At 40.7% G+C, this 60,948-nt stretch overlaps 1 long non-coding RNA gene across 1 annotated transcript; it reads left to right on the top strand.

Moving 5' to 3' along the window:
- Positions 1-27,158: 27,158 nt before the first annotated feature.
- LOC131458027 (uncharacterized) lies at positions 27,159-60,702 on the top strand. Its single transcript, XR_009240049.1, has 4 exons — positions 27,159-27,298; positions 27,456-27,606; positions 59,986-60,058; positions 60,570-60,702. It is a non-coding gene; the product is annotated as an uncharacterized LOC131458027 (long non-coding RNA).
- Positions 60,703-60,948: the final 246 nt, after the last annotated feature.

Genomic DNA, 60,948 nt, shown 5'->3' on the forward strand with positions numbered 1-60,948 from the left:
GACGTTCTTGTGCTTTTGTAGGGCCGGATCCCGTGTTTTTACATAGAATAAATAGTTACTGGTTAAAGTAACATAATAATCTCCTCAGCATTTAACTCAAGACCATTGTAATCGTCATGCTGTTTGTGAAATCATGATAATGTGTTTCACAGGAAATGAGCCATGCTTGTGTTTTTATCGTTCTGATTCACGTTTTGCTTCATTCATTAAAAGAAAGAAAGTTAATAATTCGCTGCCGTGTTTAATGTAAATTAGAAACCAGACTATTATAACTTTATATGCTATTATACATACATCAATTTTTCATGTAAGAGAGGCATTATACACCCTGGACCAGCGGCCGGCCAATCACCGACAGACAAACCTCTGTTCACTTTAAAACCTACAGGCAATTCAGATTCTCTAATTACCTCATGCATATAGACTGCAAACGAGAGGACTTAGAAGACAGTATTTGGGCCAAAAGAAGTTTGTCAAACTGGTCTTTGTCCAATCTGAAATTAAACTCTGAACCTTCATCATCCAAATTTGGTTATAATAGTATTATTTTTGTATTTCTTAGCATATGCATTGAACAGTGTAGCTAGAGTGGGGGGCTGGGAGGGTTTAGAGAAGACGCTGCATGAGAACGATCCCTAATTAGTCTCAATTTTTCTAAAGGAAATAGCAATAGAGGTCAAAAACATAGCATTTCATGTTATATTGTTATTGTATTTACCAAAAAGCAAACACTCTAGCACTTCTTGAGCACTGAGCACCTCTTGCTCTGACAAATATGAAGGTGTTGTGTCTGCAGTTAAATATATTCACTGCCCAACCTGGGTGGAAATTTCCCATGTGGAACACAACCTGGCCAAGCCCCCACGCCACACACACACACACAGAGTCAGTCACAGGTTCACCTACCACAAGGCAGAATAAGGAAAAGGTGCAATTATCAGCAAAAACCTGTCGACAAGATTTATGGCCCTCTACTTTTCTTTTTTTTTTTAAAGTTGAGATTTAAACTTTGAGTCTCAGTACAATAACATCCTTGCGACCTGTGCAGGGTGTACCCGCCTTTTGCCCCGTGTCAGCAGGGATTGACACCAGCAGCCCTGCAACTCTTACTGTATGTGGAGGATAAAACGGTAGACGACGGAAGGATGGAAAGTTTTATATCAGCAACAAGTGATGCACACAACACTGAATTGAACATATAATATGCATTATTAACCCTTTAAAGGGCACTGGATGTTCCTTGCCTGTATGTATGAGAATATACAAGAACAACTAAACAAATTAAGTGAAAGGAACATTACTTTAGAATATTAAAGAACATTTTAAACTGCTCCCAAAACACACCTAACCATCATTAGTTTTCCAGATATTACCGTAGATGCAGGAAAAGACAAAGCTGGATTTACTGTAAGTGGGTCTATCGGCAGAAATGGAATAAACCCATAAATATGTTTGTTTACAATTTAGAACTGCTTTAAAACCTTAGAATTTACATTACTTTAATATGTGTTTTAATCAAGCACTGTCATGTTTCCCATTTTGAAGTGGAAACTTGCTCCTGAAAGAAGAACGGCTCCTCCCACATAAACCCCTGAGCATAAGTGGAAGATAATCTATGGAACCTCATTAGCTGTGAGGTAATTCCACATGCTTGCCGAAAACATCTTTTCTGCATTTTCATGCAAATGCCACCGTAGCTCCCTGACATGCTTTGAGAAGAGGAGAGGTTTTTATTTTATTTTTGCAATCTGCATTCTCACCAGCGCCAATTCATTCACGCTGGACCTTGAAAACCTTTAAAAGTCTCCAAATGACTGAAGTTGTAGGATGAAAGAACCTGAGGATGAGAGGTGTACACATCATCATTCAGTGACACAAGCCATAATCAGTTCAGTCCAGGTGATGTTGACTTCCTTTCTTTCATTTGTCAGTTTCTTCTTGGCACCTCATTTCTCATATGTGTCCTTCCTTCTACATGTAGGTCTTAATTTACATGTTTTAAAATCTAACTTCTCCTACAGCGATCAATACTGCAGCTTCCTTAATGACAAATGACACGGATTGTAATTTGAGAGCTTCAGGTTCTGAGATGGATAAGTCTATTTCAAGCTCTTCCTTTTTTCCCTTAAACACTTTTCCCCCCCGTCCGTTGGTGATGAAAGACCACCTTCAGACTTCCCCCACAAAATATCCTATTTGTTGTCCCTGTTTTGTGGCGTGAGCCGTCTTTGTCTGAAAGTGGTCTTTCCATCAGGGCCGGCACAAAGGACTTTCACAACGCGGTAAAGGAAGAAGATGGAGGTTTAAGGGGGAAACAGAAGAGAATGTGCCGAAGAGAAACAGACAGAGGTGAAGACAGGGGTGCGGAGGGGCGAGGAAAGCGTGGATTAAAAAAATGCAAGTTGCGAGATTGGGGCCCAGTGGCACTCCCAACACAAAACGCTTTCTAATATCTTTGGTGTTGGTCTGAACAAAGGGATGGGGAGAAAGGCTGACTCCAGACCCCAGGGTGATTTAATGCAGAGCTTGAATCAGAGTCTGTAGATCAATGACCACACTGGGGAATAGGATGTGTGACGGGTTTGTTTTTTTTCCCCCCTCTCTTTCTCCACATGAGGCAATAGTTTCTCTGTTTTTCTCTGTTTTCTAAGCCTTCATGCAAGCGAGTCTCTGATGGATTTACCAGCTCCATGAAGGCTCCTCTGTGAGAGGTCCTCTGCCTCTGCTGAGCAAACTCTTGCTCCTGAGATGCATAAAAACGAGGTTTTGTAACTATTTCTGCATCCTGAAATAGAGCTCCCCGAGTGCTTCAAAACCACTTTGTGTTCACCTGTTGATCGGTGTGTGAGACGGATGATTTCCATCTGAGTTTGAAAGTGTTAACAGTTTCATTCCTCCACATTTTAAGTAATCACTGGGTGTGATTTAATCGAGTTATGGAATTAGAAAAACTAAAAACACTATCTTTCTGAGTAGAATCAATTTTTAGGTGTTTCCTTTTTGTGGTTCCAATGAATGTTTGACAATCAGTGCGTTGACACGCGTGCTTAAAGTCCAATTTTAGTCGGTCTTAGACAATAATTCAGTTTTCTTAATGTAATATAAACACATTAGTCCACAATCCTTTCACGCTGCTCTTAGTGGGGTGGAGGAAATGAACTAAATGTGTATTTGCCAACCTGTTACTGTCGACTACTGTTGTCAACTGAATCAGTGCTCATTCACTTTGCATCGCTGAGCTGCACTGCCTTGCTGAATCGAACCATGAATGCAGATTGTTCTCGACAAGTGCTCGTCAATGAAATCATGTACATGCATTTCAGACAAGGATGCTCTCTCTACTGTTGACGTCTCTGCCGCAGGCACAGCCACAGTCGTATATATATATATATATATATATATATATATATATATATATATATTTGCCGTGTTAGGGGTTCATACTTGAAAAGGTTTTGTATGAGTAATCCATTTCAGTTCCTCTACAATGAAGTGCAAAGTGATTCTATCATTGCCATTGCATTTCAGTCACAACTACATTTGTTTCTGTCCTTTTAAAGAGCATCTGTGACTTTTATCGTTCATGTAAAGTTACCTTTATTCATCAGCCATTAGGATAATTGTATTTCCAGTCGAGTAAACAAACAGAGGAAAGCTCCTTTTTGAGCCTTCAATAAAGGGCATCTTTCAAATTTACTCTAATGACTTTGCCTTTCTTAGCGTTAAATCTCTGTGTGTAATCAATGACGGGACTCTTAATACACTACAATGGCCTATGGATTAGTGGACGTATTTAAACATTGGTTTTAATTAGAGCTGCACTTAAACAGCTTCAGTTGCGAATGGAGCTGGTCAATCCAGAGAGGACGAGGGGTGGGTGGGGGACGAGCGAAAGGGAAGTCATGCGGTGATGATTCAAAGTCACCTTGTGGAGGTCTGACCGCTCATTAGGCTGAAAGAAAATAACACGCTGGCCCGTGACCTCTCGTCACTGTCACACATTTGTCCTGTTGCCCTTTTTAATTAATAAAACAAAAACCTGTTTGAAGTGGAACAAATCGGACAACATAAATGTCCTCAGCAGAGAAACGGCTGCTCCCGACACGTCGTGGTGAGAATGTTTGTTTCCTGTAGTCAGTGCCGGACCCCCTTGGACCGTGCTGCTGATATGACCCGCTGTGCCCCTGCTCTTTTCACTCGATCGCCCGGTCTCCTCTCTGCTTTGGGGCTCTGCTGGCCATTGATTGGCGACTGTCTGCACCTGTGAAGAAGAGCACAAAGGCCACGTTTCCTCAGTGTTCCGCCGCTCCTCGTCTCCCTGTGCAGACGGGCAAGCTGCACCCTCTGGTTTTGTTTTTTGTTTTTTTATCTTTTTGTTTTTGCACTGCTCACACAAACATACACACATACACAGATGGCTCTCCATTTATTCCCCCACTGCAACCTCACACTAACAAAAAAAAAAACTAACCGCATTCACACGAGCTAAAAGTGCAATTCATATAATTTAAAAAGTTTAAATGTTGATTCAATCACAGCTGCTAAATTAAGCCACGTTCACACTCCGTGACTTGCTGTCTTTCTGATCAGGAGTCGTGCAGTCCTGAGTTCACACTGCATGACTTACTGGTATGACGCGATCAAAAGTAGCCTCTGGCTATTCTTGTCTCCAGAACCACATTTGGTCGTGAAAACACACGAGAGAAGTGACACATGCAACAGGATTTAGTCTTACTTGGTCTCCAGGTTGTCTTGTAGCGGTAATCTCTGCCTGTGAGTGTCTCTAACCCAACACCGTCCTCTGTCCTGGTGTCTGATTGGCTGCAGTGTTGCCCAAATATATGAATAACGGCCTCTAGTCGGTTGAAATTCTCGCGTACAGATCAGCTCTATCATTTCTCTGCTTGATGAAAAACATGAAGGGCGTTATCATTCAGTACATTTCCATGCAGATACGTTATTGTATGGTTCATGTAATTATGTGTGTAGCGTCGGATACATTATTCAGCTGACTGGACTACTGGCCTTGACCTAGTATACTGTACGTACCAAGCACCACTGGGAAATGGATTTATTGAATGAAGTGCGTGTGCTTTCAGCTCGTTATTGTTAGGTGCTAGCATGTCGAGTGCCATTCCAGTGTGTATATATATATATACATATATATATGTATATATATATATATATACATATATACAGTACATATATACATACATACATATATATATACATATATATGCATGTATATATTTACTGTATATGTATATATATATAAACATATATATACAGTACATATATACATACATACATACATATATGTATGTATGTATATATATGTACTGTATATGTATATATGTGTATATATATACATATGTATGTATGTATGTATATATATATATGTATATATATACATACATACATATATATATACACATACATCTAAGATTATTATATATTAGGGTACTGCGTCTGGTACACAGTCTACTGTGTAACAGCTTCTTATATAATTTTTGGGTATTAGCCTTGAGTCTAACTCAAGTGTACGTACAGTAGTAGCGCAGATTCCTAATTGCATTATCTGGGTGTAATAGTTTGACTTTGGGAAATTTGATTTAGTACAATTTCAACCTGTATCACAAATATTTCAAATAATATCAAATCTTTGAGAATGGGAGATTTACCGTAAGATTTAACGTGACTTTACTCGATGTTAACACTGGTACTGTACACGCATACAGAGGTTATTACACTGCTTGTGTTACAACGTTACACCCAAGTTGGTAATATAATCCCTCTAAGCATATCACAACACTCCTTCATATATTGTTTTTTAAGAAAAACTTTTTTTTTTCCTGAAACAAAGTTTCAACACTAAACATTATCTCACAACATACTTAATTATTTATAATAACTTCATTATTTATCACGATTCACACACATTTATTAGTAGTTTTTTTCTTCTTCTTCCTCTTTCTTTTCTTTTAAACAACGCCAAAATATTTCTAACTACATCTGAAAATAGAAAAGAACACTGGGTCTTGAGTCAGAATAGACTCTTTGTATTCACTGTATAACATGGTCTTTGTAGTGAGCTGCTTTGTGTACTGTGCGCTGGCTCAGGGAGTTCTGGGTCTGCTGCATTAGAGTCAGGTCCTCGAGGTGTCACTGACCCTCCTGCCCTTCATCCACTGACTGTGGATTTTTTTCACAGTCTGTGTATCATCTTATCTCATTTTCCATTCGCCGCTTTAACAACGTAACTCTGTGGCTCCATGCACTTTCGTATGACGACTGCAGGGCGCCGTGTTCCACTCTCCTTGTTCAACACAGTCACACGCTGTCCAGGGTGAAGGTGAGGTGGGTGAGTTCTCTGTGGCAGCTGCGGGGTCGCGGTGTTTCTTCATCACACAGCTGCTCTGCGATCCAGGTGCTGTCCGTGTCCCTCTTTACCTGCGTGTGCTCGGCTTGGCAGTAGAAGGTGGTGACGGGTCTGTGCCAAAGATCAATTCTGCGGGTGACGGGAGTTTTGTGTCAGTAGGTGCCGCTCTGGCTTGCAGTAAAGCTACGTGCAGGTCGGGCTCTTTTCTGCTGTGTTTTCATCACAGTTGATTCCAGGTGTCGCATATGCTGTTCCGTAGATATATTACCTTTGGGGTGGTGGGGTGAACTGGTGATTAGTTTTATTCCCTGATCTTCCATTAATGTTGTAAAAGCTTGCACCGTGCATTGTGGGACATTGCATTTACTTCATTACTGCATGGCTGGATACTGGATATTTTGAGTCTCTTGTCTACAGTTAAAAGGTCTTGGCAACCATTGATTTTGAAAAGATCAGAGGCTATGGACTGCCAAGGCTTTGCATCCCGATGTTCTGCACACACACACACACACACACACACACCCACTGCATGATCTGCAAACTTTCAATTTCAACGTCGTCATTTATCTTTGTCCAATAGACACTTCCTCTTGCACCCTGGAGTGTTTTTTCTATGCCCTGATAGCCAATGTGTTCAGGACCAGTATGCACATAGGTTTTTTTGGCACGTCTTGTATATTTCCTGGCCATCCCTGGTGAATGACTTCTTTTAATGCTCACAGAGTGTCTTGTTTTTCAGGTGAGAAGTGTATTATGGCGATGGTGTGCCTCTCTGGATCCTTGATCTCTGCATCGATTCCATCTACATCCAACTCCATGTTCAGGGTTTGGTAACCAGCAGGGAGTGTTTGCCTGAACCATTTCTATTCTGTGTACGCACTTGACTTTATAGTCGTATCCCTGTGCCTTAATCAGCATGCGTTGGAGCGTCGGAGTCTTGGTGTTTGCTGTTTGCGGTGCTTTTTGCACAGATGGCCACCACCAAGTGGTGTGTGGTCTGTTATCACACTGAATGATTTCCCATAAAGGGAAGTGTGATATTGCTGCATTCCATATACTATAGCAAGCATTTCACGTTCTGTGTTGCTGTATCTTAAGTGGCAGTCTGTGTCAGTGTCTTTGATGTGAAAGTGAATGGTCTGTTATTCTGCACGAGTGCTAAGCCCGGGCAGGTGGTGTATTAGCATTGTATTACTTCAAACATGCATCCTCCTGTGATTGCTCATTTTGGTAAATCCTCTGAAGCCATTTCTCAGCAATCTTCTCAAGGTGTGACAGTGTATTCAGAACTTCACATTCAGCTTTAACTGGCTTTCTCTTGTCTTCCTCACTTTGTCCACTTGTATTCAGTTGTTTTGGACCTTCATCTCAAAGGCCACGACAGATTCCCGCCTAGTATCGTTCCTCTAAATCAGGGGTCTCAAACTCAAATGACCTGTGGGCCAATGACTGTCTGGTCTGGTCAGTCGGGCGCCAGTCAAGTAAAAAAAAAAACAGTTGCGGTGGATGTTATGAGCTCAAAATGACATGTCAATATGCCGTATTAATTCCTTTTTTTTGTACTCTATTCCCTCGTGTGAGCTTTTCCGTCTTTTACTTCTTCTGTCTTTTATCCATTATTCTGTACAGCACTTTGGTCCACTGTGTTTGTTTTAAAGTGCTTTACAAATAAAGTTGGATTGGATTGGATAATTTCAAAATATAAGTGGTTGTTTTAATATGCAACATTAAAAAAAACACATTTATGATGCAAAATGAATCTATTAATTTAAAAATAAATACATATAGTAATGACTCGTTTCAACTTGATATTGTTTGGAGGGCCACATGTGGCCCCCGGGCCGCAACTTTGAGACCACTGCTCTAAATGTATCACAACAACATTCGAGTAGATTCTGATGGTTTAAATCAGAATAAATTACATGTTAAGCAACTATTATGTTTTCCCAGGTTTGTTAAGTGAGATGAATAACAGAAACTACACTTGCAATAGTGTCAAGTGACCAATTGCAGCATCTTGGTCCAATATTTCACGACAGGTCTCAGAGATGCACAAACCAAATGAACGCGGGAGAAACGGCTTTCAATTGATTAAAACTGTCACGGTGAAAAGTGGAATAAGGATCCAGCTATTGGAATATCATGAACACGGTTTATGACCATTTATCATACTTGGTCTTGCTCTGTTTAACACGCTGCCATAATGTAATCAGCATTGTCCTAGAAACATCGCCTGTGCAGCAGTAGATGTTTGCTTGACGTGTTGTCCGGAGCTTTGTGGTGAAATGGAGGAGGTTCAGTCTTATAGCTCTGGATTCTTTTTTTTTTTCAAATGTAACAGATGAAACATAAAGTATTTTTTCCGTGCATATCTTTAGGACAGTAAGTAGAGCATAAAAAACTGTTCTTCTTCTTTCACGGTTGGAGCCATGTCTGTTGGTTTTGAGTCTTTAAACTACTTAACCACAGAAATGGGAACTGTGCAATATTAACCCCCGGAGGATCAGTGAATGTTTAAGCTGCCTAATCTTTTCTGCATTGCATCGTCAGGCCAGAATATCCACAATGTGCCACTTTAATCCCTAAAAGGATGAAGTTTATCCATTTCGATAGATGTTTCAAGTGATCTCTCAAGGTTAATGTCAAAATGTACTCAAAAAACGCTGATCCTTTTGCATAAGTTGTACGTGTCACATGAATCTGAGTTAATAAGTTAAATCATAATTTAGATAAGTTAATAAATAAATAATTAATTTGATGTAAATGTAAAATTGATGTGCAAAAATAATTAGTTAATGGGGAATGCTGTTTATTTCACTTTCTAAGCCAGTCTGTTCAGAGCCTTGCAGAAATTAGCCGATGTCAAATGATGACCTGGACTTTACTCTCACACAAATGTTTGCACAACATAAAGTAAAAGTGTTTCTCACTCAAGGTGATGAGACCTAGTAATGATTAGTGCACCCGCAGGAGATTAGATCAGTCGTTGGGTTTAGGTCAAACAGAAAATGGACTTAACTTGAAAGAGTTGCCCCTCGTGTTCACTCGCTGTTAATTAACAGGCTTTGCTAAAAAGTGTGTTGTCCCTTCAAAGTGCCACAGGACCACATGCAGGTACTCCCCCAACAGCAGCATATTGATCTCATCATCAACCCAGACCTTCCCCCGCTGGCCCGTCTGCCTTCAATTAAATGACTTCTATAAAGCATCTACATCTAATCTTAATTAGATATTGAAGTCCGTTAATTAAAACATTATCTCTGGCCAAACACAGCTGGTCAGTCTGACGAATGAATCGATGAGGATGAGAGGATGCCATCGGAAGACGCCAAAGTGCACACTCGCGGCTCGAGTGTGTGTCAAATTAGACTGTAAAGAGGATTTGAGTTTCATGTCCTGCATTTTTGATACAAATTTAGATCGTTGTTGAATGTCCTCAAACTAGTAATACACAAATTTAACACATTTTATTTCAAATGTATATTCTGCATTGCTGTAGCACATTATCCCATGAACACGTCATCAAAATATTGTTCCATCGTTCCTCTCACCGTCGAACTTACTTAAGTCATGATGAGATTAAATGAACCATCGCTTTCTTACCTTCTCATTCATTTGCACTCACTTGTCATATAATGGTCCATCAACAGGGAACACATGAAGAATTCATTACTTATTATTAACAATAATAATGTAACTATGTTTCTATCATGTACAGAGAGAGACGTGTTAAATGATGCAGTCCAATCACTGTCGTACTGCTGAAGCGTCTCATTCCCACACACTAATTTGATTGGATCTTCGAGCTCATTTGCAGTGAATTTCCAGAGTACAGTGTCAATCTCTGAGACATGTCCGCCACTGGAAATGAAACCAATCAGCCAAAATAAAGCCATTGTTTCACTCTGCCTTGTATTCTTTTAAGCCAGGTGAATTGACTAAGAAACTAATTAAAGTCACATTGCTCTTTGTAATCATCGATCGCTGTGCCAGGAAAGTTTAGAATTCGGATTTTGGTAGTTGCATGTGTTGTGTCAGACAGTATCAACTTAGATCATAAAATAGTAGTATAAACTAATAAAGTGTGCCATTTTCCACCCATGGTCCCAGCTCGCCACGGTTTAGGTTGGGCTGAATTACAGCAGCAGGGATCACGATCAACAGTGCTGTCGCTAAATACACCAGACTCCACTGTTAAATATTGATATTTTAGACATTTGCCCTGGTAATTGTTGGAGATTAACCCACATTTTTAGGATTGTTGTGTCTTTTTAACTGATCTACAGTTCGGCATCATTCGGCTTGATTCTTGTGTCGGACGTCTCTTCCTGTGACGCGTTCTGATCAATCAGTGGCCGGCAGTCTGGCGACAATATCGCCTCAGCTCGCTTGGAAAAAAAAAAAAGTAAAAAAAAGTACCTGGTACCAGGTACTATGCTAGTTGGAGTGCCGTGCCGTGCCGTGCCGTGCCGTGCCGTGCCGTGCCGCAGCGAAGCGAGCCGGTGGAAGCACACCATAGATCCCTAAACAAGGTTAAACGTCAGTGTATATGGATGTTTAATGAGGCTATTTGTTGATCATCACAGTTTAGTATAAAGACTTAAAAGTATACATGTTGTGATTCAAATCTACTGCCTCTCTCGTCAAACGCCAGCGACTGTATTCAAAGTTTCCACTTGGTTCACTTAGTCCACGATTTCTTCACTGCTACAAGGCCAGAGCCGTCGCTTCGTCACCTTTGTCTCCATCTCCACCGTTTCCTACCTGGACTTGACACCTATTACATAGTGAGAACCATACACTGATGCACACAGTCACAGTCACTGGAGACACAAATAGTTGTTTTTGTAATAAAAATGGTTACACTACACATTTATTAAAGCTTTGTGTTTTATTGACTGCTGCAATTAGACTTTAATATTCTACCCTAGAAGATCAGAGAGCTGTAAAAGGCAGTGATGTTATTATAGTTTTTCTTATTTAATATTGTTTTGTTTTTTTATTTGATATCGGCTTGAAACCTTGTCCTTTTATATCTGGAAGTAAGCGGTGCATCTTGTGACTAATCTTGATGAGCTGTCAGCCTTGAAATGAGGTGAACTGAGTGTCTGTAAAGGCAGCACTGGTGACCCTGACGCTGACACTGACTGCAGCAGTTCATGTTTTTTATGTGTGTGGTTCAACAGTTTTTATATGTTTTATTGATGAGGGCACAACATATAACATATACATTCTACAATGTATGCACTGCAGAAAAGTCAGGAACTGTACTGACAACTGGAAATCATATGATTCAGGTACAGGAGGGAAAATAATGAACAATATTTACTGAAATGTGTTCTTCGTATTTGCACAGGCAGAGACAGACACACTCATAAACACTAGTATTTCCACAATTTAAGAGCGTAACTATTTGGCTTCCATATCCCTTTTTGAAACCACCTGGTAATGAAAGCATAGATTGTGTTGCCCTGTCTCCTTTTTATCCTTTTGCCCAGATGGGAAAGGGAAATTTTCTTTAAAAGCACTCATCTTTGAAGTGATCAGAGTCCATCTGCGTCTCGACGGAGCTGCTCAGGTGTTGCGCTCCTTTTTTCATCCCCCCCCCCCCCCCGATATATGTCCTAGACTTCCTGGAAAATTATTGCCCGTCGTACTATTCGGCAATTTGTCTTTTGCGGCTACGTGACGAGTGTGCTCGCTCTGCTTTTATATTTATATTTGGACTGTGTTTGCAGTGTGACTTCAGAAGATCTCTGCACCATATTTGCTATTTTTAATTCCACGTTTCTATATACTATGAGCTTTGTAAGTGCAGTAGTTTAAGAACTTTTTCCTTTTTGATGTGCACTCGTCGGAGCTTTGGCACATCCTAATCTTGTCTCACAAATCAGTGGATGTTGTGTGCGATTTGCACATAAACTGCTGTAGTTTTATTAAAGTCAGAAATGACTCTTTTTTACATACTTTAAAAGTGTAAAAATCTCAACACCCGCTGTCTTTTCCCGGTTTGTCCTGTGATCCTCACTTGCTCGCTGCCAGGTGGTTGAACGCCCATTAGTCGTCTCGCTGTCTTCTCTGCTCGACCGGCTTCAGGCTCAACAGGCTCTACAGAGAGAATAAATTATTATCCACCCACAGGCGATTGGCCTTCTCCGGCCCCAGACCCACCTATTTACACTAGCCTTGCACTCTTTCGCAAATTGCATTTCCCCTTCAAATATTTGCCTTTTATTAATGTTGTGCAGCGTGGTAATTAATCTCCTCAACAAAGGCACCATCTGCCTGACCCCAAAAAATGGAATTACGCTTTTCTATCCTGTGATTAAGATGAATATCAAACGCTTGGACTGTGAAAACAGCTTTAACAGAGGGGGGAAAAAAACAAGAGGAAATGCTTGTTAAAAGATGAGCCAGCTCACTGTGTTTGTCCTCGCACTCCGACACCCTGCCCCGCCCCCCACTGATTCACTACCTGACCGCAGCTCTGCACTGCAGCTTGGTGAGATCACGTGGAAACTGATGAACCTGTGCTAATGAAAATGAATGTTCCCACTTGGTACCCGATAGAGTACCATTATGAGGTTTATTTGGTGTGGGGGGGGGGGGGCAGGATGCCAGACTCCAGGACCAGTTTTGCTTGGCTCTCTCTCCCTTTCTCTCTCTCTCCGGGACTGCTGGGATGAAAACTCCCTGGAAGTGGTAGAAAAGTCTCTACGCCCCTTACTGCCTTTGTGTTGTCTCTCATTCTCCTCCTGCGTGAAAATCTCCTGCCACTGGGACGTCTATTATGTTTTAATGCTCCTCTCCCTGTCAGCATCTGTGTCACTGTTCTTTCAACACCAGAATGTCATCAAGAATTTGTTAATTTGTCTCACCTCGTAATTTGTGCTGCGCGGTCACAGTTCTGGGAAACGATGCCTCTGAGTCTGCGCTGACTCGAGGTGTGTGTGTGTGTGTGTGTGTGTGTGTAAATCACTGTGTTGTCTTTTTGTCCATCTACAATTAAATGCTTGCATTTCTTAATGAAATGCCAGCAAGTGTGAAGAGAGTGGAAGTGCACAGGAATATCTTCATGGACTGACAGTATACTCGCACGTTGAATGTTCGCGTCAGCACCTTATTGACATGCGCAGGTGATGAAATGTACATCCCTCACGGACACTCTTGTAAATAATACATTTGGCTTCATGGTTAGAACATAAAGACACATCCATAATGTGTCCTGTGTTTTCAGACAGGGATAAGCCAGAGAACTTCACAGATATTATTAACCTTGGCTCGACTGTAATATCCGAAACAAGCCTCATCCATGGCCCGGAGAAGGTGAACATAAATATAGGCGTCTCAGTCATAAAACTTGCCATCATTTTAGAATTGAAAAATGTTCTCCTACAGGCTTTAGGGAGGGGCAGTATTCACGTAGACAGATGTTGCTGAATCCTTTGGAAAGGCCAGTGTGGTCTTCTGTTTGTCTGTGTTAGCCGTGGCTCACTCTCATGCCGGCAGTAAACTTTATCATTCAATTTTAATAACATATAATCATTTTGAAATTGCTGTCTGATTGCCACTAGTTGTCACTACTCACATACACAAGTATGAGTAATGTTTTGGTATTCAGTGGACGACACGTCTGTCTTTAAAGATCATTCCATATTCCATAACTCTGGACGTACCTTGCCTGAATAGTCTCAGATACTGTGAATGTTCTGTATAATCACCTCCACCCCTCACTGCAACTCACTCTTGGATTCTTCTGAGCTGTAACTCTGGGCTTATATAACTTGTCCTTCAGTGTCTGGACTGGGATTTGTGTACATCCACATCAGTGATTTACGCCCAACGCGCCGCTTGTCCGACGCTCTCATGAATATGGAAGTCCTGAACTGTGTCCCACAACCAGAAAAGTTACTCTAAACCTTCACTCAATGACAGAGCAGTGTTTATATTGTTTCCTCTCTTGATTCCTCTCTGGATTTAAAAGGCCACTGTGAATTCAATCCCACTCTTTGCCCAGCTTTTGTTATTGACACTCCGCGGACAAGGACACGGATCTCATCTGAAAACGACTTGCTCCCTCGCCATCGGTCTTCTTTTTTAATCTTCCATCTCTTCTCCATGTGTCGTCCTCCGTTACCTTACGCTCTTTGTCTTTGGAGATCCACTTTGTTTCCGTAAAACAATGGGTTCCACTTGACTCATGGGCCTTTTATCCACACTCACTACTACAACTCGTGCATTTAGGCGTACGGTCAGGATTTTCATGCACAACATCTCTTATAAGCTTTACAGAGTGTGGTCCAAAATGGATAAAATAGTGTAGAGTAGGGTTGTTGCCAAAGGACAGAAAACAATGACCAATGACTGGTTTGAGATGATAGAAAATAATAATGCAGGCAACCAAGTGCCTCTCCTTTCACTGTATTAGGTGCACGTGTACATAATACAGGCCGGAAAATCTGTATTGTTTGAATTGAATTCCAGTGCTTTCAGTTTTATACTAAGGAATATGTGAGCAGAGCTTTTTCCACACTTACGCTTTCATCTTTCATCTCGTTTTAAAGAGGATTTCAATCGTCCTCAAGTTCAAAAGTCACACTCACTTTTCCCACCACTGGGCTCGGATGTTATTTTCACGCACGCACACGCACAGAAAATGAGATGCACTTTTTTTTCCCACTTTGCCTCTTTCAACACCTGCAGTTCTTCTTTATCTCCTTTTGTTCCACTTGTGATATTTATTTCCCCCGTTTATTGTGCACTTGGCAAAAAAAAAAGAAAAACATGTCTCTCTGCTTCTTTCACTTTCCATTTTCTTCTTCACCTCCCCTTTCATCTCCCCCTCCCTGTGTCTCAGCTCTCCCTCATTTCACACCGGCATTCAAACCCCCCTTTAAACAGCTGAGGGGGGGGGGGGGGGGGATCTGAGGAAGCTCCTGTTACAGCTGTTTATCCAATAAAAACCATTCAGAGTGGTAGCGGAAACATCAAAGTTTGCAAATATAATAAAAGCCCCGAAGGTATTGAACAGATGATTTCCAACCGTATTTTATTTATGAATAGAATTCATATTTTACACTTCTGCGAGGCGCAGAGTTTAAACCCACAGGTAATGATGTAAACCAATTAGACAACTTTATGTAGAACAGTGGAGGCGCAGCATGGTTATAACCATCCTCGTGCAAACACGCGCACACATCTTGATGCTAATCACATGCAAAGAACTTCTTTAATTAATCACGTTTAGTAGAGTGATACAGTCTCTCCCGCCTTGAGCTACATTACAGGTCCACACACACACACACACACATACTCACATCTTATTACCAGCTGTGATTTCATCATGCATCAGCCACAGTGTGTGTGGGGGGGGGGGGCTAACATTTGTGCATTTACTGGAATCACACACACATGCAAATGTTGCCATCTAATTTCTGGAAACTATCCACCTGAGCGGCGTCTAACCCACTGGCTCCAAGGGCCTCATCAGATCGCACGGGCCCCTGTCAATAATTGAGTGCTCGCAAATCATTCATAAGGCAAGTTGCTCGCGTGAGGCACACGGCTGCACTGCTTACTCCTACCTTCATTTTTCTTTAACAAAAAAAAGAAAAAGAAAAGCCTTCCCATTTGTTTTTCTATCTTGTCACTTAATAAGAAATCATGCTCGACAGAGCTGTTGACAGAGAAGGATGTAGTGATCAGCGCGGGGGTGAGCAGCTAACCTGGGTTTGAACTCGGTTGGGAAAGTGCAGTTGCTGTGCAACGCAGCGAGAGAGAGAGTGTGTGAGAGGGTGTTGTGTCTTATGCCATGAGCAATGGCTCAAACAGCATGAGTGTATGTGTGGAGGAGAGGAAGGGAATGTCTGCTCAGAGAAGCCAGGCCTCACACTTGGATGCGTCCAGCTGTGATGGTAATAGGAACGGGCAGAAATCTGAGGCAGACTCTGCTAATGGTTCTCTCAAACTGGAAAGGATGGTGACCCTCGACCCCAGTGTTTGTTGTCTCCCTTCCAGGACCCACACGGTCATGGAAATATGTAAACACACGTTCTGACTCTCTGTTGAACCAAAGCCTCCAGTCAATCTGTCAGTGCACTATTACCGGCAGAATCCCGGTAGCCCTTCACACACAGATATTGTCATTTTAAAGATTATCAATTGTCAAACAATACATTTAAATTAAGGAGTGTAATGTATTCATGAATTAACCTTGAAAGATGACATTTGGCAGAACACTAGGCTTGGTTTTTCCGGCACTTCTGTATTATTTAAAAGGAAATGTCAAAGCTTTCAGAAATAACAGTCTTGTTTTTTTTCTAAAAGGCCACTTTCTTAGGGGACTTTTGCAATTTATCATAGCTGGAAAGTCGCAGATGGGAAGAGTTTCATTAATTAAGCCTCTGTTCCATCAAGTGTCCTGGGAAGCCTGTCCGGTTTGACAGCATGTACTAAACCAAACCCTGGAGCTTCACTCAGGAAAAAAAGTGTGCTTTTTCCTGCTCTGGCAACGTCAAAATGTCTATGACAAGTTTAATGTTGACGTTGAACATAAAAATCAGAATACCCACACGTCGCTGATGCAGCTGTAACCTGCACGACTACGGCAAGTGCAACATTCTGAATTTAGCTTTAGCTTCACCAGTATTTTCTTCTCTACTTTTCAGATTGTACATCTGCATTACTGCTTTATTGTCATATCACCTCTCTATGTCTGAAACTGTCCTTTGATGCCACTTTGAGGCTTTGGGCGGTGTTTAAAAACACATTAACATTAAACTGTAGCTCGTTTACATCCTCAAACTTCAGAGAATCTGCGACGTGCAAGTTCTCAAATGTCTCAAATGTCCGTGAATGTTCCTGAACATTTCCAGATAATCTCCTGTCGCCTTTGCTCACATGTGACCGGCAAAGTCTCCGTTTTACAGACTTTACTGTTCACTGTATGGCACTAAAAGGTAAAAACAAGCTCCTTATTCCTCGATGGAGGCAGCAGTATAGCACATAAAATGTTTGACAACTCCATGACCAGATGGACCAACTTAAATTATGCACCTTAATCAACTTTTGAGAAGATGCACAAAAAATTGATTTGTTTGTCCCAATCAATGCACGTTTGAGAATCCTGCCAGAGCAGGGAAGGACCGAGGCGAATCAATCTGCTGAGGTGAGTGGAATATCAAAGCGAGTTTGTGCGGTCACAAGTGACTGATAAATGCCACCACCTCCAGCCAGAATTCAACTCATTGAGAAACTCAAATGAGATTTGTCGACAACTGCGGCGTCGCCGGCGCAGGCAGCTCCATCATCATGAATGGCGCTCGCACACGAGCAGACAAAACAAACGGACACTAGCACACTATAATATTGGTTTAATGCAAATGAAATGTGCAGCAGACAGAGAGAAGGGTTGCAAGACAAGAGCTGTAACACAGTTTGCATACATACACGGTGTATTCTTGGCCGGTTTAATTACATCCAGACGTTGACTTTTGTGCATGTGTTCGTTAACTGTACCGTGTGACATTTTTGCAAAAGGCCTGCTTTTATCTCAAGGTAGTGGTCAACAAAGAAAGAGGCTAATTTTGTTTTAATATCCTCCCCGCTTATTGTCTTGTGTACACGGCGGGCCGACGCGAGGCGACGGGATGAATTATTATTCCTCTCCGTCCATATTAAGGCCTGCAAATATAAACATTTCATTAATTTTATCTGATGAATTCATTTTTTTTATTTTTGCTCAGCTCACTCCCCTGACGTCACGTGTCCTCTTCTCTCTGATGTTGCCGATTACAGTGGTTTTTGCACAGACTCCCGAAAAACGAGCACATTTCCACTTAGGAGAGAAGTTTGAATGTGTTTCTTTGTTTCTTCTTTTCGCAGGCAGCACAGGATATACTTTCCATTGAAGGAGGAACAAGGTAAGAATACACAGTGAGCGCAGAGGACTACATTATTATTCCCGAGCATTAGATTTCCAAGCTCGTACTCGAGGAGACATGAAGACGCAAACAGAGTTGATAATGGAAACAGATTAGATTCAGGCCTTTAAATTTAGGACGTCTGCCTTTGCTTCATCGCTAACCTTCACTACCTTATTCATCAGCTCTCAGCAAAGACATGTTGTGCTTTTATTGCTTGATTCCTAACGACTGGGAGGGAAATCCACATGTGCAGCATCAATTATCCATTTATTTAACATTCTTTGATGTAAGTTCATGAGGAAAAACATGGGGAACAAAAACAAGTACGTATGGCATTAAAACAGAGGGAAGAGACAGGCGTTCTTTAAGCCCTGTGCCACGTATTGAGTTATATCCACAGCATGATCTTTACCTGAACCCAAGAAACATGTTTGTGTGTGTGCGTGTGTGAGAGAGAGAGGGATTGACAACATGAAACCCCAACTACTGCAACTTTCTTTCATTCATACCAATATTTTATTTGCTGTATATCACCAAGAAAACAACACATCCACAGGAAAAGAAAAAAAACAACAATACACAGTACCTCACGAGCCAATGTCTTCTAGAATTAAACATTAATACAAAGAAGAAGACGATGAAGACGAAGAAGAACACAAATAAAAATTCCCGTTCACTCAGCCTGACCTCCTGCCTGCATGGACTTGTTTTGTGTAGCTGAACTTACTGTTGTTCTTCTTGAGGACACTCTTTGTGCCACAGCTTCAGCACAGGTCCAGGTCCAGATCCAGGTCCAGGTCCAGGTCCAGGTCCAGGTCCAGGTCCAGGTCCAGGCCCTGAACCAAAGTTTGAAGCAGCCAGTGCATTCACACCAAGAATAAATTGGTTCGAGACCTTAAAAAAAAAGTTGTTTCCCAGCAGGAACCAAATAAATACTTGTTTTTTCTTTGCAAAACCATGACTGTAGGTAGACAAGAGGACTGAAGAAGAAGGACAACATATCAGTAAACACATTATCTACCACTTTATCCTCCACCGGAGGGTCGCGGGGGGTGCTGTGCCAATCTCAGCTGACATAGGGCAATAGACGGGGGGGTCACACCCTGGACAGATCACCACAGGGACAAACAACCATTCCCTCTCGCATCAATTCACCTATATTGCACGTTTTAGGACAGTGGGGGCTTGAACCCGGGTCTTCCTGCTGCAAAGGCAAGAGCGCGAACCACGACACAGATAAAAAAAGAAAAAAGTTACTTTTCAAAACCTGTCTTCTCCTCTTCCTCGGCCCACCTGCTAAATTATCAAACAGTGTCCTCTCCGCTCCACATGGCTGCCCCTGGATTACATATCCGGCTCTCCCTGCAGGCCTATTAAACACCACCCAAGTCATGGTCACTGCCTGACTAGCTCCACATTCATAATGGTCATTAACTCAGTGACCGAAAATGAATGGTGGAACAATCCAATTCGGGGCAGATCTGAAATGCCTCTTACCAAGGGGCCCTCACATTGATAGTAGGCAATTTCACATCTCATTCGCCAAAAGTGGGTTTATTGAATATGAGAAGACTGGAGAATTGCAATGGGTTTTCTTTACGTTTAATCTGCGTAAAGGGGGAGAAAAAAAGGGCCGCGATATCTTTCAAGTCTTTGCAATCCTCGTGTATCACACATTGCCTCGGGTAGATCCATTATCTGGTATAATCTGTTTTTAAAAGCGTTCCTTTTCACTTGGCCTGACAACCGGATTCCCTATTCAGTGCGAGTCCTCATAGGTCCCCGCCGATGACGCAGCCACATTATTTTATTCTTTCGCAGAGATCTGCAGCAGCATTCTGACACTCATCTCTTTCCCTCCAATGAAGAACAACGGGAGTTTTGTTTCCATCAATAAAAACAGGGTGGGAAAACAATGTGTACTAATCCTTTCAATCCTTCCCTGATCTTATCTCATGTATTCAAATGTGAGCCCAGGGGCAGCAACCAGGGGTTTGGAGCCCCATGAAAAGACACGGCATTACATTTGGCTTTCCCGGTCCATACCACGACACACCAGCCCTGAAATAACAACATTCTGCAGAGTGCACTTCACTTCATAAGACTCATATCCTTCATGAGAACACTGTTCATTTGTACATCAATGAATAACCTCAATGCAAAGTACGTGCACTTTAAATAAATACTCATCTTTGATGTGAATAAATACATATTATGACTCATATATTATATTTTATTGTGAAGGAGATTGAGACAGGACCTCATGGTGCCAGCTCGCCTCGACTCAACGCGGTTTAAGTTGGTTTTCCACTACAAACGTGGGCGGAGTCATCACTGCACGGCTGCATGAAACTGCAGTGACTTTGTTTTACACACACACACACACACATACGAGTGACCGGTAACTTGTAAAGCAGTTGCTTTCAGTGTAACTGAATCATTAGAATCAATGAATTAAAAAATGGAGATTAACCAACGTTTTTTAGGATTGTCTTTTTAACTGATCTACAGTGCCGTGCCGTGCCGAGGCGAGTTGAGTTGAGTTGAGTTGAGTCGAGCCGAACCTTTAGTGATGCAATACAGTTTGAGCTGAACAGGTGAGTTGATTTCCACTGGTATGACATTTATTATCCCTGAACGATGCTTTAGGCTTTGTCAAACCAGCTCACTCAAAAGAAAGCCTGGCTTTGTTGAACATGCCTCGCAGCACATGTCTCTGGAAGAGTGAGACGAACCTGTTAAGCTGTGAGACCTAAACAATGAGTCAAATCCCAGTTTGAACCCACAGTGTGCATCAGATGTCGTCTGCTGCTGCATTGACCCGAGTGTCCTTGCCTCGCTCGCTCACGTCTGTCCCTCCCTCCCTCCCCCTCTCTCTCCCTCTCTCCCTCTCTCTCTCTCTCTCTCTCTATCTCTGCTCTCCAAGTCATCTTTTTTTTTTTCCTTGCACCGTTCCCGCTCAGATGTGCCGCAGGCTAGTCTGGTCAATGTTCCCTCTGATACGACGCTCATCAATGTTTCTGGTGTTTCTGCAGCAAACCACCTTACCCAGACAATTCACTGACCTTTGTATCCGCTCTCTCTCCCCACATCAGGTAAAATGGGTTCTCATTAATAGTTCATGACTCCTTCTTTCACCCTGTTTGTTACATTGATTCACCTTCCCTTTTCCCTTTTTCCCCTTTTCTTATAGTTTTCAGGTAGCTGCCCCCAGTGCTGTGCACTCATTTACACCAGAGCTTTTCTATTAACCTGGGGAGGAGTCTCTATTCTCTCACCCTCGTTCCCTTCATTTCCTTCTCCATACTTATCGTGTCCTCACTGGCATCTTACCTACCTGCCAATTGTAGGCTCTTTCTTTCACCACCTTGTCCTTGCTTTACATGATTCCATTTCCTGGTAATATCCGAGTAAGCAGGTAATAGACTAATAATAAAAGATCGAAAATATAAAGAAGGACAGGGATAAAGGTCCTGTTGTGTATGTGTGTGAGTGTCTTATAGTATTATTCTATTTCTTTTCGGTGTGGTTTTCATGTTAGGTTTTACCCACACTCATCCTTTGTTTTATTGATTTTTTTCCCCCTTGTAAACACATTTGTGAAATAAATAAATAAATAAATAAAGTATTGCTGTGTGAGTCCAGGTTATTGTTTCAGTCATTCAAGTGTAGAATAAATGATTTGAGAAAAGAACAACACAAAAACAGAGCAGAATACTTACTTGAAGTACTTGTACTCGTTGTTGACAAGAAATTCAACATTTGTATTGTTTCATATTTTGAGATCTGCCACTGCACAGACACAGAAGTGCATCATTTGTCCTCTCCTTTACAATCGTGATAAAAGCGACAGTGTTCACAGATCCTGTAAAACTGAAGCCACGCTTTTCCTGACAGGCTGCTGCTGCTGCTGCTGCTGCTGCTGTTGTAATACTTTGTCAGTGACATGATGAGATCGTTTGAATCTCTGACTGTCAAAACGAAGAGGAAACGCTGAATCTTAGTTACATTTTCTTGTGCTCTAATTATTTTTGACACGTTTTCACAAAGAGGAAATTAGAAGACGACACTTATAACAAGTCTGGGACTGTGCTTCACCTTGTCATTTGATTTCATCAACGGTAAAAATCAAAGGAGTTCTAAATGATTTGAGGAAACAGGTTTCACTCTTCAGGACGCTGGGCTCTGATGTTTGGCTGCCCTCTGCACTATTTCTTTAACCTTAAAATTTATCTCAAAGGTGATGTTGCTGACCGTGCGTTTCCTCTTTCCATTCCACACTTTATTGCATTAATTTCCTCCCACCTGAGACATTAATTTCACCAAAGTCTTAAAGTGTTGGCAGTGAAGCAGCGGCACTGGAATTATTCAGTATCGAGTGCCTTGCTCAAGTGCTTTTCAATGGCAAACAAGAGCTGGCGTCTAAAGTAGGTTTCTGAGGTGTCTTTTTTAAAACGTTCCATCATTTTTGTCAGAGAGGAGGTTTGTCAGTGTTAAGAAGATTGACTTTTTCCTCTTAAATATTCTGCATTTATTTAGAGACTGAGGTTGTTGACATGCGGTTTGTTCTAATATTCTTTAAAACATGGTTCTATGATAATTCTCATGCACTCAAATGGGTACACTTGTATTTTCTATTTAGAAGAACGGGACATCAGAACTGGAGCGGGACCATTCTCAAAAAAATAAGCCATCTGCCTCGATAGATTACGCAGAAACAGTTGAATTATAGGCTTTAAGGGCTTGTTTATTTTGTACAAAGTTATGGGTTTTGTGTTTTTTCAGGTTATTATTCATGTTTTTTAAATATATATTTGAGTTTCCCTTTTAGTCAGAGGTGGAAAAAGTACTGAAACATTGTACTCAAGTAAAAGTACCACTATTTTGTTTACATTTAGTAAAAGTAGTGGTCGAAAATGTACTTGTACTTGTAGAGTTAAAGTTACTTTGTTACTTTTTAAGTAAACGTACATAAACAACCTACAACTACAGTAATGCGGGTAAATGTAATTCATTACTTTCCTTTTTAGCTTCCCTTGACTTTGCCTTGTGATTTGAAACAATCTGACCCGAGATAAACGCTTAACCATGAGCTGCAGAAACCACAGAATTCGCTCCAAATGTGAGCACTTCCAGGTATTTGTCACTCCTTGAAATGACACTAAGTTAATTATTTTTGCCACTGTTAATTGCTTTTTCAATCTGATAGATTGCCGTTTGAATATGATGGATGACAGACGGTCGACAATCGTTAATGAAAGTGGTCGCACACTTTGGAAAATCATCAAACAGGCTGGCGTTCTTCCTGCCCTCATCTCCACTTCAACTTTGCTGCTGTGTGATGATTAATCAATCCAGTCTGCAAACTCATTGGATTTAGGTATAGCTGTACATAACATAACACCTCCTTTGGTGCATTTTATTCCATGTGACTGTAGCAGAGTCGTTTGTTTTATTTTCCCCTTTAACTTAATGGAAACATTTAAGTGTAGTTGATGCATGAAGATGGAACACACACTTCTTTTGCTCTGGGGTGAGATTTAAACACACCAGTATTATCTGTCCTTCACTGGGATGTGACAAGCGGAAACCTGATGTTATATGTTTTGTTTTAAATTTCAGTAGATTCAGGCTCATGAATAACTTGAATTAATTGTTCAAATCAACGCAACGGCACCACATGAGAACTGGTATTTTCTCTTTTTCACACCATTCTCTGTAAACACTAGAGCTGGTTGTGTGTGGAAATCCCAGTAGATCAACTGTTTCTGATATAGATCAACAATAATGCCACATCATAGTGGAGAGGAGGTCAATTGAAGGTATAGAGATTTACAGCAAGTCTTTAAGCCAAGATCTGGAACTTTGTTAAGTCTGACAAATATAATTGGATACGTGGTTAAATCCAAAATATTCTATATGTAAATATGAGAGTCAGTGTCTGTGTGTAGTCCATGTATAATGTGGCAGTTATCGATGATCTGGCCTTTACTTGACCTGTGCCCCATTGAGTTGAAACGTCTGCACATGGATTTATGAATAATGGTTTACAGATTTTTTATTATATTTTTAAATAGCATGCTTTTGATTTTTTGTGTCTGTGGCTGATTTGATGTTTGCATTAACTGTGTTTGCACAGTTGGACAGGTGTACCTAATAAAGAGGCTGGTATAAATGTATACTTTTCAGGAATCTCTCTCTCTCAAAGGCTATAGCGATGATAACAGAAACACATTGGATAATGACATGTTGTATAATATTACTTTCCGTGCTCAAACTACCCCTCTTCAAAGTCTGGCACCTCTATCACGTCGAGATGAGAAGACGGCGACAACATGAGGAGCTGTGGAGGAGATCAGTCGACGCAGACGCAGTATAATTACACACATTATTATAAGCTGCAGCTGCTGAATGAGCTGTGATATAAAGATAAAAAAAAATACACACATAGAGAGACACATGATGATAAACAGAGACATTGACTGAGCTGTAGAAGTCAAACCACACCCCAGGACCACCCAGGACAACCGAAATTCACCCAATCCCTCAATTGCCACCTCCGTTATCACCCAGTCAATAAACTCTGGCCCTCGTTCAATTTGACAAGCATCTACATGGGGGAGAAAAGCAATCGCTTAGCAGCGGCAGGTATATGATATTGACCGGGGGAGATAACACTTAGCCTATTCAATCATGCAGGGGAGATTGGGCCGGTGAGGTTTAGGACCGGAGCCAATCCTGAGTGTCTGCACAGCCACTCAAGCAAAAGGCTGCGATAATGGAGGGCACGGAAGAGCCGAACAGCAAACAGACACATTTGTCCTTTCTGTTACGACGAAGGAATGATGACAGGACTCATGTGTTTGTGTGTGTGTGGGGTTTTTTTAGTTTTTTTTTTTATCAAGGAATAATATAGATGTGACCTTGTATCACATTACTGATCAATTATTGTTTTTTTTAAATTTATTTAACCTGTTTTTACTTTCTGTAACCTTTGTTCATAAACTTTGGTAACTTTGCAAGTCTTTTTTCTCTAGGTGAGCTCCCCCTACTTTTTTGGAATCGACTGCTTTATCCTCGGTGTCCTACAATCTCACTATTGTGGAGCCACGTCCATGTTTTTCAGTTCTCGTCATTCACAATAAGCAGAGGCTGGTTTTCCACTGACAGACAGTAGCGGGAGTGGATTTAATCATCACAATGACTCTGAAGCTGTTAAATTAGGGTCAAAATCATGCACAGTCATGCTTTAAATTGTGTAAATGTTATCAACACAATTACACTGATGTGATTGCAGATCTTTTACAGATTATTACTAGTCAGAAATGTTTAACAACCACCCACATCCACGCATCAGGGATACAGACCAACAATAGTTTAGCATTGAGGAAATTACTGAAACTGCAATTTTCCATTTACCTGGAAGGATCTATTTAGCCACTGTGAGGTGCCATATTTGTGTGTGTTTCAAATAAAAAAAGTTTGCTGTTGCATTAAGGATGATGATGATAATGTAGTGAATAATTTATAATTTCTCTGTGAGATGAATAAAGTATCTATCTATCTATCTATCTATCTATCTATCTATCTATCTATCATGATATTTTCATCCCCTTTCAACTCTATTATACATTGTTGAATAAGACTATTTAGAGGTTTCAGATGTTACAGGATGAGAATGTCTGTTGAGTTTTAAATGTAATTCTCAGTGGTTCATGTAAGTGTTTGCTATTAAGAGATTAAGTTATTTGCCATAAACATAAGTAACAGCTGAGCTTGGCTAAGTAGAGGATTGTGTAATTGTTCCAGACATGAAGCTGGGAGAGAAAAAAGAAAATGGTGCATCATTTCTGGAACTTTCTGATTCTGATTTACCCTCTTATGTATCTATTTTGTAACATATTCTTTGAGCTGCTGAACTGTGAATGTCTCTGTGAGATGAATAAAGTATCTATCTATCTAAGAACAGAATTCGTACTGAGTAAAATTTTATTCTGAAAACCAGTAGCAGTAGAGCAGTGACCTGAGTGAAAAACAACACATTTTATTTCATATTAGGGCAATAAAATAATAAAACAGTATGAATTCTGAGATTACAGAATTTAATCTCAGAATTCATGAAGACTCTTCCATACAGGTTAGAAGGAACATCTTTTTTTCTGTTTACATTTTATTGAAAATGAAAAAAGTGGGTACTTAATCTGGGAGGGGGTGGGGAGAGATATCAAAAGACTTTAATGATACCATAATAGTAAAAAAAAAATAATATAATTATGAATGGTTTAAATGTACACACGTATTTGCTCTAAATAGTCAAATTAATTATGATGCCCCCCCCCCCCCCCTTTTTTTTTTTTCAGGTGGTTTGGACCTATCCGGAAGTGTTGGCCAACTATCGCGATAGTTCTGAGAAGTGAGGCAGGCGAGACAGCTGTGCCGTCGTTTACCGGTAAGTGTTTAACATAGGGCGAAATCGCGGTGAAACACAATTACACAACGTTTATTTTAGCAATCTAACGTTCCTTACGCTTTATTACGTGAAGTTTATATTCCCATGTCGTTATTTTTTTTATTGTATTGAGTGATTTTAGTCATGTAACTGTACAGCTCTGCTTTACATTTAAACCACGTGCTAACTTCCGCTACAGGTGCGTCACATTCACCCGTGGTTTTAACAGTAGTAGCTGCTAAAGCTACATGATTGGTAGATGGTCGATTGAAAATAAAACTTCTTAAATCCCATCAAGATCAGAGACTGCAAGTATGAGTACTAATGTGCAGATGGTTTAAAGTAATAACATTTGTATAACAGGCACCAAATGCTGTCTTGTTAATGTGGCCAAAATAATGTTCCATGAAGGTTGTGACAACGTTAGGGGAACGTTCTGGGAACCAAATGTGCAACCAAAAACTAACATTAGGTTTGGAAAACTTTCCATATCAACCACAGGAGAACCCAGGGAGAACCTTCAGGGAACGTCCCTGCAAATAAAAGGTAACAACATAGCTGTCGTGTACTACTACTAACTATCATAAATCTACTGTATTCTGTTTGATTTATGGTGATAAAAAGCCAGGTGAACGATTATATTTTAACTCTGCTTGTACTGTTTATGCTCATCTATATTACTTATGTTTTCACATTGATGCAGTGCTCACTGTTCAGACTCGTGCATGGAGGACCAAAGGACTCAGAGGAAGATACTGACCATCAACCATCAACCATCAACCACCTACCAGCAGGAGTATGAGAGTATATGAGAGTGAGGAACAGAACTCAACAACCATCAACCACAAACTCAGGTCAGTTCTATCCTGCTGTTGTGTGATTCTGGGTCTCTTACTCATATACTGTAGGTTACGCTGATAATACTGTATATGTTTAAATATTGCATTTCCATGAGTAGTAGTAGTTGCTGGTCTTTGAAACGGGGGAAGCTCATTTATACGTAAATCCTTACATAAGTTCTGCAAACGAACAACTAGAAGAGAGCGCGATGATTACGTGAAAGTGAAATGCTATAATAGTGTTGTATATGTACAGATGAGAATGGGTTGTATCGCCAAGCAAATAACACACAACAAGCAGCTATATGTCGTCAAATTCACACAGGACTGAGGCAGAATAGGCTCCGCTGGCGTGTTTGTTTTTTGCAATAGCTGTCAATCGAAAAGTGGTTCCGCCTTTCAGACAGTTCTTCCAATCAGCATGCAGGAGCCCAGCGTCCACGTCCCCGCCCACTGCTCCTTTGACTCCGAGAGAAGCTGGGCTTCCGTGGAAGTACAAACAGCTGATTCTGAACGAACCAGTGACGCGTTCTAATCACGTTCCAGTGCACCTCGACGGCATTTTAGAGCAATCGCCACTGATTTCCACACATTTGTGTGAGCATTGGCGCCGGTGCCCTTTGACAAAAATGAGCAAAGCGTTTATTGTGTTGACATTCCTTTAGTCGTTTAGTGAGGAACGTGCTGCGCTGTTATTACCTTTCTTACAATAATTGTGTTGTGTGTATTCCAGTGAATACAGTGGCTATTTCGTTCTGACTTTATGTCTTGATTTATTTGCTGTATCACATTAATTCCCCCCCCTATCGTGCCTCTCTCTTATTTCCCTCTCTCTCGCTTATCTTACTGATTTCTGACAGCAGAACATGACCTGCAGTCATCCCAGCAGGGCCCAATCAATACCAAGTTAATGAGTCACTTTTAGGTTGAACGAGAATTTGGTGTGTGTGTGTGAGTGAGTGTGTGTGTGTGTGTGTGTGTGTGTGTGTAAAGAACACCCAGACTGCCGTAACAACCATTTTGGACATTTTATTATATCCATTAAGACAGTGGGAAGAATGAAGTCTGATGTTGCCTTGGCTTTTATTTTCTGTCGTAAACTGTCAGTGTAGTTTAAAGGTCAGAGAGGTCACGAGACTTAAAGATAGGTTTGTTCTGATGTCATTGATTTCACGTCTAGGTCCTATTTGTCAAAGCATTGTCTTCACACGAGACACGAGAGGGGCCTGAAGTGTGAAAAGAAGTGTGAAGAACAGATTTCCTAATGCTTGAATGATTAAGAGTTAAGTTTTTTGTCATTGAATGAGTTTTCTTTGGACACAGACTCTTGAACATGAATTACAGTAGTAGTGGCTTAGGTGTATCAATACCTTGCCTTTATGCTTATTTATCATTTAATTCGAAAGGAAAGGAAGTGTGAAAAGTTGACGTATTAATATGGAAATAGTTTTAGCGAACAAAAAAAACACAACATTCCTCCACTTACTGCACGAAAACAAATCAATAGCTGTTAGCGCTGCTTATTTACTTTATCAAGTTGTTATCGTTGTGTGGAGACTGGCGACACAGGCTCTGAATTCCAAAAATCCCGGCTGATGGAGACGCACATAAATGCAGGTTTTCTTTTAAAAGACAGTCGCTAATTCTGTTTTAATGGAAGTCTACATTCATGAGCATAACATTATCAGACAAAGCCTTTTATTTGTCTGTAATTCTCAATTAAATGAATATTGCAACAGTGTTTTTCACACCAGATGCTTTTATTTTGTCATAGTCAGAAACGGATAATGTTAATCTGGAAATAATTGTATTATTTTCCCCTCTGCTGTTATGTAGGTCAATACCTGCGGAAACACAGACTTCTAATTGCTGCAACATTAAAAGCCTGCGTTATATGTTGCCTGTAAATGGGAAACATGATTAACTTAATATGGAGGTTTTAATTAAATGTAACACTGAAGAAAGTGTTCAGTATCAACAGGAGACATAAATAAAATATTGATCTGGTGCTGCAGTCGATTCTTAAACGACTTTATGGATTATACACCGAGACCAGTTCATTTATTTTTATTGCTATGTTTTTAGTATTTAGTGTGTCGTGTTATATTCTACATAATATTCTACAGAACACATGAGCTTCAGGATCTTTATGGAGATCATTGTCCAGATAAACATTCTCCGTCATAACTCCCGACAGTTCAACGTCGCCTGTAATGGAACATATTCGTCCGTCTGCGACTGTCACTTCAGCTCAATCACCTCCCGTTTCGGCGAGCCATTTCTTTTTTTTTTTTGGCACCTGACATATCGAGCCATTCCCTCTTCATCTCTGTCATCGCGTGGCACCGCTTTGACACGTCACTGACAGTTGTTGTCACATTTTTCTTATTTCCTGTGTGCCCTTGTGTGACTTCTGACATTGAGAGGTTTGCCCCGCGTTTTCTGCCTGCTTGTGTCTGACAACGGGAAATTCAGGCTTCACACTTTAAAGTTCTCGTTACGACTGGGGGACATTTTGTGAATGAGACTTGACAGAAATGGAGTGGAACAGGCAGCTGTGGAGCACTGTGATGTAAATGTGCTTAAAGGGAGACATTCATGATGGTCACATTTGCAATTTGTAAGGTAAGGAAATAAAACGACATGGAAAACAACTGAATTGGTGTCATTTACAATCATATTACTATAATTTACTCTTAAAGTAAACACTTTAAACTACACATCAACAATCTATGTAAAGTATTCTTTTATAAAATCTCTTAAAAAAATCACTTACCACCTACTGCCACTTGAGGCCACCACATAGTGAAGTTGGCCGTTTTGATGTGTGTGTGTGTGTGTGTGTGTGAGGATGTGAAAGAACACTGCTTAAATAATAAGCTTCATATTCACTTTTTCTGTGGTTGTGCTTGTTGGAGGTTTCCTGCTAAGGTCCTTGAGTTTTTAAAGCATCATTTGTGAAGTGGATCTGCCACAGCTGCCAAAGATGCCCTCTCTTCTTCAAAAGTTTGACTCCGGACAAGTGAACTGGAGCAAAGCCAGACGCTCATTAAGGGTCATTTGTTTAAACGAGACAGTGAAACAGCTGAACGGTTAGTTAGACAATGATCTGGGATATGACCCTGCTCACTCGCCGTAGAATTAACTGGAATGCATGGAGATAAAAGCAGATGATGCGCACTGACTTCTGCTGGTGATTCATCTATTCCTGTTGTACTGCAGTTTATATTTGCAAACACATGCGTCCGTAATTAAGAAAAATGAATCAGATAATTAGAAGTATTTAAACATGAAAAAATAGGTTTATATCAAAATATGGTAATAGCCAAATAAGACTTTTCTGAACTCATTGTAAAGTTGTTGTACTTTTAATTGAGCAGCACTGGGGATGGCCATAAATCCTCATTGCGGAAAAATGAACTTTTCATTTTTTAAATATCAGTTTTTATTAGTCAGCTCGTGTGTCTCTGGACAGCTGGAGAGACCGCGTCCTCGCATGCATTATGGATGAGAAGGAGCCTCGTTACGCCGCACGTCAGGCAGAGTTCATACAGGAGAGGCTTTAAGTGCAGACTCAGGAAAACAAGTGTCGTCAAGACCTTTCATTCGCTATAAAAAGAAAAGCCCGAGTTCACCATCTGTAGCTCTTTTTTCATCAGTGGCAGGTATCCCCGTTTCATCCGTCATGTTGTGCCCTTTTTAAGTCACGATATAAAACCGAGGGGACAAAAACTCGTAAAAATAATCACTTACTTTTTTCCCCAATTTATCTGCAACTGTCAGAAATTCACAAAGTCTGAATCTACTTAGAAATAAACCTGTTTTTCTTTGACATAAAGTAGGCAGTAAACACAGGGGATACTAATAACATTAATGAAGCTGCAGTTCTATTTAAATCTGGAGCCTTAATTAATGTCATTAGCAACACTTTGGTTCACCTGCTTTCAAAGCTGCCGTGAAGAGTCTTTTGATCGTCTTTGATTCATTTTCGATCGGCTTGGTTGTTGTTTGATATCTGGTTTGGTGAGTGTTTTGACCTTGGGTTTATATTACTGTATATCCAAGGTAGTGACTCATCTTTGAGTCTTGACTGCAGAGCGGACACACCATATTGTCTGCGTCTCCTAACAATCTGCTGTTTAATGTGCGTATGTGTAGTTTAGGGTAAGGTTATTATATATTATATACACACACACACACAATATGTCAAGGCTACATGTTGCGTCAGGTTCACATTGTCGGTGAAATTGGTCTCTCTCCCTGGATGAACTTCATCCCCGTTTCACACCAGACATTTTTACTTGTCTTAGCAGGAAAAAAACACACAATGGCACCAATTTATTCAAGTGGCCCAGTAAGTCATCACAGTGTGACAGTGATTCAGCATGCACAACACCAGGACCCTGCAAGCAACTCAACACACAGACGCTGTTATTATTGTTTTTTACCCGCGTCTCTTGCAGTGATGTGTTAAATGTCTAATTGATTCTTATGCTTTTATTTAGCTTTTATTTAGCTTTTATTTTTTTAAAACCTTTTTTTTGGCATGCATACCTCTCATTACTGTAACTCCTAGTGATTTGTGATATCGAGAACATTCAAAAAACTATGTCAGCTGAGATTGACATAGCAGCCCCGCGTGACCTTGGATGGATGGATACTGGAAAGCAGAGAAATAGAGCTTTGCACCCATATACTTGTCATTACGGTAGCTCTCAGGACTTCTGTAGAACTTCCAATCACAGACCAGATTCACCTTCTATCGAAAGTGAAAATTATCTTGAAAGAAGGGGCAGAAGCAAAATAAATCCTGATTATCATGTCGGTCATAAGAAGGTTAAAGAAGGCTTTGTATTTTTGTCCAGTTGCATCGTGAGAGCAGCACAAATACAGATTAAATGGAGACGATTAAAATGTTCAAATCACTGCTGATAAACATGATAAATTATCTAAAATTTAAGTAATGTAGTCTCAACCAACCAACAGCAACGAGTCTGCCAAAAACACCATCTACTGTCAGATGAGCACTGATTGTACACAGTGTTCTCACCAGGATTTTTTCACATCATAGGGGAGGACTGCTGCGAGTACTGTAGGGGGGTCCATGGAAAATTTCAAAATGTATAACCCTCTGAAACATGATTTCCTGCATTTTGAGGGCCAAATTTAAACAGGTAAAGCTATTATTTCGACGGTACCGATTTAAAAAAAGGAAAAAAGCAACAGAAAAGCCCCCCTACGCCGGTTGCGTCAGCGAGAACCCTGGTACAATAGTTTCTGCATCTTGTATACTGAATGTGAACAAACATATCCTCAGTATTCTGCTGTGAAAGTGTTGAGCGCAGCAGGAACACACAGGGGTTATAGAGGTTGTTTACCACCACAAGGCGGAAGCATAGCTTCAGACTCGGTTGAGTTTGAAACAGTTTGTAATGCTTTCATCTTAAATGCTGAAAGTTAAGCCTCAAAAGCAGAGTAGCCAGAGGAAGGTGAGAGCGTTTGTTGAAATCAGAGTCAGAGTGATGGACTGTGGCTATTTCCTGGAAGCACTTGGTATGAGTGCAGCTCCAGTTCCTACTGAGCTCAGAAAATATTCCCACTTCCAGCGCTATGACAGCGAAACCTGACATACAGTGAATGAAACTTGAGATTTCTATCAAAACACTTTATCTGTTACTTGAAAGTCACCTGAGACGAGGAGTATAAATGAGTTGTAATCATGTGTTGCCAAGCTCCTTTCTAAATTACCCATATTAGCGCGAACAGCTTGGACTGGTCCCAGATAATTACTGTTATCAATAACTCATGCTATTTTGCCTCATTTCCTGTGACTCTGCACTGTTAGGCAGTCAACAATCTGTTCGTCACAGCATGGACTTTCAAGGAGACTTAATCACATTGTTAGAGGCTTTTGTCAAAGTAATGTGATTAGATTAGATGAGGAGCAGCATTGATTCTGAGGTAACAGACATGAGACTTTACTTCATGTTGACTGCAGATCAGTAGGGTTTTAGTTTAGCTCATTGTGTCACTTTTGAACGTCGAGACATCATCTGTCAATTATGACGCGTGTAGGATTTAATGTATAACATGTAATTAATTATATGTCACGAGGGAGAACGAAACAAGAGTGTAGTGACATCATGAGGTAGTGTTCTTCTCTATCACATCACTGAAGTCAGTCCACCACCTGGCTAGTTTTTTATTTATTTATTTATTTATTTATTTATTTATTCAGTGATTCATCAGCAGAGGTCATTCACTCTCACTTGAAAAATGTGTCCCAAAAGGTTCTGCAAGCTAAGCTGCTGCTGATGACTCCTCAGTTTGTTTTTTCTCATATGATCCTGACACCTAAGATCAGGAAAGGCTGCTAAACCCTTCTGTTCTCATTACTGTAACTCCTAGACCGTTTTTTGGTATCCAGAAAATTTAAAAACTGCGTACTGGCGATCTGTCCAGGGTGTGACCCCGCCTTTTGCCCTTTGTCAGCTCAGATTGACACAGCACCCCCCCCCCCCCGTACGACCCTCATGTGGAGGATAAAGCGGTAGAAGACGGATGGATGGGTTCTGGCAAGAAGTGAAATAGAGCTTTGTGCGCGTATACTTGTCATTACGGTAGCACCTCAGGACTTCTGCAGAACGACTGTCCAATCACAGACGAGATTGACACTTTTGTGACGTCAGCTTCTTAGTAAAGGTTGAATAACTGCCAGATATCGAAAGTGAAAGTTATCTTGGAAGTCGTAGCAGAAGACTTTTTTGACAATACTACAGGCATTAAATCAAAATAAAATAGAATCCAAAAAATCCTATATATATATCACATGGTTCACTGTGCATTGATGTAAAAAATGTCTATTAAAATCAGCAAAAGTATTATAGCTGAGTCATATTTGGGCTGTTTGATTCTTCATTTTGGGAGTTGTCTTTGAAATGACTCAGCACTTATGTGTTGTGAACATCTTCATACGTTCATAAATGGCCCTAAATTACTCTATCGGACTAATATCGGTGTTTGTAGATACTTGAGTTTGTTATATATCGGTAATGGACATTTAAAATTTGTATCGTCTCATACTTAATTAGTACTAAAAGGTACATTTGACTATTTCAGGCCGATTATTGGTACACTGACGTGATGTGTCAGTGGATATACTGTATAACTGAAACAGCTTGAATGAGACTTCACATTTATCTCGGTGTGAAATTTTGGGATAATATAAGCGCACACACCTCAGCCAAATATGCATCTTGTCAGTTTGTTAAACCTTATTTTGTGCTTTATTTAGCCCACTTATATTCACACACACCGTAAAGTACATGCAAATGACAATCTGTGAATTGCTTTTCTTCAATTGACCGGGGGGGGTGGAAGTGAAAGTGAGATGATAATCTTAAATCTCTTTGATATGTCAGACCTGCACAGATTCCTGTTCGTGCCTCGTTCCATTCAGCTCAGTCTAGCCCTCAGGACTGTCTCATAGATAACAGACACGGGGATTTAACCTCTAGAGACGCTGTCCAGGAATTTCCATTTGCATTAATGTGCATCACCTGCGCACGTCCGGAGTTTCACTCTCTATTGTATGAGGACAGAGGCTTTACAGTGAGGCACACATATGGGTGATCTGTGAGCAGCTCATCACCACGCGCTGCACCGACGTGATCAAAGTATCCTACGTATGTACCTGAGCAAAACTCCTTTGAGAATTTTGGATAAATCCTTGAAGATGACACACAGTCGAGGATAAACATTTACCAGTTATTTATTATCACGTCACCTATGCTTGTAAACTAGAATTTACCCGATGAAACATTTTAAGGGAAACGCGGCTTAATTGCTGTGAGAATAGCGGAAAAGATTGGAACCACTTTCTTCTGTCTGTTAAGTGTAAAGATTCATCCAGCGAACAGTTAAGCACAGCATTAAGACTGAAAACATTAGGAAACAGCCTGGTGCTTTCTGAATTTATACAAATCCAGCTGCAATCTCCTCTAATGCTGCTGAACATGTTTAAGGTTTGGGTTTTTGTCAGAGAAAAATGAAAGCACTGCAGGTTGACTTATCACATGTTATTGAGGTGGTGCATTAAAGTCTAATTAAAAAACCTCCCGTGCTACAATTATCCATGTTTTAGAGGTTTTATTTTGGGTGAAAACCCTGCAGCACAATCTGTTTTTAGGAATAATAGAAACCTGAGGCCACGGCACAGAACCCAGCAGAAGCACACATAAGCACTCTGTGTCACACAGTTGATGTACTGTAAGGACCGACTCTACAGTATCTACATGATTCATGAGGCGGCACTTGGACTGGGATTAAGGTTTGACCCATTTTTTGTGTCATGTCTGCAATCAACAACAAAACAACAATAAAAAACCAAACACTGTAAAACGTTGATGTAAAGAAGTTCATCCCACACTTGACCACCAATGTTCATACTCGGGCTTAAGTGTCAAAACTCATAATAACGCTGCTTCAGTGTACAATGTGAATGTGAATTTTTTTTGTTAGTCAATCTAATCAGTCCGGTGGTGACTTGATGTATCTCTGACTCAACCTCATGGAGAGCACAGTCACAGTCTCATATTTTATTTAGACAAAAGTGTGTTTAGGTTCTGGACTCCGGTATGTTGTCCTGCTTTGTCCCCCATCAGTCTGCCTCAGGAGGAGCGGGGACGACTTAACACACAAGTCCTTGACTAGTGCTCCACTGTGCAACTTTCTCTACGAGTCAAAAATGTTCCTCGTGCGTCACAGTGGTGCACGCTTTGGGTTTTGTCGCCGTAGCGCGGAAGCACAGGGATTTCTGAGGGTAAACATTTTTCTTTTTGCTGTGTGCTGTAAGGAAAAAGGGGGAATTAAGCTGTGCGGTAAGCGGGCGAAAACAAAAGCCATTGTTTGCCGAATGCAATTAATATTACATTAAATATCACAAATAGCACGGATCACAACATCGGTAACTGGATTTGTTGTTGCAGCAGAACGCTCGGTCAAACCATGGAAGATAATTTAAACTTCCTTTTTGGTATCCTAACTATACTGTGTGTGTACCACTGAGACACATAAATAAATCCTACCTTATAGTCTAAATGCAGTCTAAAGTCTTTTCTGTCCTTCACACCAGGCACACTAAATAATAATCATGTTTACATAATGTTATATGTTAATACAAATTGTTATGGGATAACATGTTATTAAAAAAAGGCGACTCACAGATAAAGATATGGCCAATGTTGATGTATTATGTTACGTTATGTTACTGCTTTGCAGAAACATGGAGTTAAAAAGTGGTGATCCAGTATATGGATGGTGGGATTGCAACGCAGAAGTGATCAGTGCATCAGTGGAATAAAAAAAAAGCCCCCGAATCTCTATTTTCGTTCCGTCTGAATCAGCAGCTTTTAACTGGGGCTCGTTAGTGGTGACCCGGAGCGCCGTCGTCGGTGCAGCAATAACTCGACAAATCAATTAAACTTATGAGCAGTGCTTGCGTAGGTTAGTTTTTCAATGAACTGAACCTGAACTACTGACCTGAAACTGAGCCCGAGTAACAGTGATTTATTCATTTAGTCAGGGTCAGCCGTTTTCCCAGTCGGTCTTTATTCAGATGTAATAGCCTCAACATGTCGACAATCATGTTAATGATATATATTTATTGATTTATGCCATAACCGTTGTTTAAAACTACCTTAAACTGTAATATTTCCATCAAATATGTGCACCTTTCCTCTCTGTACCGCTTCCACTCCCATTCATTAGTCCCTCACTTGAGTTTATTCTCCTCTTCTTGCCTCTTAATCCACTCATTATCTTCATCTCTCTACTGTACTGTACGGTGAGGCCTCATGCTGGTCTGTGCTGAGGAGCTTAAGTGTTCCCGTCTTGAGCGGACACGCGTCGGCTCATCGCTCCTCCTCCTTCATCCCAATGTCACCATGGTTGATCAACACACTGGATACTTCTATCTCTTCCTCTGTGCGTCTTTCACCATCTTCCTCCGGTAATATTATAATACAGTATTTTCATTGTCAACATCATTGTCTCACCAGTTTGCTGTCACTTATTTCCTCAGCTGTAATTGCCTGCATCACTTTCTCTCTCTCACACACACACACACCACTGATTAGTCCCATGACCTTGATAGTATACAAACAATTACTGAGTCAGCGTCATGCTAATTATCTGTTTACAACATTGCCTGGTGTGAATAATATTCCAACAGCGTCACCTCCGTATCCTCCGTTAAAGGACGGATGGTGCAAGACTGCTGCAGATGCAGTCATGCATGCTATAATAGTCAGTACACAGGTCTATTCTACACAGATCATCTCATACTTAATGAGAGTTTGACTGCAAAAAGTATGCATGAATGTATTTATTTTCCTCCCCGCCTTAAAAACAACGATGCACAGACATCGGCTCGGGGCCACGCACCCGTACATGTGACGTTACACATCTTGCAACATCGAACGCGCTCCTCCTGGTGCAAAATAATATCCGAAATGGCACGAAATAAACTCCAATGGCAGAAGCCTGTTGCTGAGAACCACCGGGAGGCTGTTTGTATATATAGCAGAAAGAAGATAAGCGTAGCCTCGATGGGCATCAACGCTGTTCGAGCTTTGTTCCTTTCCAGCAGTATGGTTGTGCTCTATAGATTTAATTGCAAACTAAAACTGTTTTGTAAGTTAAATATGTGTTAAAATATTTTGAGAAGGTCTTGTAAAAAGGTTTGTGTAACAGCATGTCTTCTCAGGTGAGTATTTTGGATTTTTGGTAACTGGTAAATGTAGTTATTAGCTGTGGTCATGGTTTCAACCCTGAGCCCTTTAATGACCTTCATTTCTTTTTTGGTATATCATCTTCAGCTTGTTGATTTCTAAGTTTAACAATCGTTAAATCTCTGCACTCTTTTCTTTTATTGCATTTGTAAAGTGTCTAGAGACTTGGAGCAGGCTCTTTGTGAGGGTCGGCACTCGCCGGCTCACATTTATTTTCACTCTAGAAATACTACAGTATGAAGAAAGGGCTCACGCCTTATCTCCAGTCCAGCGTGTTGTGCATGCTTCATGTGTGACATCCCGCACAAGCACATATCCTTTCACTTCAAACAACAAAGGACACGCCGGAGAGCTAATCAGACACCTGCTGCAGATAAATGTCGGAGCCTCTTTCCTCTGGAAATGTGATTAAACTGTGCAGAGGGGCTCGATGCTGAGGACGGAGGAACACATCTGTTTACACATCTACGTGTCACAGTGGTCACAGCATGGATTTCTATAGATGTGCCACACTAGATATAGCATATCCAATCTATAAAGGGGATTAGATTCTAGGCTCTGTGTGTATGCACAGCAGGAACCATAACAATGCTGTTAAAGTCAGGAAAGATGAAAACCCAGCACGGTATCATATGTGGAGAGAGCGGACATTTTTTGTTATATCTCAGGATTAGTCTCATATTATTGATCAGCAGCTCAGGTTTCCAGGTAATTTTTAAATGCGTGGGGGTTTTCCGATAAAGAAGCATCAGATAAATTCAGATAAAGATTCAAAGATTGAATCCTGGTACCTTGAATGTGAAAAGTTATTCAGCAGTCAACGTTTCCCACTCATGTGCTGCAGGCTACTTTGTTTTTACCTTCTTTCAAGTTCATCCCAAACCACCTCCACATCCCTAATACTAATAATTTAAAAACATAATTCTTTATACATTTTAGGTGTGCTAGGAGTGTGGATTCTGCAGTTATTCCATCCTGTGTGTGTGGACAGCTTTTTACACCAGTAATTACGTCCAATGCCACCGTTTTATTTGAGCTATTATTTCTGAGTTGAGGTGAGCGCGGGTGCACAACCCTCTTGTTTGTTACAGCCTCTCCTTTTGTTTGAGGCCGATAAGTTGAGCATGTTTTTATGCATTTGCCCATAAAATGTTGAAAGCAACATCCTCTCTCCCGCAGCGACCTCCTTGACCCCTCCTCCTCCCCGCTTATTCATCTCTCCGCCTCACCCACTCTCAATTTCCCTCTCGTTGCCTCATCCACCCCCCGTCTCTCCACTCTCTCCCTCCTCACGCGCCATCTGCGGCGGCAAACTCCTCTGTGGTTAACTAGCGCCATCAGGTTGTGTTACTTTTCATTGTCTGCTAATTGGATTTAGGTGTTGTTAATTGTGTTCAGTGTTGTATCTGCTCACAGCTGCGCTGGCAGAGCCAGAGACCTGTGATTACTCTCATGTCACTAATTGCGCTGATGAGCTTTGCCAAAGCTCAGGCGAGCTTTTGGTAATGACGCTAAACACATTTTCAATTTATATGTCAGAGTAACGTGTGTACAAATTAAAGAGGGACAATTGTATATGTGTGTGTGTGTGTGTGTGAGTAGTTCAGTAAATGTGTTACAAATAATAATAGTCTGCAAAACTAAAACATTTGTGATGATAGCTTGTTTGAAAAGTGCCATATGTGCTTGTTTTATTTAAAAAAAAGTTATGTATGAACAGTACCTGTTGATCACCGATATATAAAGTGACTGGTTTTCATAATATCTATTATTCAACAAGAGGCTTGTATCACTCTGGTCTTTGTACAGTAGCCGCAGTAAAATAATTGAAGTGGTCTGAATAGATCTTTGTGAGTTGTGACTGTTGTTGCTGCTGTAAATATGTTTAAATAACTCTTAATTCCTGCCTTTTATTCAAGTCAAGTTTGAAGGCCCATTGTACTTTTAACTTTATGAATTCATGTCTATGTCTAAACTGTGACATAACTTAAAGTTTGGACTTTAAATCTTTCCAATGCTTCATCGAGTATGTCAGGTTTACATGTTTTTATGTGGGGGTCAAGTGTTAGCCATAGAGAATGTGTGGCCATTTCATTAAAAATCTACATCCTGATATGAAAGTGGATTCCCTCATAATGCCTCTCTGGGCGTGCATAATGGTGTTTGGGCAGTCATGAAACTGTTTTGACAGCTTAATTAATGCTGTCATCTCCGAGACTGACACACTAATTACACAACGTGACACAAATAATTATGATCTTTGACGCTTTCAGCTGACGCAGGGAGACCTTTGGTGTGTGAGAACCCCGCCGCCGTTTAAAGATCTCTATCCGTTTCGTACTCTGACTCCTCCACCTGAAACAATTACACATTTGTCAAATAAACTGCCCGCACGCAAACCTCTCAACCCTTGTATGTAATGGATTTCCTTTGGTTGTGAAGGCAACACACCTGACATATGGTGAGATTGTCAGCCACTGGATTTCTGCAGAATCATATTAGTGAGGTAAAATAAGCTTAATTTATCAAGCAAGTTACAAGTTGATGAGTCACTGCAGTGCTGCCTGGATTCTGTGGTTGTTGCACCTGTGTGGTCCACTGATGATATTAAAAGTACTAATTACAGACACTTAAATCCCTTCCGGGTCACACCAGCCTTTTTGATAACACATTTTATTTGGTGGATTTCATGGTGACACCAAGGCAAACGACAACTGCTTCCCACTAAATGATTAAATCACTGGTGGAAAAGTATGGAATTAGATTGGTGTCAATATTTTCAAACAACACTTTTTAAGAAGCAAATAAAATATCGATTTAATCATTCAAGAATACTGTATTTTATTGCCAATATGACCACCAGCTTGTTGCATGAGTGGGGTGAAGTCTGCCATCTCTGATTGCCTGTTTGTTGTTTGTGCCATGGTTTTTTGTTTGTGGGCGGGCCTTAAGAAGCTGCCTGCTGATTGATTCGGAGCGACAGCTCAATGGACCGGAAGTCGTCACAGGCTTGGATTCACTGTCCGTCTGGAACCCGTTCCCCAAGTTTTTCCCCGTCGACATCCGACAAAATAATTGTAGATATCTAACGTTTGTCAGATTTTATAAACGTTTGATATTTGTTTGTCGGATATTGACGAGGAATGAGATCTGTGACTACTTTCCATCCCTTGAGCTGTCGCTCCAAAATTCAGTAACCAATCAGCAGGCAGCTTCATAAGGCCCACAAATGTTTTTTCAAGCAATGAAATCCAATATTTTTGAATGGTTAAATCAACATTTAATCTGCTTCTTACAAAGTGTTGTTTGAAAATATTGACACAAATCTAATGCCATAGAAAACCAACCAGCCACAGACTGCAAAACCAAAATGAAGGGGAAAAAAAAGGAGAATTTGTAGCATAAGCAGAAAAACAAGTCCAAATATTGGTCCCCATGTGTCCCCAGTGTAAAATTTACAAATTTCTGCTACAGTATGGACTACATGTCAACCATAATGTATAACCAATAGTGGGAGGGAGCTCCCCCCCCCCCCCCCAAGATACTATAGAAAACATAATCTGTTATCCCAGCCAGAGAATGTTTTAGAAAGCATAAGATGCAGAGAAAAGCAGTGCTTTTGTGTAATAAAACAAATAGTGTTTACAGTATGACAAAAATCTGTATGTCCATCTGTTCATTTGTCTCTCTCTCCTTTTTGTTTTGCTTCTCCCTCGGTCCTTTCACAGACTCTTTGGGGGGGGGGGGTGGAGGAAAACAAATAAAACCAAGCTCTGCATTACAGCGCTCTAATTACTCATTTGAACGCACTGCCTCTCACAGTTTACAGGCCAAACACAAATAAAGTGGAGGGCAGAAAATGTCCCACGTAACATAAACCACAAGTGCAAACATCACATCCATCTTGGGCACCGCGTGATGTCTGATATAACTAATGTGTTTGTGTAAGTGAGTGTGTGTAAAACTGCATCTGCGTTTGTGTGTGTGTGTGTGTGTGTGTGTGTGTGTGTGTGTGTGTGTGTGTGTGTGTGCGCGCGCGCGCGTGTGTGTGTGTGTGTGTGGGATGCATTGACTTTGTCGGAGTGTGAACACAGGGTGTGTCCATTTGTCTGTCTCACTGGGAATGTTTTAGTGCGTGTGTGAATCACAGAGTCTAACTAATGTGTGCTGGCGCAGGGTAAATGCATGCGGGGGGTAAAGCCACATCAGCGTTTACATCACGGTAACTGTCACTGCAAAATATCTGCGTCACAATCCCCCCCCCCCCCCCTAAAAGTCTGTACGAATATCTTATAATGCATTTTGTGGCATTCTTTATTAAGAGAGAACTGAAGGCACTTGAACTTATAAATGTAATGGCACGTGTCCACTGGGGTTGCTATGCTTCTTAGCCTCGCATGCTTCACGGGTGTCATCTGATAGATGGTTAGAAGGAATACTGCCTATGGGCCGACACAGGCCTGCTACAACCGTGGATTGTCTGCTGCCAGAGGTTCAAAATGGTCACTACTACTACACTGTGTTTGTGAATGATTTGTGATGAGAAATAAGGCTTAAGAAGTTGCTGTTTTACTTTAATAACTAGTAGTTGCATCGTATGATTGTTGTTTTGCGAGGTGGAAGTTGGGATGAGACGATACCACTGTTTTTGTGTCCGATGCCGATATCACAAACTTGAGTATCTACCGATACCGATATTAGTCTGTTACAGTCATTTTAGACCATTTATGAACTTGGAAAGTGTTAATAACACATTTATGCTGAGTTATTTCAAAGACTTAATTCTCCAACTGTGTAACAAATATTGTTCAGCTGCCACTAACGATTATTTTCGTAATCGATTAATCTGTTAATTATTTTCTCAATTACTCGAATAAATGTTTGGTCCATAAAATGTTAGAAAACTGAAATGAAGAAAATATTCACATTTAAGAAGCTGTCGAAAATCAGAAATCTTGTTTTAATCATGAAAAAAGCTTCAAACCGATGAATCGATTATCAAAATAGTTGACGATTCATTTAGTAATCGATTAATAGTCAATGAATGGAGTAATTGTTTCAGCTCTAAATTCCTTGCTGATTTTTATTTACATTTCTAAAGTGAAGCATGGGACGTGTATGATTTTTGCTTTGGATCGGACTTTACATTTTTATCCGTCCGATATCCGATCCAGTGAATTTGATACCGATTCCAATCCCTGTTCTCGTGACTTTTCTCTGTTCTTTACTCACTTTCCTCTCCACTCGACTCATCTTCTTGGGGCAGCGGCTGCTCTCTAAACCTCGACGCTGCGACTCCCCAGCGCTCGTTTAAGGATTAGACTTTTTTATGTAGTGTAGCCAATCGATACCTCCTGCTAGTGATTTGGAATAGGTTATGCAACACACTCCAAACTGGCTCTCGGTGCTGTTGTGAATTAATGCTGAACTGGGAGTTATCTTGTGGCCACATACTGAAGATAATCACAGGAGCTGCTGTTTGGAAGTGGTTGTAGCACAAAATGTCAAACCTATAACATTCATGAGTGATTCTGGAGCCCCTCTGAAGCTTTATCAGCAGTCAGAGAGCAGACAATGGAAAATATGATTCAGCGCAAAGTGAAAAACACCTTTTCAACCACTTATTGTTGAAATTGTGCATTATTTTCGTCTGTTTGTGTCATTATATGAGATGAGCAATGCCTCATAAAGCCATATGTGCTTGATTATTTTATTTCATTTACTCCTTTTTTATTGTGGCATCATGTCCAAACATCTTCTGTAAAAAAAAAATAAAAAAAGTTAGATATGTTGAGACAAATCTGAGAGAAAAGTTAATCTGTCATCATTACAGCACGAATGTTGACTTGAACAACAAGTCAAGAAGTGGTAATTAGAGTGTCAGCGGTGAGGTGGCAGATTCCCTAATGGTGTGAGCCTTGTTGAGGACCCACATCTGCAGATTATTAGTTAGTCACAGTTACTAAACAGCCTTGTATTCAGCGACAAACCTGTGTAAAGTATTCTTGCTTAGAATTGAGATCACGATTCTCTGGCACGATTTTTTTCACAAATTGAAATGTTTATCATAGAGCTGCAGCTAACGATTATTTTCATAATTGATTAATTTGTTGCGTATTTTCTCCATTAATCGAGATCGCTTGGTCCATAAAATGTCAGAAAGCGTTGAAAAATGTTGGTAAGTGTTTGTCAAACCACAAATGATTTCTTTACTCACATTTAAGAAGCTGAAACAATCAGAAATCTTGTTTTAATAATGAAAAAAAGCTTCCAACCGAATAATTGATTACTAAAATAACTGACGAGTATTCGATTAATTGTTTCAGCTCTAGTTTATTGCACTTATGAACAAAAGATTAGAAAATGCAGAAGAATCGTTGTCATTTAGAAATGAGATCACATGTAGATTTTTTCCCGGTTTATCACGCAGCCCTCGTACATAGTGTCATGTCATTGTTTGAATTCTGTGACGGCGTGTGCTCGTTGTGAGGTTAAACGCTAAATTACATGTCTGAGTACGACTACGAGTCTGAAAATGAAAGCGTGACTCTGATGCGTTTGCACTTGTCACGATGTTCCCATCGGAATAACGACGTTGCTGTTCTAAATTGTTAAACTGAGTAAATTGGAGTCGTGCGCTCACTTTCACTCTCACTTCCTGCCACATTCTTACTTTTCCAGTCCGTCTCATTTTCCTCCATTGTTTCCCAAGAAATTTAAATCTGCAAAATAGGACGGCGGCGAAAACAGTTGCCACAATCACGCACGCGGTGAGATTATTAGTGCTTGTTGCCGTGGCTCTGGCTAATTAGCCTGATTTGATTGTTAATGCACTGTGAATTAGAGGTGGCAGGTGTCACTATGGCTCCGCGTGACAGCCCTCATTTAGAGGGTGAGCGAGCAGCTCGGTGCAGGACGAGCTTTGGCTGAGACAGACTGTCTTAGTCAGTTAGCATTTCAGTTTGTGTGTGTGTGTGTGTGTGTGTGTGCAGAGTTTATCGTAAACTATTTGTGTGTCGCTCTCTTTGTTTGACCGCGTGTGTGTTCGTATGTGCTTCCACGTGTGTGATTTGTTTCAGCCTCTCTGTATCCGTCGCTGTGCTTTCACATGCTAAAAACCAATTACCTGTGTTTTAATGCGGTGTATAATGCTCTTGCTGTATGCGAGACACTGCACTCTCCTCCCTTCACATGCTCCGAGTCTCTCGGATTGCCGTCTCACTTTTTTTATCTTGTTCTATATTTTTTGGTATCTTATCTTCTCAGTGGAAAATGCCTGTGCTGTGCTGCCATATCTTACACTGCTGCATAATACATGCTTTACTTTTTAGATTCCGGCACTTGAGGGTAGAGTTTCTAAAATATGAGTGTGTGTGAAAAGTTCCGCCCCGTGGTTCAGTGGAATGTCACCAGTGTGCGACGCTCAGTGGCTTGTAGGATTTATTTTATTTTCCTGTGACATCTGATCATCAGCCGGAGCCCCACGGCCCACGTCTGGCGTCCTGTGATTTCGAAATAATTCATGCGACATATTAATATATCAGAATATTTAGATTTAGAATATCAAACATTTCCTCTCCGAGTTTGCAGCAATCGCAGATACAAAAATCTTTGGTGACATGATTTGGTGAACGTTAGGACATTAGTTTTTGGAGTGAGGTTCTTGATTCTACTCTGCAGACCCTGAATTTTCCCAATCATGTCAGGATATAATGTCACCAGTGTGTTTCCCTGTCAAGTAACAAATCTTCTCCATCAAAATATCTGAGAAAAGATGACAACTGGTAGGCTTTCAGTAGAAAAATGAAAATGATTGGCCAAAACCAAAAATCAAGAAACACCGAAATAAATTACTATGCCAATTCTGTGCCATTGTTTTTCTAATCTAATTGTTTTGTTATGGCTGGGACTAATCGTCTTTATGAAGATGAGGAGTACAGTGGCGATGAAGTGCAGGGGATCCGAGTAGATCTTAGTGAAACGTGTTGACAGACTCTTAAGAGTGCACTTTTCATTGTTTTCACTCCATGGTCTTTTCGCAACCTTTTGTGTAGAAGACGCTTTTAGAGCTGCAATTAAGGGAATAACGGATCCATCAGATGGGCTGATCTCTTTCGTTAACTGCTCAAAGGGGGTGAGAAGAAAGAGGACGTTCTCTGAGGTGAAGTGAATGTCGCGGGGATTCATAATCTGCGCTGTCTGCCAGCCAAGTTTTGCTTTTGCGCAAAAAGACTTCCCAGCATTGAATAGGTGCTGTTCCACCGTGTACTCACATCTTATTGGAACAGTTTTATTGGTGTTGGACAGACTGTAAGCGGTCACAGTTTTTGCATGCATCATCACAACATTCAATCATGTTGTTTTGGTGTTAAAATTCTGTCGAAATGTTTTGGTGGCCAAATTTTTGGTGCATCATCAGTTTTCAGTGATACTTCTTGTGCTTCTGTGACCTGGACAGTGCTTAAATCAGACTTGAAACAAATGCTGAGTCCCTGACGCAGCATTTGAGGTATTATAATATTATTATATATATATGTATTATATTATATATATTATATTATTATTACTTCTTCTTATTATGAAATTTAACTCCCCACAGCATCTGCCCCTGGCACTTAAGGCAGAACTAGTGACTGAAACCTGCTCTACAAGATACCGGTACCATCTTTCTCTTGAAATTGTAATTTACAGCAATTCAGTGTGATATTAAATAGGATTCACTATTGTATTTTTCCGCAGATGTCGCCCTTAATAGAAAAATGCGTTATGAAAGGAAGAGTTCTGACACGTAGAGAAGAGAATGAGAAAAGATCTGAATATATTGCTCAAGGGTCTAGTGAAGTCATTTGTCTGGTGAGGTAACTTTACCTTTACATAAAAAGGAATAGTTTATATATAAAATGAGTATCTAACATTCAGTTTTACAACCTTGATGACATATGAAAACACATGACAGATATGAAATATGAACCAGGATGTGTTTGCATGTTCCAGCGCTACCTGCTATGAGGAAGCATGCGGCGCCATTCTGTGATTGACGGTGCATGTGATGCCTCACAGTCGATTCTCCGGGAAACTCAAGAAAGGCATGAAGAAGCTCTGGGATTAATGCTTCGCCTCGTGTGCAGCATATGCATGTAGAAGCACAGCTTGCATGAGCGCTCAATAACATGTACTTTTCATAGATGACGTTATTTCACTCTAAAGTAACTGTACTGAAAGCCACTTAGCTCCCCTTCACCATTTGTATGGTAATCGTATAATAAAGCTCGTGTGCCGTTAGAGGTACATCAGCTGTAAAAGCATGAGGCGGTTGCAGACGTTAAGTTTCGCTCTGATGTATATTCTCTTTTTCTTTTCCATTTGAGGATAACATTAAACACTTTGCCCTAATCTCTGAATGCACATCTTGTTTTGTCAGCCAGAATTTGTTCTGTCATAAATGATGAATGATGAGCACGAGATGACGCCTGCAGCCGGCGTTATCTGCAGAAATCCTCCGTCTGCACTAAATCAAGTATCCGTCTGTTAAAGCATTCCATTCCTTCACCTGAATTATGGCAGAAAAACACGATGGCTTTCATAAAATGGAGGTGGAGAGAGAGCGTGTATGAAACTATGGTCTAATCAGACCAGAACCCGGTGCTGCCCGCAGGCTCACCTTCATCAGGACGCATACATTCGGTCAATCATAGTTGACCACTTTTGCTCATTCCCCATCTCCTGTATGAAAGAAATGACTCGTGGAAAACAGGCAGGGTGTCTGCGGTGTGTTCAGGTGGATGGAAAAATCTCACAAAGGCTCAGCTATCTCTGCGATCTCAGGGCCAGACCAGGGCTTTGCTGAATGGACTGTATCTCCCAGGCGGCCTGTGATTTGCCAAGGGGGGGGGGGGGGGGGGGGATACTTGTTGTGATCACAACCCTGATACCGATACTGATAGTGGCAAGAGTCCTTATATGATAGAGTCTGGTGGGGTTTCGTTTTGTCCTGAAATTAACCTTGGATTGGGCTCTAAATTGTAAATACCAGATGTTTGTATATTTGTATTTTTTGTGTGATCAAGAATCTGATCAGCCCCAAACACATTTATGATGTTTTTTTCTGGTTTTAGGTAGTGATTTTTTATTTTTTTTTTCCTTTTGGACCATTAAACATGATGCTGACATTTTTTCTGGCACGTACAATCACACGTAACCCACAGAGATATTATCTACACATATCAACATCTGTTCACGCAGTAGATTAAAATAGCAAATGTGCTTTTTGTATTTTACCTGTAAATTTGAGGTTATTTATGTCAGTCACTTAGTTTCTCGCAAAATACTGTGAGAATAAGATAAGAATTATTGTGACAGGATCAAGGGTTGCGTCACCTGTGTGTGTGTGTGTGTGTGTGTGTGTGTAGTGAATATTCTGTGTGTCACATTGTGACATCGTGTCGATTATTTTCTCGATAAATCGAGTAATCGTTTGTCCCTTAAAATGTCAGAAAACGTTAACAAATGTTGATCAAACCTGGAAATGATGATGTTCTCAAATGTCTTGTTTTGTCCACAAACCAAAATGATTCAATGATTTCTTTGTAATATGGAGCAAAGACATGAAGAAATTCACATTTAAGAAGCGGAAACAATCAGAAATCTTCTTTTAGTGTTGGAGAATAGTTTGAAATGGCTTGCACATATGTGTTGTTATCAGCGTCATAGTTTTAAAAGGTCTAAAATGACGGTATCGGACAGATATCGGCATCGGCAGATACTCGAGTTTGTCATATCGGTATCTGAGACAAAAAATGTGTCATTGTGCCATCCCTAAAAATAATGCAAATCAGAATGCATTTAGCTTTTCATGCTCTGAGGAAACCTCTGCATTGAAAATCCTGTGCAGTCTCACTGTGTTGTATCAGTGACTGAGCTCAGAGACTCGTTGGCTGCAGTTGATCAATCCTCTGGGCTGTGCTGTTGCTGTCAGCACTGTAACTGCTCCTCTCACTGTTTATATTGTGCTATACTTGACGACAATAAAAAGTCTCATTTACATTTTCAAAGCTGATCTTTGAAAGGTGACGCTCACCTTATTTCTTTCATTCTTTTATGTTACTATAGTGACAGCGTTTCATTCATCGTCTTTCATGCTACACAAACTGTTGGACGACTCTGCCCCTGTGGCCTACACTTTCATTATAGCAGTAATAAAATGACACCTGAAGCAAAAAGATAGGCCCCGGGCTCTCGCAGCCTGAGGCGACGTTACTACATTTAATCAACAGCCTTCTAATTACAGAGCATTACAAACAGTTAGTGTGTTAGAATAAGGAGCGCCGAGTTTTTCTTGCTCTTCATTTTGAAATAAATATGAAATAAATATTTGCTTTTTTTTTTAAAGATGCACTGTGAAACCTCACTCCCTCTATTATGGGACCTTATATTTGTTAGAGCTAAGCGAGAAGCAGTTTTAATTAAGGTTGATGTAGTTTCCTAGAAAATGAATGTAAGTCAGTGTAATGTCCTCTGTTGTGTGTGTGTGTGGCCATGGCTGTGCAGGCATTAGATTTGTGTATTACACGTCTGATTGAATTTTGGGTTTGTTCTGCCCGGAGAGGAATCTTTATTTAACAGTGTGTGTTCGGGAGGCACTTAAGATAACGGAGGGAACTAAGAAGAGATGGAGATAAAGGAAAGACAGTGAGAGAGAGGCAGTTTAGGGATACACAAGATTGGGAGCGCAACAGCCGTCTCTAATGAGAAGGATGGGCGAAGCCTCCAAGTGCTTTGTAGTGGAGGGGCTGGGGGTGGGGGTGTGGGTGGAAGACGGTGAACATGTTGAACAACAGGGGGCCAGAAATAATTGGCTGACACTGGTGGCTGAACGGAACCGCGTCCTCCGAGAGACACAAGCTCAGTGGAAGTTATCATAACAAGTTAACGGACTGAAGGCCTTTGCCGCGCAGACGCCTTCAGGACAAATGCTAATTGTCATTTAGGCTGACATTTACCAACATCGGTTCAAATCCCCGGTCGGGATCTCTACATGAAGTATAACAACAAGCGGCAACACTAGCAGTGAGACCTAAGGGAACAAGAGGGCAAGAGGCAGCGATGTGTTGCCGGCTAAATTAATAATGATGAGGTATCGTTGTAATTATAAGAAGGAATTGACCTCTGGTGAATGAAGCTGTGCAAGCACACATGCACCCAACACGCAGATCCACAAAAAAATTTATGTCCAACACTAGATCGTGCTTTCCCTCTTGGCCAGAAACAAAATCACAATCACATTTCAAAAAGGATTGCTTACTTTTTCACCACAGCCAATTGCATGGAAGCAGACTTTCTGCAGGTGTGGATGGAAATTTAATTTGGACCGCAAATGCAGTATGACTATGAATCATTGCAGTATGTCTGCATAAATTAAAGAAAACTAATGATTTTCCCCCCACAATATTAAACCAAATATTGACTGGAGCACAGATGAATGGTTGAATATAAAACAGTATGTTTCTTGATTCCAACCTACAGTTATCTAATAATCCCATGCTTGATATTAATGTAACCACTGTGATGGATGTCCTCCAACTTTTATTATGTAGTCATTTTATCTCAAACTAGGATTTATCTTTTTACCAAAATTGTCTGCAGGCCTAGACTTTACCAAACCTTAACAACAGCATCCGGCCAGGTTTTAGAGAACCCAACGGACAAAGCCATCAGCACTTGTTTGCCATATAAAGGTTGTATTTCACTGCGATCATAGGGACAAGATGTTTCCAGAAGAGAAAAATGTTGGGGTTGGTTAATAAGCTGAGTCGTAACTCTACATGTGAGTAAAAGAGGCAGAATAAGAGCAAGAGAGAGGGAAGAAAAACATGGACAGTGTGACACTGACAATAACATAGGAAATGGAGTGTACTGTAGTGATCACTGGGCACAGGATGCTCCTGTTTTCTGTTGCCAACTCCTGGAGCTGATGCAGTTAAAGCCTTTTATTTTTTTAACACCTGTGTAGAGTGGAAACTCTGGTGTGTAGCCATACTCAGTATTCTGTGCTGTGTCCATCGATCTTACCTTTGCACAGTAGTTCCCAAACGTTTTTTTCTGCAGGCACCTATATAACCATCACATGCACCATCACAGCTTACAGAGAATGAACAATCATCAGTTGATGTCTGAGCCACTGAAAAAATGTAAATTTGACCTGCGTGGTGAGATTAGGAGGATGTGCCAGTGATAGTTTATACCATTCCTCCTCCATAAGGTGACAGAAACATCTGAGAAGAGTTTCAGTGATTAAAACGACTACAGTATGGCCCCAGAGTACAGCTGTACAAACATTAAACGGAGCATGAACAGTAGTTCCTGAAATAGAAGCATCAAGCTCCACACTTTGCAGCACCAGGTTTAATGAGTCTGTTCGTTGGAGGTTTTCCTCCAGTTTGTCACCACATGCAGAATCTAAACCCGACGTCATGTGCACGAGCTCACTTCAGTGGTCCGAGCCCTCCGTTGTTCATCCTGCCAGCTCACAACTTGCATTGACACCTGAGATAAAGCGGCATATAGTGGAGAGGCGGAGCACCTGACATCCTCGTCCTCAATGTCAATAAAGGTGATGTTAATTGATTCCGGCGTCGTCCACTTGCAACATCACCCACTCACTGCTGCCGACCACTGGCTCATGGGCCTCATCAATCTGACCCGAGCTCATCAGTCAACACCGCAGCCATTGTTAGGATGGCTCTGCAGTAGCTCGACCCAGACTAAAGTAAGAAAGGTTCCAAATCCCAGCTCTGGTTTCCTTTTTATTGCTATTATGAAAGTGTTCTGACCCAGGTTTCATTTCCAATTCCTGGTTGGGGAAACTGCAAAAGACACAAACTGTGCAGGACAGTAAACACAGGGGCAGATCAGTGGCTCTCCTCTCTCTTTTGCAGACCCGTTTTCTTCCTGCCATCTGGGAGGACATACAGGTGTATTATAACCTGAACAATAAAACAGATCCTTCCACCAGGCTCTCAGCAGCATGAACATATTGTGTTGTCAGGAAAACACAACCTCATCCTCCACCTTTCCTGTCAAAAAAACCTGAACTCAAACTGAATTAAAGCACTTAAAAAATATTCCTCTCCATTTACTCCATTTATGCATTTTATTATTTCTAAGCCCCTGAGATTGGATAACTTTAACATATTGAAGTGGATATTTTATTCTGACTATTACGGTACTTACTATTGTAACTCTATTCGAGACATGTTTACTTTGCTCCCGCATACTTTTCATTGGGGGAGCATTTTTGTGTATGCAAGTACACAAAAATGACAAATGAAGGATGGTTGACTCATTTCTTCTCCCCGTTCCTATTCGTCACTGCCAGCTCCGATGTTCGCCCTGAGGAGGTTTTTACCTGCTGCAGAGCTTCATGTGGATGGTGGGAAGGGTGATGCATAGCTCAGTGTGGCTACAGAGATACCGTTACGAAAAAGAGGGATTGTGATTGGACATGGAGGACCACTTGTGTTTTCTCCTACAGGTTTATGATGCAGATAAAGACGGCAATAAGTGAGTTGATTAAAGACTTGCTTTCCAGTGATACACACTCAGCAAAGCCGTCCCCTCTTTAAACCAGTTTACCACAGTTACCAAATGGTACTGCAGGAGTCTCATATTCACTGATTAGCCAGGGGGAAGTTAAAGTTACAAGGGTAAAAAAGGTCGGTAACAAGGCAAGTTCAAAAAGTTTTTATATTAGGACCAGGGCTGAAAAATTACTTTTAAATCACAGGAGGCGCAATATCCATTAAAGCCCAAATGTGATAAATTATTGGCCGAATCTATACACATCTTATTCTACAGACTGAAGAGAACATATTTGTTTCTCACAGATCTGAACAAATATCACACATTAATCATTTTAAACATGTTTTTCGATGTAAAAATTACAATTTTCCTGTAATATCGCGAATCATATCGCAATCGCAATTCCTGTCTAAATAATTGCAATTAGATGTTTATTCAAAATCGCCCTCAGCCCTAATTAGTACTCGGTAAAATATCATTGATGTTGATGATAGAAACTGTAATTATTGTGAGGAGTAAGCTCTGTAATTCATTTCTAAGCTATTGAATGCATATTATTCAATATTTTAATTTAAATCCATACTGTCAGTCTCAAAAAGGTTGATGACCGCTGCCTTAAACAGGAAACACCTTTATGTATTGGATTTTAGTGCGTCTTATTTACTTACTTTATAGTATATACTTCATTTTACATATATTTAATTTCATTTTATGAATTGGTTAGGGTTATTAAGAATTGGTTAGGGTTACGAATATTAATATAAAAATATAATTTTTTAAGCGCTTGCATGTCATGTGAGAGTACATGAGAATATCAGCAGTGTTCTTATGTCATTTAATGTTGAAATTATTTAATTAATGAACAGGAAAAAATAATATAGTGACTTTCCCCACATTTTCCGTCGTTTTTTCACCCCCAATCGTAACCTATGAAGTTAAATGATGAACTTCCCTGCACGTACTTCACACTGTTTTCACCTCTACTGTATAGTTCAGTATTCAGTACAGTTGCACACCATCATAGATAATCATACAGGTTCATCATCCCCTTTACATCGCCTGTTCTCTTTAACAGCGGTGAGATAAAATGGAGTAAGAGTTGATATCCATCAGGGGATGGGACCCACGGTGACTTTACTAGACTCTGCGGGATCATTAGGGCCTTTACACTTGATGTGATATTGTGTTTTTATGAGCTCTGTGCAGTAATCCATTAATAGGGCTGACACGCCATTAGGCTTTATTGATGTCCAATGCATGGTCTCACATGAAAACACCATTATTTGTCATGATCAAAGTTTTTACACTGACACTCGGTGATTTAATGGCGCCGCGGGCCACTGAGACCTCGGTCTTTACCCTTCAAGGACGTCCAGGTCGACGGAATACAGAGAATACAGAGTTGTACAGTTAAACTGACGCAGCTTCGCTCCACTTTTTGTTCAGGTTAGATGTCACAGTTCCAGCACTGTGCAAAAAAATCACCGTTGGATTTGTTGTTTTATGTCTTTATTGGAGAATATCCAGAAAATACAGGTAACATGGATGCAGTAGTAAAATAACCCATTTAGTATTTAGTAGTGTAGTGTGACCTCACTGTAAACTTTTATAGAGCATGATCCTGGCTCTCTTAAACCTAGAGTATAACCCTAATTAACGTTATTGATAAAAGCTGTGTTTGTCCTGTGAGTTCATGTTGACAAACACCTGTGAAAAAAGGTTTATTACACCAGGTTTATTCAAGATTATGCCTGAATGTTACAAGCAGTAAACATGTCGTACTCAATAGCTGTTTGTGTTTATTCCCTCCTCCTCTTAATAAAGTAACAATTACTAAAATTATTATTTATTGCCAAATTTTGGGTCAAAACAGATTTTTTTTAAAAGCAAAATCCCTACAATAAAACCATGTTTCTTTCACGGTGATCATGGACAAATTAAAGAGCCTTATTATTACTCCTGCCTGCAGTACTTACCCCGCTTTAAGAGATGATTTTTTCCCTCAGGTTTGTGATTGCTGCAGCCTCATTTATTAAAGGGAGGTATATCTCTCTTTATTTGTTTTGTGTTTTTTTTTGGAATGCTGAGTTCATACATTTTCCTGCAGTTCCGCCGCAGAACAACTCGCTTGTTCAGACTTTGTTCTCCGGCCTCGAGGGAAATCGAATATGTATTTGCCGTTCTCAAAGGATTTAAATAGCTTTAACTACATTAATAATTTCCAATAACATAAAAGAGAGAATGTGGGTTTTCTGATGTGTTCTAAGTACTTCTGCCAGATAAGCATTTGGATGAATTCAGAAGTGGAAGAGGTTTAGAACTTTAATTGATCTTAAAGCAAGGTTTTACGTATACTCGGAGGCAATAACATCTTTGTAAATGATTGCATGTAAACAGCTAATCCAGATTAATCCCGATTGTAGACTAGATACTTGTATTTTATGCGTATTTTGAAATACCTGGACAAACCTGAAACTGGTTGTCGTGTCAAATCTTCTAGTAAAAACTAATAATGGAAAAGTTAGATCAAAAAGATGACTAGTCTTGCCATTCAGATTATCTATTGTTCTCTATTCTAATCTATTCTTTATAATGTAATACATACATGCAGTACATGCAGAGAGAGTTTACTGAGAAAGACCATGAACGAAAATTTCCCCCTTTTTTGTGTTCTCGTGTCATTGGCCACAAGGACCAAATAAAGGACAAAATAATAATTTAATCTCTGTCATTCTTGAATTGAAGGTCATATATGTTATATATCACCCCCTTAGCTTAATAAATTACTGGAATTCAGGCAATATGTTCATATTATTTGCCATTTTTCCCCCCTTTTCTAATTTACTTTATCACATAAAAAGATAATCACGGAGCGGACGCCTGGTATCAATCATCCATCTGCAGTCGTGTCAGGTTGCTGAGGGCATCCAGATGACACTGAAGCATGCTGGGACTTGTATGTTCTGTGGCTGTTCTGCGTGGCAAAGCCCCGTTGGTCAGGGTTAACGTCCAGGCGCCCTGATGATGAATGACAGTTATCTATTTTTATGGCCTGATATAGATCCGTCAGCTTCCTCCGGAGAGTCCTCAGCGTCTCGCTGCCCTTTTTGGAGGAGATTTTCCAGGTCACCGAACCAAGGTGAAAAACACAACAACGCTCGCCCCGGCTCACAGTTAACGAAACAAACACACAGTCACACACACAGTCACACACACACCTCTGCCTCCCCTCTCTACTGGACATATGGAAATGCCAGCGCCTCCCAAGAGATGTTCGCTAATGTCAGGACATGTGGCTGTAATGGACCCAGGCCACACGTACACTCCAGCTGTCCAGCTGTGTCAGGGAACACCAGCCAAGGCTGTTACCCCCCCCCTTCGTGTACCTACCTCTGCCTCCACCCCCAGGAGGGAAACTAATTGTGAGCATTATTGATTGCCACAGCAGATCTGCGCTGTCCAGCGGGTAAATAAGACGGATGGAGTTGTCAGGTTGTCATCAGGCAAGGTTTTTTTGACAGCATGCCTCAGGGTGTGTACAACACAGTCCGGGTTAACTGAGGCGTACACTGAGCGGTGAGTGCAGTGCAGTGCAGGGCTGCAGCTTTGACTTTGCCTGTGTTCCTACTTTGTGCGAGATATCCAGCACTAATAAGTACTCAAAGCGGTGACAAATGACATTTTAAAAATTCAACATGTCTTTTTCCAGAAACAGCCTCCTTGTTACTCTGGGGCCCATTTGGCTGAAGTGATTTGCAGGCCCTGCTTACGTGCACCTTACAAATGATATCGGTCATACGCAAATTGCTAATAAATGTGTGCGTTCTACAGTGGCTCCTGCAGTGTTGGGTAGTAATGTATAATATAATGTAAACAGCAGTTCAAATACACTTTTTCCCCTATTTGCTTATGGGGGGAAAACAGAAGGCAGCCCTTTGTCTTGTGCTATTTTTATTTTAAGATTACGAGTAGCACGACAACAAAGTGAAGACAGGAAGTCCTTTAAAGTTAAAGTGCGCTCATTTGCATTTTGTTTACTTTATTTGCACTGGAGTGTAATGTTGTGGTTTTCATCTCTGCCGGTGCTGCATTTGTTTGCCGTTTTATGTAGGCCACTCCTAAAGTGATCCGAAATATTTCAAATATCCGACAATTACAATTCAAGGTAATAAAGTTTGTTATCGGGAGGACGATGCGTTTTAAAAGTGTCTCTCCCCAGCATCGTGCACAGGCTCCATTAACAAGCACCGCATGCATGTTAATCGACGTGTTTCAAATGCAAATGATTTCCCAATTTCTTCCACAAATGTTTTCATGGAGCGATCAACAGACTTCGCGACTATTATGTCGATCAAAACACATTACCGACGGCAAGCTTATACACTATTGTTGTGCCTTTAGTATGTGTACAGAGGTTTTACTGCTTTATTAGGATTCATAAGGTCCCTCTCAGTGCAGCAGAGAGAACTGAATATGAAGCAGGCCTGTCAGTATTCCTGTGCCTCCTCTCTGCTCAGCACACTTTCCAGATTGTATGAAAAGTAAACACTTCTTTGGGCAAGGATTGCTTTCTAAATACTGTTGAGGATTTGGATGATTATGAAGGAAATGGATATAAAGGAACCAGTGGAGGTTTAGATATCCATCTCCCGATGCAAAGCATCCTTTTTTACGACAAAGCAGTTTTTTCCCCGATGCATTTTAATTATTTGGACGACAAATTGCTCTTGCTATTTTGAGTACGGTATCCTGGATGCAATTAATGGATAAGTTTCAATACTTGTCTCATCTATCGATAAACAATGACAGCTATGTGGTTCTTTCTGACTTTAATTCTCCCTGACCAACCAAGTTGTTTTCCAATAGCATCTTTTCACATTTATTCATTCAGCGGAGCAGCATTGTGATGTGACAGGGGAGAGCTTGTTAATCGCTGGACGGACGCCGCAGCTGCTGTGTTTGTGTGACTGCTGGTCACAAATATCCGCCGCAGCTCAACCCACGTTGCTGCAATCATGGCCGTGTCCATTTAACGTGTGTAGTTGTTGCATCGTCTCCGCTAGACTCAATTGTACGATTGGGGACTCACTTTGGCATTGAATAACGTATTCCCCCTCCTCGCCTGAGGCGGCGCTGCATCAAGAGAAAACTCTCTCATCTATTGGTTAGCGCATTTGCTTCCTGCAGACCTATGTTTTTAATCAGGGTCCGGTTGCATAACAGCTACATAACGCGAGGAAAGTGACGTGGCTGCAAACAGTTGGAATATGGCTGAAAATGCCGAGTCCTCATAGTCCTGACTGAAATATAAGGTCCCGGTAGTTACTCGGACTTCCTCTTGGTGGCAACAACAGGATTTAAATTTAGCTTGTGTAAATTGAGCTATAATGGCTCGAAAACAGCTGAACAACATTTAAGCTTCTTCCACTGAGAGAATACCTGAAGAAACTCTCCTGTCACTCCTGGACGAGCGGGTGGTACTTTACGTGATCTTTTCCTCTTCCCGTCCAAGTTTAATTTTGACAAAGGGTTTAACAGCAAACACGTTGTGCAATGAACCTGTTGCGTGTTGCAGGCGGCGCTGCCTGTTTGAGGCTTTAATCCATTTGCAAAGTGCAATGCTGCACTTACTGACTGATGATGTTATCCACTGCAATGCAGCACAAATGCACACGTAGGGTTAACACAGAAAAAAATTAAGACCTCAAAGTGATATTCTTCATCGTGCATCGCCGAGGCCTTGACTTTGGTGGGGCTTTGAATCTTTTGACTTAATGGGCCTTTCTGTTGTATTTTACCCTGTAGAAGAATTCCCCTAATGGTATCTGTGTAATGCAGCATTAACTCACAGGTGTCTGTAAATGATTCCTGGTAAGTACTCCTGGATCCTGTCAGGTGGCGTTATGAGTCACAGTTACTCAGAGACACAGTGGTAATGGAAAGGTAAAGACAGCAGGCATTTATGTCAAGCCCGGTGACGATGAACTGGAGACACTTTGGCGAGTTTGTCATCTGGAAAATGTTACATGGAAGAAAAAAGGAAGAAGGTATTTACATGTTGAACTCGCTCACTGGCTTCCAGAGGGCCCCGCATTGCATGGCTCCACACGACAACAGCCCATTTACAGCAGAATGCTTCATCCTCAACTATCATTGGTGGTGTGACAAAAGAATTGAAAGTCAACAGATTATGTTTACTTCCAGAACAGAGCTTATCAAAGTGTCATTAGGCTGCTGTGATGCTCCCTTTTATATTTGTGGCTAATGATCCGTGTAATATCCGTCCTTTCCCCCCGGATGTGCTGTTTTCCATCAAGAAAAGGCTATTAGGTATACTGTGCGTGGGCTATATGTGTGTGGGGGGCTTTTTGTGTGTGTGTGTGTGATCTATTTTTCGAATGATATGAATGACCCTTTCAAAAGAAAGGGACACAGTCTTGGCACACAAGGGCACCAACTCTTTGCTTTTTCGTATCTTTGAACAGAGCAGAATTCTCTTTTTTTCAGTTTGAACAGAATTCACATGCACATTGCAAGAGGCCATGCTTGATTGGTAGACTAATGCACGGGCTCATCTGTTATTATAATATCTAATTAAAATAACCAAGTGGATACATAATTTTCCCCCTTTTAAAATAGAGTAATCAGGGGAAAGCTATGATCCCATATTTGCTGAATTTATATAAGTGTGATGCAAAAGAAAGAAATGAAGATTTTTTTTCCTGCCTTCTCACAATGTGGGAGATATGCTGCGAAGTGAAGAGGTTGCATCTATTTAAAAGTGAGATTAAGCTGTCATTTCTCAGCTTTTGAGAAAAAACGGTGAATTACGCACACAGCCTCTGAAGCGCAATTAAAAATGTAGTATTTAAAGCTGCTTATGAAAGGTCTTTTCATCACGACAAACCCACAGAATCTCATGACCCCCAAAGCAGTTTTATTTTATCATTGAAACTACGTTTTTTTATTGTCTTTCAGTGCCTTCATTCATTTCTGTTACCTTGATTTCACCACTGCTGTTTTCCAGATGCAGCAGAAGCCACTTAATGAATGCAAAAGCTCTGATCGGCCAACTGAACACCAACTGCCCACAGTGCCAGGTAGTTCACAGAAAAACCTTTCCCAAAATTAATTGGTGGACATAGTGGAGCACTTAACTGCTAAACAGCCAAATACTTCCCCACAGGAGTACTCAGGCCAAAAGGAGAATGACTATTGGATCTGTTGGTGTTGCTGTAATAGTGTGATTGACAGCAGATATCGCCCTTGTAGGCCTGCCAGTCCTTGCCTCTTATCCAAATGTGAGCTTTTTTGGTTTGGAATAAAATCTATTAATGCTATTTTCCTTAATAGATACAGCTACTTGAAGTCACTTAACAATAACATATTAACATTAGCTTTAATAAGACAACTTGGTGCCACCATATTGATTTTATGAGGATAATATCTCAATATTTAGTTTTTTTGTTTGTTTTTTTGACAACAGGAAGTTTTCCTTTACCTTGTTAACCAGTTTCAGTGTGTATTTTCCACCTTCCTCAGAACTGTCACCTGATTTTAGATGGTGATGTGCCTTATCAGCTGTTGATGCGATGATGTTTTCATACACAGAAAAAAGAACACCAGAAAAGAGACACAAAAGATCCGAAATAAGAAAAATCATACCAGGAAAACCTAAAATCAGCATCCTGAGGGGAGCGACCGGACGGCATGGGTGTGGTTGACTCGTCAGATCTGCCCAGAAGATCACGCCTCCATAACAGCTGATAAGGTACATCATTGTGAGGTAGATACACGCTGACACTGGTTAACTAGGTAAATAAAAACTCCCTGTTGTCTAAAAAAACGAACCAAAAAACTAAGTTCAATCAGCAGTTGAAGCAAAAGACATGGACCAAGTATTTTTATTTTATTTTTTTAACATGGTCAAATTTATTGATTCTCTAAATGTGTGAGATTTTTCTTATCAGAAAATGAAAACCACTGCACC

The sequence above is a fragment of the Solea solea genome, chromosome 4 (genome assembly GCF_958295425.1).
Source record: "Solea solea chromosome 4, fSolSol10.1, whole genome shotgun sequence".
Taxonomy (NCBI): Eukaryota; Metazoa; Chordata; class Actinopteri; order Pleuronectiformes; family Soleidae; genus Solea; species Solea solea.